A 72089-nucleotide genomic window follows, 5' to 3' on the forward strand; every position below is an offset into this window, starting at 1 on the left:
TGGATGTTAGAAGTGCTTTTTTAAATGGGTACATTCTGGAGGAAGTTTATGTTGAACAACCTCTCGGTTTTGAAAATCATAAATACCCGGGTCATGTTTTCAAACTCTCTGAAGCTTTATATGGTTTAAAACAAGCTCCTTGAGCATGGTATAAGAGATTGAGTGATTTTCTACTTGACAAAGGTTTTTCTTGAGGAAAAATAGATACAATTCTTTTTATAAATCCCAAAAAGGAGGATATGCTAATTGTTCAAATTTATGTTGATGATATTATTTTCAGTGCTACTAATGAAAATTTGTGCAAAGAATTTGCTAAAAATATGCAAGGTGAATTTGAAATGAGTATGATGGGGGAGTTAAATTACTTCCTTGGTCTGCAAATTATACAAACAAATGATGGGATCCATTTAAATCAAACGAAATATATCAAGGATCTACTCAAAAGGTTTGAAATGGAATCATTAAAGCTTGCAACAACTCTAATGAGCACATCAATAAAAATCGACAAAAATGAGCAAGGTAAACTTGTAGATGAAAAAAAATATCGAGATATGATTGGTTCTTTACTTTATCTTACTGCAAGTAGACCCAATATAATATTTAGTGTTTGCATGTGTGCACGTTTTCAATCCGTACCTAAAGAATCACACATCACTACAGTCAAACGTATTTTCAGATATCTTGTTAGCACTCCAAATTTGGGATTATGGTATCCGAAGGGAAGTACATTTGAACTTTTTGGTTACTCGGATGCCGACTTTACGAGATGTAGACTTGACCAAGTGGCACTTGTCATGTCTTGGATACTCACTTCTTGGTTTTGCAAAAAACAAAACTCAGTGGCTCTGTCAACTGTTGAAGCAGAATACATTGTCGCCACTGGGTGTTGTGCACAATTGCTTTGGATGAAACAACAACTTCAAGAATTTGGACTTCACTATGATTATATTCCTATAAAATGTGACAACGTAAATGCCTTTAACCTTTCAAAAAATCATATTCAACACTCATGCACTAAATACATTGAAATAAGGCATCATTTTCTAAGAGATCATATATTCAAAGATGACATTGAACTCGAATTTGTGCCTACAAATCGTCAATTAGCTTATATATTTACCAAGTCCCTTAATGAAAAACAATTTTGTTATATTAGAACTGAACTTGGTATGTTAAATACTCATGTATAATAATTATATATAAATAAATAAATAAACATTTTTTTATATAAATCCTCTCTCTTTCTCTCTCTCTCTCTCTCTCTCTTTGCTCTCCCATTCTTCATTCCGTTCTCACTCTCGCTCTCTGTTTCTCTCTCTATTTTCCTATCTCTCTCTCTCACCCACTCTTGCTCCCCTCATCGTCCAACTCTGACTCCGTCACCACCATTATCCATCACTTTCATCACTACCATCATCCACCTAAATCCCTTACCGATCTACTAAGATCCATCACTGCTCTACACAAAACCTTGATCACCGATCTTTGACATCATTTCTGATTCATAAAGTTCAATTACTGATCCATCAAGATCTGTTACTGATCCACCAAGATCCATCACCGATTTACAAAAATTCACCACCAATCTACAAACATTCATCCCTGATCTTCTCCATTCTTTGCGATAATCACCATCATCGCCGATCAAAATGTTAAAATCATTTTTGCACTGTGTTATATTTCTTATCTAGTTGTATGTGCTACAAACTCTTCTTTATTTAATAACCATTGCTTCTACCTAATATGAAGAAATTGTTTTTATTTGTGTTTTCTCTTTTTATGCTAGTGCACTCGGTGTAGTTGTTTATGGCGGGATCTTAATAGCTCTTGGTATTATAAATTGGTAATCTATTTCTTACAATTTGTGTAATTCATAGTGCATTAATTTATGGGAGACTCGTATTATGTAATCTTTTGAGATTAAAAAAAACAAAAAATAAAAATAAAAATAAATCGCGTAATCTTAAGGGCCGTTTGTATATTCTATGCATCATTTAAGGAGGAGTATATATAGTTATCCACTAATTTTTTTTACTCCTTCTCAGCACAAACAATTTTTTTTATATAGCAAAGATCGATAATTTTTTCAAAGAGAAATGCTTGCAATTTTATTTCAGAATAAGAAAATATTACTAGATTACATATAAGGTTTGAGAAGGATTCACAGATTTTTTGCATTTAACTTCTCTCAACAACTTTTCATGAGCCTTCTTTACATGCCTCTCTCTATTTTCGACTTCTGTGAGTCTTGGCATTATAACCGTTGCATAATATTGCACCGTATTCTCCAACTGAGAATTTTTCCTTTCTAGCTCTCTCTTTTCCTGACGAGTATTAGCCAATTGTTGTTTTAACAAGCTCACCTCATCTGTCAATTGCTGATTTTCTTGTATTCTTGCTTGTAGTCATCGAACCATATTGGAAACTGTAGTCATTGTTTGTGTACTAAGAGCCATAGTGTTATTAATAGCATCAATATCACTACGATTACCAAAAATCCTAGGACTCTCATTTACTGGAATCACATACGATTGCAAAATAAATTGCCTGAATTACAGGCACCTCAATCATGTCCGAACCATTGATGGCTACACATAAAGTAAACAATTTCTTTTCCTCTAAAACCACTTGAAAATTTCGTATATTTGCATATTATCTTTGTCACTTTTATACACTCCATCGATCTAATAATCGATGCATATTGTAACGCCCCAAAATAAATATAATAGACTCATCTCAAAAGCGGAAGTATAATTGAAACAACATGCTTTCATTAATCAGAGTTTAACTTAAAAAAGGTGACACATGCGATATACATTCATAAATAACTCATTCTGAATCTACAACATGTGTTGCAAGTAGTAGATTGAATGAAAGCTAAACAAATACTCATATGCCCTAAAGGCTTACATCTTTCCAAGATCGTGCTTGGTTGCAACAAAATGAGTCATAAGCTCAGTACAAATAAAGCCCTAGGCTTGTGAAAAGGTAAATACAAAATAAACAAATCTAAGTCCTTCGTGGAGGCATATCATTAGTATTTGAAAATGGTTTTTCCCAAGTAAGGTGAGCCAAAGCCCAATACAAACAATCCAGCACAATATATGAATCTTAACAAAGATGTAAGTATGATATGCATATACAATGCCCATGGTAAACTCATTCGTATACTTACAAGATCATAATATGCCAAGTGTCTTAATTCATTTCATGACAATTCATTTCACCTCAATTCATGAGTCAAATCATTGTTATCCAGACAACCCAACTGAGGCTACAACTCAATGGTTCCCTAATCAATATAACCATTACACGAATACTTCAATTTGCCATTTTACAGAAATTTTATTCGCGGGAATCGGCACTCATATATACATGCGATTTTCAGGACTTTCACCCTAGACACACATGCCAACTTAATTCAATGGAGTCCATTCCCTTTCTTCTCCCAAACATGCAATACATCTCTTTTCTTCTCCCAAATATCATATATATTCAATGCATTAAAACACGGTCATATTCAATAACAATAGTTAAGAGATTAGTTTTCATTCACCTAATCCTTATGCAATTTCTACAACAATCATAGCTATCCTCCACCGATAGCCCAAAACAGATATTTTCAAATCGATATACAATCTCTAAAACAGATAAATTATCCAAATTTCCATAGATGAGAGTTAATACACATCCAACTCCACCATTTATTTAAACATTTATCTAATTTCATATTTCCAATACCAAATTCATTATTTAAACAAAATAATTATTTGAAACATTTAAAGGCAAAATCCCATTTTCTAACCCCTCTTTTGATTTTAAACCATAACCCTAGGTTTGTCTAAAATCCTTCAAATCCCAGCATTTCTTACACAATCAACCAATAACTAAGTTAAAATCGTAGGAGAGTGTAAAAAGTCCCCACCTTAAAGTTAGAAGATGAGCAAAGCAAAGGAGAAAACCTCAAAGACACCGAAATAGTCCTTTCTTCAGATCAAAATAAAGCTCTTGAGATGCTCAACCTCTTTCCTAAAGACACTAGGGTAGAGAATCCAATGGATCTAGGTGAAAATGTAGAGAGAATGTGAGTTCTAGAGAGAGAAGCTCAAGATCTAAGGTTTTGAAATGTTTTAGAGAGAGAAAGAAATGAAAAAGTGATGAAAAATGTAGCTGTTATAAAATGATATACGCACTGTCCGCTCGAGCGTAAGAGTTAACGCTCGAGCATCAGACACAAAAGCTATTTCTCTCGAGCCCAAGAAGTGATGCTCGAGCGCAGAATGCACACTCCTAGTAGTTTTGCAAACAACAGACCAACGCTCAAGCGCAAGAAGGGCTGCTCGAGCTGAACCCGCTCGAGTGCAGAAAGATTCGCTCGAGTGTAGAATACACTCTCCCAGTAGTTTTCCAAACCTGCAAACTACTGAGAGTTCACAAAGCCCGCTCAAACGCAAGAAGTGTCATTCGAGTGAAGAAGTAGAATTCTAGGCAACAAGAGTTTGGAAACCAACCAACCAACTTGTCCCAAACGCAACCAACACAATCCTAAAACCAAATTTAAGGAGATACAAGGGAAGTAAGATATAAACAACAACATGGAACCAAGAAACTCGAGTCCAAGATATAAAAGAGTCGAGTTAAAACCGAAATCGCTATAACCTCCATCCCTTAAAGAATTCCGTCCCCGAAATTTCAAATCAAGTTTTAAAACTTACTTAAAACCTATTATAGCCATAATGATAATCATTCAATTCTATAACCATGACCCATTCTTCGGTCCTTCAATCCCATCAACATGGTAAACGAATTCTCAATACTGAACACACAATTCATATTTTCAAAACATATACAATGCTTATAATAAACTCGCATTTCCAAAACATAAACAACATATACAATGTTTTCATATGTCCAAAACATATACAATGTTGTCATATTTCATTAACACAACAAAATCTCAATACATGATTAAGCATCAACAAATAAGTCTGGGTACTTCTCACGGACTTCCAACTCACGTTCCCAAGTTGCTTCCTCCACCCCGTGATGTTTCCACAATACCTTAACCAAGGGAATGATCTTACCTCACAAGACTTGGTCCCGAGTATCCAAGACTCTCACCGGTCTCTCCTTATACGAGACAACCTCATCTACCTCTAGGTCAGTCCAATCCAACATGTGCGATGGATCCGGCTCATACTTTCGAAGCATGCTAATATAAAACACATCATGAACCCTAGAAAGCTATGACGGTAAGGCCAAACGGTAAGTTACCTCTCCGATCCGCTCAAGGATCTCAAAAGACCCAATGAATCAATGGGACAACTTTCCACTCTTTCCAAACCTCATCAAGCCCCTCCTAGGTGATATCTTCAAGAATACATGGTCTCCCACCTCAAAAGACAAAGGTCTCCTCCTACGATCGGCTTAACTTTTCTAGCGACTATGAGCCGTAACCAACCTCTTACGGATAAGTGTAACTTTCTCCGTCGTCTCCCGGACTAACTCTGGATCCAACATAGGTGCATCACCAACCTTGGCCCAATACACAAGTGATCTACACGGTCGGCCATACAAGGCCTCAAACGATGCCATGCCAATGCTTGATTGGAAACTGTTATTATAAGCAAACTCCACTAAGGTAAATGCATCTTCCATGACCCCTTAAAATCGAGGACACAGTCCCGAAGCATATCCTTAAGGATCTGAATGGTACGCTTAGACTGCCGTCAGTCTAAGGATGATACGCAGTGCTAAAGGTCAGTCTCGTGCCCAAGGCACTCTATAGGCTCTACCACAACCAAGCTGTAAAACGCGTCTATTCGAAATAATCGTCACAGGGACCCCGTGCAACCTCACTATGTACCTAATGCAAAGGTCGGCAAGATAATCTATTGAGTCACTCACATGCATAGGTATAAAGTGTGCTGACTTGGTCAACTGGTCAACTACCACCCAAATTGCATCACTACCCCGTTGAGTCCTCGGAAGGCTCACAACAAAATCCATCGTGACATGCTCCCACTTCCACTAGGCTATATAGGCAAGGGTTGCAACAAACCTGCTGGCCTTTGATGTTCGGTCTTCACTTCTTGACAAGTAAGACACTTAGACACAAACATAGCCACATCCTTCTTTATTTCCCTCCACCAAAATTGGCGACAAAGGTTGTGATACATCTTTGTGCCTCCCGGATGCACCGCAAGGCGTGAATGGTGAAACTCTTCGAGTACTTCTTCTCGGCAAGACTCCAGCACAAAAAGACGGTCAAAGTATCTAATACTCGAGTCGAAGTACACGTTCAAGCCTCTTTCTACCTTCCTACTGGAAATTTTCTCCTAGAGAGATTCTACCTCAAGGTCACCCTTCTGTGCTTTTATCACTCGGTTCACAAGTGTAGGTTGTGCAACTACCGAAAACAAAGCTGCAGACTCAACAGACTTGCCAAGACGCAAGTCAAACTCCCCAATAGCACCTAACATCTCACATTCCCGGATGGGAATACATGCTACACTGCTAATGGATTTCCAACTTAGTGCATCGGCCACAATATTGGCTTTTCCGGGATGATAGTGTAACTCAAAGTCATAGTCTTCTATGAACTTCATCCACCTCTTCTGCCTCAAATTCAAGTCTTTCTATGTAAACAGATATTTCAAACTCTTATGAATAGAAAACACTTCAAACTTCTCACCATACAAATAATGCCTCCAAATCTTTAAGGCAAAGATCACTGCCACTAACTCTAGGTCATGAGTAAGGTAGTTCCTCTCGTGTGTTTTCAACTGGCATAAGCCATAAGTTACTATCTTCCCATCTTGCATCAAAACACAATCCAAGCCTTTTCGGGAGGCATCACAATACATCGAATAACGCAAACCCCTCTCTGAAATAATCAAAACTGGAGCAGTGGTAAGTCTAACCTTAAGCTCTTAGAACGACTTCTCACAGTCTCACTCCACACAAACTTAGCTTCTTTCCTCGTCAATCTAGTCAATGATGAGGCTAATCTAGAGAAATCCCTCACGAACCGACAGTAGTATCCGGCCAACCCCAAAAAACTAAGGATCTCAAAAGCATTCTTAGGTTGTTCTCAATCTTGTATTGCCTCTATCTTAGATGAATCTCCAACCATCAATTCCCCAAATACCACATGGCCTAAGAACTTAACTTCCCTCGGCCAAAATTCACATTTCCCAAACTTAGCATATAATTTATAGGCTCTAAACAACACAAGTACCACTCGCTCTCCTCCTTAGAGGGTGAGTAAATCAAGATGTCGTCCACAAAGACAACCACGAAGCGGTCTAGGAACTCACAGAAGATCCGATTTATCAAATCTATACACACAGCTGGTGCATTGGTTAGCCCAAAAGGCATCACTAGAAACTTGTAATGGCCATACCATGTACGAAATGTCGTCTTTGTGATATTCGCCTCCCTTACTCTCAACTAGTGATAACGCGATCTCAGGTCTATCTTAGAGAAGCAACAGGACCCTTTCAACTGATCAAACAAATCATCTATATGAGACATTAAGTACTTGCTCTTAGCAGTTACCCGGTTTAACTTCTGGTAATCTATACAATGTCGCAATGCACCATCTTTCTTTTTGGCAAAAAGAGCCGGTGCTCTCTAAAGTGAAGTACTAGGGCAAATAAAACTCTTATCTAACAATTCCTGGAGTTGAATCTTCAATTCACTCAACTCAGCAGGTGCAAATCTATACGGTGCTATAGAAATCAGTGTCGTGCCAGAGACTAAGTCAATAGAGAACTTGATCTCTCAGTGAGGTGGTAAACTAGAAAGATCATCTGGAAAAATATCCGGGTATTTACAAACTACCCTTGGCAACTCAACTCGGACTTCATCATACTCAGTACTTAAGAAATTGGCAAGAATGCAACTAAGCTCACTCTACCCGCGCGGATCATACACCGGTGATAAGACTCTATCCATCCGGTCTCCCAAGAAATAAAAGCACTCACCGCTCAAGGTATATACAGTAATTCTCTAACGGTAGCAGTCTATAACAACCCGATAGGATGACAATTAGTCCATACCCAATATAATGTCAAAACTAGACATATCAATCAATACAAATGCAAAAGAAAGTCAACGACCGACAACCTCTATGTCACAACCCCAACACCCCTGCTTCAAAATAACCTCACCACCAATAGGTGACTCTAAACATATAGGAGATGCTAACTGAGCCAACTCTAACCCCAAAACCGATGCAAATGCAGATGAGATAAATGAATAGGATGCACTCATATCAATCAACACATTAGCAATAGAATTGTAAGACAAGAAGGTAAGGCCATGGTACTAGATCTAGCACAGTAACAGCATACATACGCCCTATAGGTCTCTGCTCAACCTACTCACCTCTTGGAGCATAAGCCTAATGAACTGACTAAGCCGAAAAGGCTCTCTGATTGGCCCTCAAGGCCTGTGTTGACTACGCAGGCCGGTGGCCCTGTGTCTGTCTCGAACTAGACGCACTGGGTGTGCCACCCAACTGAGGGCAAAATCTCTTCATATGCCCCACCTACCCACACTGATAACAAGTGAGTGGCTTCTCTCTCCCTTGACTCTGGCTTTGAGAATGAGCCAAGGACGATGCAGACCGTTGCTCTCCTCCTCTCTACGAGCAAGCTGGAGACTTGTGGCCCAATAGACCACACTTGTAACAAGTAAAATCTCCCTGACCACCTCTCCCAAAACCCGAATCGGCATTGGAAAGGTAGATCTCAACTATACTCCCTGGGACTGCTGTGGGGTAGGACCCCTCTGCCTCTTACTGTCCCCATCAATATCCTGACTCCTTCTAGAGCCCCTAATCCTCTCCTCCTCCATCTGCGTCACGGTCTCTAGATGAGCTGTCGCCTCTACAAGGCGTCCATAATCTCTAATCATGAATCCGGTCACTTTAAACATGAGCCCGGTCCTCAACCTTTTCTCAAACTCCAAACAACAGCGCTCCTCTGTCGCCATTAACTCTGGTATAAACCTAAAGAGGCTAGTAAATATGGCCTCAAACTCGGCCACAAGAGTGTTCAACTGCACCATCTTGGAAAACTGGTCTCTCAACTTCTCTCTAACCGTGGGAGGTAGAAACTTGTCCTGGAAGGCGCTGACAAAAGCCTCCTAAGTCACTCCAATGTGCCCATGCGTATACTTCTACCACTGATCCGCATCTCTCTTCAGCTAGAAGGATGCTAAGGTCACTCTCAACTAGTCGTCCTTGATGCCACACATCTCGAATGTCTTCACTATTTGCTCTAACCACTTATCTGCCTTCAGTGGTTCCTTGGGATCACCTATAAACTCATCTGGATTCGACTGAAAAAACTCTCGCTTCAGAAACAATGGCCCTGCCTCAGCTACTTGAGCCTGAACTTGATTCTCAGCCTTGAGAATGTCCATAGACTCCTATAATGCTCTGGTCATTTCGCAGGCTAAGGTGCCCATCACATGTTGACCAATTGGTTCGGTTACATTGGCCTGACTAACCCCTTCTTCTGGTAAAGACACCTCATGCCTTCTAGGCCTACCACACCTACCACCACCACGTCCACGTCCTCTCTATCAAGCGAGACAAACCCAGTGATAATAACCACTTCCCACAAACCCAAAGTATTCAAACCCAGTACGCTCTGATACCATGTTGTAACACCCCAAAATAAATACGATAGACTTATCTCATAAGCGGAAGTATAATTGAAACAACATGCTTTCATTAATCAGAGTTTAACTTACAAAATGTGATACATGTTTAACTTACAAAATGCTTTCATTTTCATCCTGAATCTACAACATGTGTTACAAGTAATAGATTGAATGAAAGCTAAACAAATACTCATATGTCCTAAAGGCTTATATCTTTCCAAGACTGTGTTTGGTTACAACAAAATGAGTCATAAGCTTAGTACAAATAAATCCCTAGGCTTGTAAAAGGTAAATACAAAATAAATAAAAGTGAGCCTTCAACTCCACAATCCTTCCAAGTTAAGTCCTTGGAGAAGGCATATCACCAGCATTTGAAAATGATTTTTCCCAAGTAGGGTGAGCCAAAGCCCAGTACAAACAATCTACCATAATATATTAATCTTAACAAAGATATAAGTATGATATGCATATACAATGCCCATGGTAAACTCATTCGTATTCTTACAAGATCATAATATGCCAAGTGTCACATCTCAATCCATTTTATCTTAATTCATTTCATGACAATTCATTTCACCTCAATTCATGAGTCAAATCCATTGTTATCCAAACAACCTAACTGAGGCTACAACTTAGTGGTTCCTTAATCACTATAACCATTACAAGAACACTTCAATTTGTCATTTTACGAAAATTTTGTCTACGAGAATCGGCACACATATATACGCGCGGTTTTCGGGACTTTCACCCTGGACACACATGCTAACTTAATTCAATAGAGTCTATCCCTTTTTTTCTTCCAAACATGGAGTGCATCCCCTTGCTCCTCCCAAATATCATACATATGCAATGTATTAAAACATGGTCATATTCAATGACAACTGTTAAGATATTAGTTTTCATTTACCTAATTCTCATGCAATTTTTACAACAATCATAGCTATCCTCCACCGATAGCCCAAAACAGATATACAATCTCCAAAACAGATAAATTATCCAAATTTTCATAGGTGAGAGGTAATACACAACCAACTCCACCATTTATCTAAACATTCATCTAATTTCATATTTCTAATACCAGTTTCATTATTTAAACAAAATAATTATTTGAAACATTTTAAGGAAAAATCCCATTCTCTCCCAAATCCAACCTATGTGTCAAAATCAACAAATTCAACACAACACATCCTCATATCTATACCCATAACCATTTTCAATACCTTCATTTGAAAACCCATTTTTCAATTTTAAACCAAAACCCTAGGTTTGTCTAAAATCTCTCAAATCCCAACATTTCTTACACAATCAACCAATAACTAAGTTAAAAATCATAGAAGAGTGTAGAAAGTCTCTACCTCAAAGTTAGAAGATGAGCAAAGCAAGGAGAAAACCTCAAAGACGCCAAAACTGACTTTTGTATGGATCAAAATGGAGCTCTTGAGATGCTTTACCTTTTTCCCAAAGACACTAGGGTAGAGAAACCAACGGATCTAGGTGAAAATGTAGAGAGAATGTGAGTTCTAGAGAAAGAAGCTCAAAATCTAGGATTTTGAAATGTTTTAGAGAGAGAAAGAGATTAAAAAGTGATGAAAAATGTGGCTGTTACGAACTGATATACGCACAGTCCGCTCAAGTGCAAGAGTTGACACTCGAGCGTCAAACACAAAAGTTGTTCCGTTCAAATGCAAGAAGTGATGCTCGAGCACAGAATGCACACTCCTAGTAGTTTTACAGACAACAGACTAACGCTCGAGCATAAGAAGGGCCGTTCGAGCTGAGCCCGCTCAAGTATAGAATACACTCTTCCAATAGTTTTGCAAACTTGCAAAATACTGAGAGTTCACAAAGCCCACTCGAGTGCAAAAAGTGCCGCTCGAGCAGAGGAGCAGAATTCTGGGCATGAGTTTGGAAACCAAGCAACCAACCTGTCCCAAACGCAACCACAACAATCCTAAAGCCAAATTTAAGGAGATACAAAGGAAGTAAGATATAAATAACAACATGGAACCAAGAAACCCGAGTCCAATATGCAAAAATGTCGAGTTAAAACTGGAATCGCTGTACATATCTACTCAAATCTCTTGTTTGTCAACATTTTTGGGCATCGTTGCACCATTTTTCAGGCAATGATACAAAATACCTAAAATGATCACAAGAAGACATAAGAAACATTATTATATTTTTAGCAGCTCACATTATTTTCTCCAATGTGTTTGTATGCTTTTCGATTTGGGCATGTTTTTCGATTTGGGCACTACAAATTTTCTTCTTTATAAACCCTTCTTCTCTCCATTTTTTATTTTGATGATGTCAAAGAGAGAGAAAAATATGATTTTGACTTTCTATGCATGTGCTTTAATTATATGTTTCAGAGTTATCAAATATTTTGTTGATTTTAATTTTGTGTCAAATACATACGTGTATTGCCATCATCAAAAAGGGGGAGATTGTTAATCCTGTTGTTTAATTTTGATGATGTTTAAAATATTAATTGAGAAATTGTAAATAATATACATATTTTATATTATTTGACACAAAATATTATCTGTTTAAAATATATATTGTATGATACATTTGTTATAAATATCATTTAAATAAAAATATTTTAAAAAATTTTACTATTCATATTTTGAATAATTTGGTTGGTCAATATTTATCTTTTGACAAATTTAATGTGATTGTCTTTTTTGAATAAAATTGTATTATATCCTTTTGATACATATTGCACCGAATTCAAATTAATTTTGCATCTTATTGTATGTAGGACACACCCATGTATTGCGTATCATGAGCAACTATTTTATATCTTTTAAATATATTATGTAATATAATATAATATATTACTAGGTAGGCAATGCATACTTTACATATATATATATATATATATATATATATTATAATAAAAAAGAAGAAAAAGATTGAGTAAATCATTTCATATTTGGCCTGTTTCAATTCAAAGTTTTGAATATTATAATATAATATTTATAATGTTCAACTTGCCTACAAGAGAAAAAGATGGTTCCATGTTTGAAAAAAAGAAAAAGATAGTTGTACTTTTATCATCATTTCAATCATTATCTTTTACTGTCTATTTGAAATCAAGGAGTATCAGGAGCATCTGTTCTGTTAAGAGCTCTGTCAACGGACAGATTTCTGGGTATAAATAGAAGTGTTTTGTGTGAAGAAAAATAGAAAACTTGAAGAGAAAAAATCTATGTACTCCAAAATTCTGAGTGTATTTTGTACTCTACTTTTTCACTTTCAGATCTAAGTGTTGTCTTTGTTCTTACACTTTCATATATACTCTTTGTGAGAAAATTATTGTAAAAGAGGGTTAAAGTATCTATTATTTTTATTCATTATTTTGTGAGAGAAATTCTGTAACGGTGAGGCATTTATTGTTGAGTGAGGCTCAACAGATAAGAGTAAGACTTATGTAAAATCCATAAGCTTGGTAAAGCTTTGGTGCTCAATTGATTTATTTTGATAGTGAAGAAATTCTCGAGGAGGATCTTTGAGGAGTGGACGTAGATCGGCTTGTTGAACCACTATAAATCTCTGTGTTTGATTTTCTTTCCCTATCTTCTTTATTTTTATATTGATTATTATTGCTTCGTTTTTATTTGTTAAAATTTGAATATTTAGGTTAATATATTTAACATTGTGAAATTATTTTTAATAACTCAATTCACCCCCATCTTGGGTTGCCTACCTAGGATAACAGTGAGGTAAGTATAAAATCATGTCAAACATTGTATGTATTTTATTTATATAAGATTTTTTTTAATCTTTTGAATATTTTATTTATATTTGTTAGGAAAAAAGAAAAGAAAAGGCCAACCCAATGTTTAAGGGAAAAGAAAATGTGGTTTCTTTTGACAAGAGAATGACAAATGCATCTCAAGTGGTATATATTCTTTTTAAAAAAATATAAAGCAAAACTAATCAAAATTTTGAATAGTTAAAAGCTATGACTGTATAAAATGAATTTGTTATTTTATGTTATTTTTGTAGAATGATTATAATATGTTTTCTTATAACTTGCTATTATTTGTATGTGTTTTTCAAATTTATTTATTTTTATTTTGCATGGATATATGTGCATTTATAATGTACCATCCACAAGTTGCTACTTATATGAAGAGAATAGGGAAAAAAGAAATGAAGGAATAAAGAAAAAAATATATAATAAAAAGAGAAACTAAATAAGATAAGTTCTAAATTCTTATTTATTTTTTTAACAAAAAACAAAATGCATGAAGAAAGAACGAAAGAAATAAAGATAACACTATTAAAGGTATAAAATAAATAAAATATAAAGCAAAATTAAGAGAAAAGAAAGAAACAAGAAGATATTTTCATTTCAAGCACATAGTATTCACATATTTTGCACGAATGATAAAAATATTTTCATTTTGGGCACAAAATGATAATGTAATATCAAAAGCTGCACTAGCCCAACGAACTTCGCGAGAGCGTGAAAAAAATGAAAAGTCATACTTTGAATTTCAATGCTTGCAACGAGAACAAAAGGGATCAAAAGAATGTATTCAACCAAGGCAACCTTCTTTAATACCAATTCATCGCAATCGTGCTTGCCTAGAATGGGAAACAATAACGAAAGATTCTCATTTGGCACAAAAATGAACAATGGTTACTCATCATCTACATGTTCGTTTTCTATGCCAAGCACATGTCTAATCTTGAAATAAATACTTTTACTCCTACCGTTTTGTTTTATAGAATTTTATTTATACACAAATATTCATAGGTCTACTCCTATAATCGATTTCTTCAAGAAGATCTATGTATTAATGATGAATTAGAAGATATACCTGTGAATACATCAATTGATGCCTGGGCACACAAAGATTCTTGCTGCCATTATCTTGGCAAGATGGATGTATTATGTTCTTATTGTTCAGCCTTACATTGAATGGAAGAAAAATTGACAAAATCATCTATGAAGCGTCCCTTATTCAGAAGTTACTGTTTGGAAGGAATGATTAGGCTACCTCTACTTATTACACCTCTTCCACCACTTCAAGCGTTGTATGATAGGAATAATGATCAATCAAAATCCTTTCGAAGTTATACTCGAGTATACAATGTAGCCAATGCTTTTACGAGTCTTGGTGCTATATTGGATCCTAGAGTACTTAGTGGAAGGGTCCCTACATCATTCACAATTCATGGGGAATTGTGACATCGAACAAGATCACTTCAACCAAAACTAGGGCAAAATGCGAGTTATGCTCAACTATATATCTATGACCTTGATTCAGCTTTAAAAATTCGTAATCGTAGAAATCCTAACTTGAGAAGGGATGTTTTCAAAACTATTCAGGATAGTTTGTTGCAAGTCAATGCATTTGTAGATAAATTTCTCCAGGCTCGTGCCATTTTAAATCAATTAGACTTGGCAGGACACAATTTACCTGCTCATCTTCATTATAATTGAACAATTGATTGACATCGGTATAACCTACCAACTGTAGATGAGATTGTGATTGTAATATTAGGTGATGGAACAAAGATAAGTGGAATAAAAGATATTATCTTACGTTTCCGAGGAAATAATGAGTTGATGCAAATTAATGAATGTCATTCAGCATAATTGCCATTAAATTATGTTTTATTATTTCCATATGGTGAGCTTGGATGAGAACCTGAGTAGAAATTGTGGAACGTTCAGTATGATCGACCTTCAATTGATCGACTTACTCAAATGGATTTTTATAGTTATCGTTTATTTGAACGACCCACAGAGTATTCAATAATTTTGAGAGCTGAGAAACTATTTCAAGAGTTTTTGGTAGATGCTTGGGCCGCAACTAAGCAAAATTGATTGACATGCAACAAGCTTAATCAAGGGAAATTTCGGGTTAAGCTTCACCAAGAGTTGTCAAATATTGATCCAGATTATGTGTGACCTGGTCAAATTGGTAAAAGGTTTGTTTTGCTATCTTCATTTAGTGGTAGTCCTAGACATATGTTTGAAATCTTTCAAGATTTAATGGCTATCACGTGATACAACCAACACCTATATATGTTTCTCACCATGATTGCAAATCCCAACTGGCCATAAATTATGTCATGACCCAAATCCGCCCCTAAAAGTTTGGTTTATAACTAACCAGTAATTACACAATTACTTACGGCCTTATACAGAAAACAAATATTTTTAATAATGGGGCCTTAAGCGGAAGCAAATAGTATAAATAACGTCTATTGAACATTACTTAAATGATCAGGATAAACTCTCATATACATATCATGATTTCCAAATGTAACTTATATATGCGTAGGAGTCATCAACATTAATTTTACATATTCACAAACCCATTTACAAAAACCAAACAAAAGACTTAACATAAAACATAACACCAAAAAGACAAAAGCTCCATCTTGGAAGCTTGGCATGACAGGTCCACATAGACAATTCCTGAGGCTGACTCTAAGGCTGATCTCCCTACTGATCACCTACATACACATAAAATAGGGAGTGAGCGAAGCTCAATGAGTAATAACAATTCAAAGGGTTAATAAATGAGTTTGAATCAAAGAAAGTATTTAACATAAAACCATAAGTTTTCAGAAGTAAAAACGATCAATAGTTTTCTTCATATTCAAATTTGACAATCGGTCTCGGGTCCAACATGATACGGAGCGACCTCAGGTCGAACCATATAGAACAACCTCAAGCCCAATTATACAAGACAACCTCGGGCCCAAACATACAAAACAACCTCAGGTCTAATATGCAAAATGGCCCCGACCCAATCACATCACAAAACGACGTTATGCCCAACATATTATAGAACAGCATCGGGCCCAACATATTACAGAATGGCCTCAGGCCCAATCATATTACAAAATAGCCTCGGGCCTAATCATATTACAGAATGGTCTCGGGCCCAATCATATTATAAAATGGCCTCGGGCCCACCATATTACAGAACAGCCTCAGGCCCAATCATATTACAAAATGGCCTTGGGCCCAATCATGTTCCAAAACGGCCTCGGGCCCAACATATTACAAAATGGTCTCGAGCCCAATCATATTCCAAAACGGCCTCGAACCTAATATATCACCGAATGGCCTCAGGCCCAATCATATTACAAAATGGCCTCGGGTCCACATATCATTCATTCAGTAACATTCATAAAGCATTCTATAACATTCGTAAAGCATTTATCGAAGGTCATTCATATCATAACATAATACAATTTTAGAAATATATATGTGTATATGCCTTCATCTTGTTCCAAAATAATAATTAAGAACATATTTTTACAAACTTATTACTCACAGTGATTTAAGCCTTCATAATAAAGCGTTCTATAACATTCGTAAAGCAGTTGTCGAAGGTCATTCATATCATAACATAATACAATTTCATAAATATATATGCCTTCATTTTGTTCCAAAAAAATAATTAAGAACATATCTTTACAAACTTATTACTCACAGTGATTTAGGCCTTGCGATGATTCCTCATGCAGACAACCTACTCAACACATCACACATACAAATTCGATAAACAATACGTTCAATTTCGGGCTCTTGTCTTTTTAATTAATCACGTTATTTCTCAATACGTTTCTAATTATCTTTCATTTCTCCAAAGGGTCTAAATAAGGTCGAAAACACATTTAGATGGTCGGAAAGGTTAACAAAAGTCAACATAATTTTTCCTATTTTCCACACGTGCAAAAGTCCCTGGTCGTACGTGTGGGCCGCACGTGCAATTCAAACAGTGTGTGAACCTCTGTTCTGCCCTGTGTTTTGCACGTGCAGGGCTCACAGCCGCACATGCGATTTTGGGTAAATTTGAGCAATTCGAAATTAGTTCAAAGCTCATGTTTCCAAACTCATTTTCAAGCCCAAATTCATGCAAAACTACCTCAAAAACATGATATACTAACATAATTAAAGTGTAATTCAAGCTCAATTGAATCAAACTTGCTTTAATTTCAAATTCAAAGTCCAAGCTTCCATGAATTCAAAGATTTCAACATTTAAGCTTCATATTCAAGTAAATTCATCTCTTGCATGGTTGGATTTCACTCATAACTCTTTTGCATGTAAACCCTAGAGCTCATTTCATGTATAATTCTCAACACTGAACTCAAATCAAGCAAATTCAAATTATTAAGGTTCAATTTCATGAATTAAGCTCAATTAAACTCACAACTCAAAACCCTAGCTCAATTAGGTGTTTAATCTTCATTTTAATCCTTGAATTCAAACAAATAATGAGTTAATTTCTTGAGTTCTACTTCAGTTTCTTCAATTCTCCTATTCCTCTTCCAAGTTCCCTAGCTTTCTTCTTTTCCTCTCTTGAACTCTCTTATTTTCTCTCTTTGTTTAGCTCCAGCACATTTTGGTTGAGCTCCTAAGGCTCTTCACTAAGTCAATACATATATAAGGATCCTTAATTAACTTTACTTAGATTAGATTAATTATTGATCAGGCTTAATCAAGCAAAACTTAAGCTAATCAATCTAAAATTAAGTTTAATTGATTTAAATTTAATTAATTTATTTTGAATCAAATTTTTATCAAACTTCTCATTAAGCTCTAAAAATTATATGAGGTTGTTTGGGATGATCTAAATAAGTGTACTTTTTAATTTTTTACGAAAAGATGTGCAGAAAAGTAGAGACGTGATATGACCCAAAAAAGATAAAAAGATAAAAAAAAAATGTACTTATATAGTGTACCCCAAACCAATACAAATAATTAATCAATTTTGGTGTTTGACACCTCTAAGACTTTCAATTTTCAATTCAAAGTTGAAATCACAACAGGTTTTCCTACGAACAACAGATATAGATCCAAAAATATATGAATTACATAATTAAACATACAAATTCACATCAAATACATAACCACATGTCTAATTAAGGAATTATAGTATAATACGGGGGTAGAGTTATCACAAATTACTTCAACATTATTACCACATCAAAACCTTATTGATCGTCCTGATTTAATGGCCTGTGTTTTTGAGTTTAAGAGAAAGTGTTGATGAAAGAGATAGAAACAGATAAAGTGTTTGGAAATAAAGTTGTACATATTTTTACAATTGAATTTAAAAAATGAGACCTCCCTCATATGCATGCACTTTTATTTCTTAAGGGTCCAGACAAAATTCGGACATATGCTCCAGTAGACAAATTGGTCTGTATAGAATTTTCAGACTCAAAAGATGATCATATGCTTTTTAAAATTGTCAAATGTTGTATGGTACATGGACCATGTAGTGCTCGAAATTTGCAAGCACTATGTATGGAAAATAGTAGAGACACCCCTGAGTTTTCACATAAACAACAACTATGGATCAAGATAGATATCTATCGTCGTCATAATGGTCAAGTACATATTGTGAGGGGCCAAGAAGTTGATAACATGGATGTCATACCATACAATGCATATCTTTCTAAACTTTTCAACTATCATATAAATGTGGAAGTTTGTGTCAGAATGAGATGTGTCAAGTATATACATAAGTACATTTATAAGGGTTATGATTTCACAATGATGGTGTTAGGATTAATAAATGAAATTCAATAATATCTCGATGCAAGGTATATTGGACCTTTAGAAGTAGCTTGGCGAATATTTGGTCATCCTTTGCATACAAAGATGCCAATAGTTATACGATTGGCACTTCATTTACCTGGAATGCATCGCGTTATTTTTAACCTAGAAGAGTCATTAGAAACAATTCAATCTAGAGTTGGTCAACCAATGTCAACTCTTACTGGCTTCTTTGCAAATTGTGCTACCAGTGAAGATGAATGTCCATTCACTTATCAAGACTTTCCATAACATTTTGTTTGGCTCAAGTCGGAAAAGATATGGAAATCAAGAGAAAGAGGATATGCAATTGGTAGAATGTACTTTTGCTAGACCTAATTGTGGTAAAAGATTTTATTTGTGTTTGTTACTAATTGTTGTCAAAGGACCAAAGTCGTTTCACTCTTTACGCATGGTAGATAATGTTGTACATGATATAGTTAAATCAACATGTGTTGCAAGGGCTTTTAGAAGATGATGAAGAATGGATACAATGCTTGAAAGAGGCTGCAATTATGAAAACTGGATACTAATTGAGAAGATTGTTTAGTATTATTCTCATCCAGTGCTCTCCATGAAATCCATGTACATTATGGAATCAATTCTCAACGCATATATGTGATGATCTTGTATATAAGATTCATATATTATTTGCCATTTCTAACCCAACTGAGGCTTAAATTGAAGGTTATGGTCTCCATTTTTTGAATCAAATGCTTCATGAATCAAACAAAAGTTTAATTAACTTCCCACTCATGCCACAACCTACTTCAAATTGGAGTGCAGTAGTTGGCAATTGATTAATATTCGAATATCAACAACTGCAAAGTGAGGCACAATAGGCAAATCCATAAATTGCTATTGATTGTCTCAACAATGGACAGCGGAATGCTTATAACACAATCACTTCTTTAGTTTTTCAAAATAAATAAACTATTGCATTAAAATGTCGTAGCCTTGGACATATTGTTATTACTGTAGCTTCATCTGGAATTGCATCATTGTTATTGGTAGGAGATCACACTGCACACTTAACATTTAACATTTTCCATTCCGTTAGATGTCTTGAAAAATTTACTTTGTGGGTTAAGCAAACAATCATTACAAGCTGAGTTGTTTAGAGAAACAAAACTCATAATTTGGGATGAAGTTCCTTTGCAATATAGATATTGTGTTGAGCCGGTTGATCGTATATTGGTGGATATTTGTGATAGTGAAAAACCATTTGGGGGTATTACTGTTGTTTTTAATAGAGACTTTTGACAAATTTTACTAGTTATACCTAAAGGAGTTTGTGAGCAAATTGTGAATGCGTCATCAGTAAGACACTTTATTCTATGGAAGCATATACATATCTTAACTTTGGATTTGAATACACGCTTGAATCATGAAGATCATAAAAATGCTAATTTTACAAATTTCTTAATAGAGGTAACACTACTTTAACCTTTTTCTTTATTATATAAATTATGCTTACACTCATATATATATATATATATATATATTTTATTGATTTCACTTTTCTTTTCTTTTTTTATATACTGGAACCAATTCTCAAGAAATCATCAACCTTCCATCAACAATATACAAATGTCAAGATTTGAATGAATTACTCTCTGTAGTTTACCTACAGTTGAATATGATAGAGACGTCGACCCCAACATTTTCAACTGAACGCACAATTCTATCTGCGCGTAACGATGATGTCAGTGACATTAATGCCACTGCATTGAATATCTTTCCAGGGAGATTATATACTTATCTTACAGCAGATAAAATGTCTGAAGATAATTAAATTAATTCTACTATTACGAATAGATATCCTAATGAATGTTTAAATTCATTGGATCCTCTTGGGCCACCAACTTTTAAGTTAGAGTTGAAAGTGGGTTGTCCTATAATATTGTTAAGAAACATTGTACCGAAAGATGAACTATGTAATGGTACAAGATTGATGGTCATTAGGCGTGACACTCGCATAATTGAAGCTCAAATTTTAACTGGAGAGAAGTTTAGCAATTTGGCATTCATACCAAAGATATCTTTGACACCATCTTCTTCAAAAATGCCTTTTCAAATGACAAGACGTCAATTTCCAGTTCGATTGGCATATGCTTTGATCATTAATAAATCTCAAGGACAATTTGTGAATTTGTTAAGGTTGATTTGTGCATACCAGTGTTTAGTAATGGACAATTATGCGGCATTGTCCAGATGTACATCCTTTGATCGTATAATTCCTAAAGATAGTTTGGATTCTATTACAAATATTATTTTTCTTGAAGTGTTGTCGTAGTGTTCCATGTAGATTAAATCATGTTTTATCAAAATGTAACCATGTAAATTTATTTCTATTGATTATATAACTTTTTTTTTATAAAATTTTAATTTAATAATAATTAAAAATATGGACTTTTGTAAGATTAGATCGAAAAATCTATAGAGTTTAAAAGGAGAAATACGACTAGCTTGCTTCGATGGGGATGTAATAAGATAATTTCAATCTCAAAGTGTTTTGATATGTATATTTCCAACAAATATACTAATCTATATTTTTTTATTTCCTCAAATTACCAAATTGTTGTGCATCTTCTTCATTGGAGATACATATAAGTTGATACAAAGACTTTTTGAAAAGTAATAAGGAGGAAGTTTAGGCAAACACATGTTTGAAGACATGTTATTGACACATCTTTTGTAAAACATATCTATTTTGGAAAGTTTTAACCCACTTTTTGGAAAGTTTTAACCCATTCTTTTGGTGTATGACAATATGATGTTTATTTTTCTTATGTATTCATAATTTGATTGGCAGCAGTAGCACTAATTGGTGTGCATTTTAATTTTAATTTTATTTAGATTGCAAAGCACTAGCTGATGTGCATTATTTGATATTTTTTTTTATATATTTGATTTGTTTGAAATTGTATAGTACGGTCTACTATGCATTGTTTGATGTTTAATTTTCAATTTAATTTGATGAGATTGCAGAACACTTACTGATGTGCTTTATGTGATATTTAGGCCTTGTTTGGGAACAGGCTAATTTAGTAACTTTTTAGCTATTTGGCTAAAATATGAGTTAAAAAAAACTAGTGTGTTTGGGATGATTTTTTGACTTTTTACGAAAAGATGTGCAAAAAGTAGAGAGAAAAGAGAATCTTTCACTTTTTGGTATGGGTTGTTGGCTTTTTGATTTTTTTGGTGACTTTTTGACTTTTTAGCTAAATGGGTCGCTTCCCAAACAGTATTTTTTTTTTCTTTTAATTATAGAACTTTAACAAGTACACAATAGCTTTGATTTCTGTATTTTATTCAGTGTTTACAAATTTTTTTATACTTGCTATTATATTTTGATATACAATATGAACATTATAAATCTTATATGTTTGTTTCTTAATTTACATTAAGGATAGGGGAATTATTTATTTTTTTTGAATTTTGTAGAGTATTGTTACAAGTTCTTTTATAAGAAAAATATTTTAATATATTTTTCAATATTTTTTTTTAAAAAAAATGACACAAACCTTATAAATTTCAACATAATAAATATAAATTATAATTATATTTTGATTATAACATTATTTATATTGTACCTTTAAACACGGAAGTACATTTCTAATTCAAAATTAAAATCAAAATCAAAATTTATATTTTACAAAATTAATAGCATATCCGTCGGGCGGGCTTACACGCCTACTATATATGTGTGTGTGTTTGTGTGTGTGCCCCTCTCGCGGCCCTCTCGTATCTTCTCGCAGTGTTGCCGGCAATCGCAGCGGCGGCGGAGCAGCGACACCACCGTCGCACAGCGAATTACTGACTCTCACTAACATCAGGTTTCTCTCTCTATCTCTCGCGGTGTTGAAATTTGGACTATCTAACTCAAGACTGCTTAAGATGTCCCCAATATTATGGTTCTTAGCTTTTGTTTTGGAATTGCATGACCTATGACTATCACAATATTGCAATGCAATTTCTTTGCTAATTATGGTTGCTTAGATGAAAAAAGCTTTATACTTGGTTTTTATGATTCATGCTTGTTTAATTTTATTATCAGTATGAGCTAGATTTATTAGTTATGTAGTTCCAGTAATTTTTACTTGCTAAATTCATTGAATTTAAAATATATATATATATATATATATTGAAAATTAGTCATGAATTGGGTTAATGGGTTTTGTCTAACCATGTGTTAATCGTGTCCTTGCAAATTACTTTAGTTCGTGCAATCTTAGTCTATTGATTTTGTTAGCAGTGGTAAATTATATGTGGGAATGTTTGAATGATCAGTTAATTCTTTTGATAATTGATGCAATAGTTTTGTCTGCTGGGGAAATTAACATATTTCTCCAGTTGAATATAAAATTTGTATGCATTAGTGTTTCTGTTTCCAGATCCTAGACGAAAAGTAGAATTCAGAAAATATTTGAAACTGCAGGAATTTGATAGCTAAACTAACATATTTGTGTTCAGTGGATGCACCATTTCACGTATTCCTGTTTAGATGACATGTAAAGTCCTTAAAACATCTACTTCAAGAACTGGCTTCCTTGTTTTTTCTATTTTGACTGGGTGAACCTTTTTCGGAGCAGCTAACATCTCTACGTTTTACCGACTTGCAAATATCAGGATTTAATATGCATTTAACTGCCTTATTTGATAAATATTCACCTGATCTCACTCTCTCATTTATTCCCTCTAGGGCTTGGTTTGTGTGTGCATGTTTTGGTTTTCTTAATCAAGACTAGAATATATTAATTAGTTTTTTTTAACATTCTTTAACTGGTTGCTCTGAATCTTTTGACGACCCAATTGCTCTCCACACTTTGTTTCACATCAGGTTTTCTTATACGCATCAAGATTAAGATCTAGCTTAATAGAATGGATCCTAGATACACTGGAGAAATCTTGAGGTAAACCCCTTTCAAATTGTGTATTCCTTTATTATTTCGTTACCTATTGATACATATACATGAATATGTGAGTTGTCTTCATCTGATTTATGTTATGTGCAGGCATTTGGAGAAGCAGGATGAGCTCCTTATGGATGCCTATAGGTCAATGTCGCATGAAGTGCATAAACTTCAGGTTCTTTCTTGAATCTTTACTTTTTTAAATTACCTTGTTGTACATACCTGTGAGTTAGTTTTTCCTTCAATGTGTGAATCTTCGCTGAAAATATATTATGTATAAACCTATTATAAGATATATGTAGTTAATAAAATGCATGCTTGACTGTGCACAATTTCTGAGATTGCATGGTTTAAATGAAAATATAAACATGACTAGAACAGATTATTGCGTTCTTTGGGGCTGTAGGTCAATTTAATTCTTGAAGGTTGAATCATGCCAAAGATAAACTGCTCTTTTGTGACCAAAGTTAGGTATAATGAAACTCCAAGAGTAAAATTTGTGAACCATTGTGCACAGTAATATAAGCAAAAGATTTTTAATATAAAAAACATTGACTCCCTTCTTCCACCCTCTCCCATTTTGTTTCCATGCGGTGCTTTACCATGGAGATGTAACACTTGGGAACGTGGTAAAGCTGGAGAAACAAAGTTATGAAGAACTATGAATGGTAGGGCATAGGAATGTTCTATTGGCAGGCCATAAAGGGGGTTATGTTGTTCCACGGGGGTAAATTTGTATAATACAAAATCCTAAAGTGAGGGGTGACCATTGGTTCAATGGTAAAACTTTGGTTTAATAACCTTAAGGTTATGGGTTCAAATCACGGGGCAACCACTTTGTGCACTATGCCAGAGGTTAGGTGTGTACCTAATCTTTTTCCTCCCAAACACACATTAATGTGTACTAATTGAGCGTTAATTTTTTTTTTTTTTTTTTACAAAATCCTAAAATGCATCAAGCAAAACAATATACAAATACATAGCTTGGACCAGAGATGCATATAAAAGATTAACAATCCCTCGCGTAATTTAGGATACAAAATTAAGAGGAGTCTAGTAAACAAGTAGATGAAGTTTTGATATCAATGTTAGAAAGAAACATAAACAGTTACGTAGAAAGATGTCATAATATAGCATTTTGGATTAACTTCTTTGTCCAAAACTTGATGTGTTTTTAAAGACGTCATCCACACTTCACAGTACCATTGGATTAAACCTAGCAGGGAGGTGCATTCTGGCTAACCACTCTGAGAACTTCAGGGATTAGGCCTCGTTTGGGAATAGACTATTTTAGTAAATTTTTGGTTTTTTAGTTAAAATCTGAGATAAAAAAAAAAGAAAAAAAGAAAGAAAGTATATTTGGAATGACTATGACTTTTTGGTTTTTTACGAAAAGATATGCAAAAAATAGAGAGAAAATGGAATCTTTGACTTTTTGGTAGAGATTGTTGGTTTTTTAATTTTTTTAGTAACTTTTAGACTAAAATAGTGAATTGCCAAACGAGGCCTTAGTCTAATATATAGTAGCAACAACCTCATTTCTACTGTCAAGTATGTCTTGCAACAATTATCCTACTTAAGTAGGATGCGACATATATATCATCACACCACATTGGTGCCTCTAGTTACAGACATAAAGTGACTCCTGCAAAGTTCCATAAGATCACATATGAGTTCTTATTCATGAGACCTTCAAATCCCAGATGCATACTAAAAAAAACTGCATCCTCTTTTATTTATTTTTTTGCTAGCTTTTGGACTTATCATTGGTACGTACTTCCTGGAGTTCCCCTTTACATGGATTTTGTTGCAGGCCATTCAACAAATCACAAGTTTCTAATGTATATAGTTTTTTTAGTGACCTTGTTTGTTTGCTTTTGTTGATTTTAATAGAGTGATGCGAACTTTTATTAATATTTGCAGGTAGAGGAAGAAATGCTGATGCGCAAGTTCTTTGAACTCATGTCACCTCAATGTCTAAACAAAATGGTATGTCCATTCCCTAGAGTTCTATCCTTATACTAGACTTGCAAATTGCGGTCTTGTGTAGAAAGCTAACCATGTTTTCTGCAAAATCACGATTCCCATGGAAACATGATGAATTACATATGGTTTATATTCCTAATATCACACAAGCATGTCTAGTATGCTATCCTATCCATGCACACCAAAATGATTGCAGTTTTTTTTGGCCCCTCTGATACTGCAATTTTGTAGAAATGATTGATTTGTTGTATGTCGAGTTTATCTGATCTTCTACTCTCTTTGCAGAACGGGGAAGATGATACTAAAGTTTCAGATGACAGCAAGAAGGGGCAATCGAGCGCTTTGATCACTGTCAGTAGCACTGAACAATAACTTTCAGAGATATTAATGTTAAACAAAATTAATTCTTGCTGATTTATGATTTCTTTTCGAGCATAGACAAACTTTGCAGAATTTGTATTGGAGACAAAAGGCATGCCAAGTTTGTAGTCATCGTATAGGTTTCTTGACATGCTAATAGTTCTGCTTGAAATGTAAAGCTTCTGCGCACTCTTATTTGGCATTCTCATGGAACTGTAATGCTGTGTTTGGTTGAGGAATTTGAGAAAGGATTTAGGGTTGGTTTGGGGTGTCCTAAAAAAGTGCACTTTTTGTCTTTTTACGAAAAGATGTGCAGAAAAGTAGAGAGGTGATGTGATGGAAAAAAGATAAAAAGATAAAAAGATGGATTATATAGTAGATGCCAAACCAGGCCTTAGAAAGAGAAATGGAAAAGGTAGGTGAAATGTGAAAAAAATATGCCCACATTTCACATAGTTTCACATACCTTTTCTCTTTCTCTTTCCAAATTCCTTCCTAAGTCTCCCAACCAAACACAGCGTAATAGTTCCCAATCTTTCGGAAACACCACACTTGTAGTACGAGTTATTTAAACCCATGTCATTTTCAAACAAAATTTTAAAATACGAGTTGTATTTAATTATTGTTCAAACCCAGGTCGACTTCATTTTAAAAGTGTTTTTCAAAAAAAATCTGAGTCGGTACCCTCCATCCCCAATTCACCATAAGCTCCAAAGAAATTACTTATGTAAGCACCTGAAGCTAATAGGGGCCATATTGATGGAATTGGACTTAAGGATGGGATTTACTCATAGTTAATCACATTACCAAACTCTTATTATTATTATTAAGCTATATGATTTTTAAACTCTCTTTTTTTTCTTCTTCTTAATTTCATGAAAATCTGTGTATAAGAGAATAAATTATTGACATTGTTTGCTACAAATACTTGACATAACTCAGAAATTGTTGACAATTTTTGAAGTTTAAGATGTAACTCAAAAATTGTTGCAACAGGAATTTCAAATACAAAATATTGTCATTAGAATAAAATTTATTTAAACGTTTGCAAATATCTTTAATTTTAAAAGGCCTATAGTTATTATTAGGATTTAAAACAGAATTGAAAAATATATGACTTTAAATTTGTTGCTTAATTATTGAAATAAGTGATACATGGTTTAAATATCAATGATATTTAATAGTAATATGATTTCTTTGATGATGGTCATGATCTCAACCGGTTGTATGAGCACTCCTATTAGGAGCATCTTTCATTTTTTTCTTCCTAATTATTTTTGCCCCATATTGATTAGTAATGAATTTTGAATTACAGTTGTGTGATAAAGAAAATAAACTAACAATTAATAAATAATGGCCACAAAATGGATCGACCAGAATTGATGCTATGGTTCCAAAACTATTCTGCCGGTTTTATAACCACTAGACGATCCACTTATTTTTACTTAAAATAAAAATTATCTTGTTGCGTGTGTCAATTTTCGATCACACTGCCAACTTAGTACTCAACTGGAGAACACCGGCAAAATAGAGTAAGCCCGAACGACCTGCAACAGAAAGAAGAGTTTTCGGCGGTGGCTCGTCCACCACGGGGGTACTACGACGATCAAGTCAGTATATCTCTCAAAGATAGAAAATAGTGCTAAACTCATTGGACAAAGTATAAAAGACATACCTTAGACCCATGGGAGTGCCTTCCTTTTATAGCCAACATAATCCTAGTCCCAATAGAAGCCTAGCTCTAATGGACTTAGGATTACTGCTAACATTGGACTCCCAGTAGGATTAGGATAAACTCTCTAAGAGTCCTATTTTTATCCAAACTGAAGTCTTCTCTCATTTTAGAACTCTTGTTCCTTATTCGCTTATCTCGGATTCCGACATATTCACAGATAACCTCGGCTTAGCTGAGTTCATCTCGGCATCATGACCAAGACACGTGGCACCTCGGCTGGCACTTCGGTGACACCTCGACCACGTGTTGTCATTCAAAAATTATGTCCCCACAACTACCCCCTAGGTTCTATTACCTCGACATCCTGAGGTGATGGAACCTATATCATTCCTTCCTTTAATCATGACTCCGGTTTAACTTCAACTTGTAAACTTTTCTCAAGTTTCAACAAGTGTTAAACATCATCTCGATTTAATTTCAACTTGTAAACTTTTCTCAAGTTTCAACAAGTGTTAAACATAATCTCGGTTTACTCTTCTCTTCTCGGACTTAATCATCTTAGGCCGAGATCTTGTTTTCTGGGATCCGAGATCTGAAATTCGGGATCGGCTTACTTGGGCTAAGCTCTTGTCTTCTCATATCCAATGTTATCTCGGCTTGACAGGTGAGGTTACCTTGGCATCTTGTCGCTTTCTCTGGAGGTAATCCCTCAGATCCTCCTTGGTTCGTCCAGGAGCTCTGCTATCTCCGGATTTCAGCTTTTTTGGTGCACTACTTCCTGTGTCATTGCGAGTCTTTTTGGACCTCCCTCCATTGGTCGCGTCGAAACAGAGGTCCTTCCCCTGAACATGCCGATGTTCTTTGGAGTTAGCTTCCTTGGTGCGATGTGTCCTCTGTGAATCTCCCCTTCTTGATTCTCCTCGTCCGACCTCCCTTGAAGGCCAGTGAGAATGTTCCTTGGTCCTATCATGCTGAGGAGTCGTAGGAGTTGTCTTTTGCCCTCCTACCTGGGCATCTTTCTTGGCTGCTGGAATCGGCGTATCTTGTGACGGGAACGGTGGCTGGAAGTCGTCCTCGTTATAATACTTGCTTCGGTCTGATTTCTTCGGCACGTCGCCCTCCTGGCCAACGTCCTCTTCTCCGTGATTCTTATCACGAGTTTCTTCGTTGTAGTTGTTTTCTTCGACGCCAAGGTTAATATGTTTCCCACTCTCAGTAGGGGTGTCGTCCCCAACCTTCTCTTTATGTTCGTCGTTGGCCATCTATTCTCCTTTCGTTTCCACAGACGGCGCCAAATTGTATGTGTCAATTTTCGACCACACTGCCAACTTAGTACTCAACTGGAGAACACCGATAGAATAGAGTAAGCCCGAACGACCTGCAATAAAAAGAAGAGTTTCCGGCGGTGGCTCGTCCACCCGGGGGTACTCCGATGATCAAGTCAGTATATCTCTCAAAGATAGAAAATAGTGCTAAACTCACTGAACAGAGTACAAAAGACATACCTTAGACCCATGGGGGTACCTTCCTTTTATAGCCAACATAATCCTAGTCCCGATAGAAGCCCAGCTCTAATGGACTTAGGATTACTGCTAACATTGGACTCCCAGCAGGATTAGGGTAAACTCTCTAAGAGTCCTATCTTTATCCAAACTGAAGTCTTCTCTCATTTTAAGACTCTTATTCCTTATCCGCTTATCTCGGATTCCGACATATTCACAGATAACCTCGGCTTAGCCGAGATTATCTCAGCATCATGATCAGGACACGTGGCACCTCGGCTGGCACTTCGGTGACACCTCAATCACGTGTTGTCATTCAAAAATTATGTCTCCATACTTGTTAATTTAAGACAAGTGAATTTCCCAACCACTTTGTATTCCTGCCATTTTGCAAGTTCGATACCCCATCAATAGTGCTAAATACTTGATTAGATTGTTTTTACAATCGAATAACAATTTAAACGAGAATGAAACTGCTTGCTTTTTAGTAGACATGAAAACAATAACAACAATAATTTTTTCAAAATACTCAGGAAGATTTTCTTTTCAACCTTTTCTTGTAAGATTTGTCTCCATTTTTTATTTATTTTTTATTTATTTATTTATCTTGGAGGCCCATGAAAAAAAAAAAAAAATCATTCAAATAAGAGGCTTTTGCTACGTACTTTCTCATTAAGCACTTCTTCAATTACATAGTAACACATTAATTTGCAAGTAACATGAGTAAATGGACTAGAAGTGTAATTTAAATTTTTTATACAAGAAAATTCTCAAATAATAGATAATATATTTCTCAAAAATACCTTAAAAAAAAAAAAAAAGAGAGGTTTAAAGTGACAGGTGGCTTTCACCACCTTCAGTCCATTCCTGCTTGTAATCTACTCCTCAAATTTATAATTAGGAACTTAACATGTTATGAGGTTAAACAATTTATAAAGAGAAATTTTATGATGCTGAGAAAGTGTCTTAAAAATTTATAAAGAAAGTGACCTCCATCATTTATTAAAAGAAATAAAATAAAGAAGATGTTTACAAAATATTTGTAAATTAATAAAAATAATTATAAATTTAATTATTAATACTTATAAACTTTATTTGTGATTCAAAAATATTTTTGAAAACATACACTACATTATGGTACAATTTCCCCTACACATTGATGTTATTTTTTTGATAAAATAATAAAATTAATCAATAATTAATATAGTAAATTATCAATATACTTTGGTAGTTAGGGGTGATTTGACATCCTAAAATAAGTATACATTTTTAATCTTTTTTAAGTTATATCGATCAATATCTTTCTCTAAATTTTTATATATTTTTTTTATAAAAAATCAAAAAATATATTATTTACTAGGACTGGATCCTTCCAAAGCCCACGTTGGTTGGGACTTGAGACGCGGGGGTTGGCGGGCTATGCCCATTCCATCATCTCTCTCTCTCTCTCTGTATAAAAAAAAAAAAAAAAGGAAACTTACTGATATGTCCCATGTAACAAGTTCAAAACTCAACTAATCTCAAAACAAAATACTTGCACCAATTAATCCAACACATTTTTAATTGTTACCAAAAAATCTTTTTTTTTTTTTAATTTATAGACACTGTTCACATCTTACTACCGTCGGACTTCCGTTTAACGGTCGCCGGAGACTCACCAGAATGTCTAGAATATTGCAGGAAAAAAAAAATTAAAAAACATGTTATGAAACTGTAAAATTTTACAGTTCTAAAGAATATTATAAAACTGCAAAATTTTACAGTTTTAAACCATGATTCATTCCAGCACCAAAAAAAAAATTTGAAACTATAAAATTTTACAGTTTTCACCGCCTGTAACTAAAACTCGAAAACTGTTTGTTCAGAATTCGAAAATTTTCTCCATTAGAACAGAAAAACAGAAATATATAGCAGAGAGAGAAAAAAAAAAAAAAAAAGATCGAAGGGGAAAGACGGATGTCTAACCAAATCTGTGTAGATCTACTCAGATCTGATGTAGATCTGAGTAGATCTATATCAGATCTAAGTAGATCCATTCATCTTCTTCGTCGAAAAATATATCATCTTCTTCGTCGGAGTTGATTTTAATGCTTGGTGGTTATCAATGAACCCCGATCAATGGAGAAAGATATGATCACCTGTGGTCCTCTTCCATGACAAACACGGTGATAGAAAAATGTAAAAAAAAAAACGAGAGAGGAAGGGAAGCAAAAAGCAGAGAGAGAGGAAAGGACTTTTGGGTCTTGCGAAAAAGTTATGGGATTAAATGGAGATCACATGTTTCCTATAATTTTTCCAAAAAAAAGTTGGAGAGGATTTTGAATTTTGATTAAACGATTAATTCAAGTAATCATATCCACTGCAGAGGAAGAAGAAGCACGCAACAGAAACATCCGATCTTCTTCACCGATCGGATCGCCTCCTTCTTTTCCGTTCCATTCCATTCCAATCATCTCCTTTCTTCATTCTCATTCTGAATATCATCTGTCAGGAGATCTAGAAAGGGAAAGAGAGAGAGCGATGGAGAAGATGATGAATGTATTGAAGCCGAAACCTAACCCCCAACAGCAATTGAGGGACTGGCAGCGTCGTCTCCGCCAAGAGTGCCGCAACATCGAACGCCAAATCCGAGGTGCTTTTATTTGTTTATTTATTTATTATGCTTTGAGACTGGAAAGTTACGATTTTTATTTTTATTTTACAAATACTGTATTTAGGTTGTTGAATTCGTTCAGTTTTTGCTTGTTTGGTGTGTGTTTTTTGCGTAGATATACAGAGAGAAGAGAAGAGCGTACAGAAAGCAATTAAAGAAGCTGCCAAGAGAAATGACATGGGCTCTGCTAAGGTAATCCCCATCCTTTATCCATCGCGATTACTCCAATTGCTTATGTTTCTCAAGCGTACTCATGAAGCCCTTTTTTTAAATTTTTTATACAAAATATCTAACCTTGTTGAATCTCTGCCTGCAGCAGATTTATTTATTTATTTATTTATTTTTAAGTAACTTTAACTTTTAATATCAGCTAAATTCTACTTCCATGAACTGTGATGATAACAAACAGATAGTGCCTGCTACTAGTTACATTACAAGTCAAATACACATAAAATTGCGCTTCAGATAAAAATAAACCCCCAAAACTTTGAGAAAATAACTATGGGTTAATTTAGATGGAGAGAAAAAATAAAGAGACAAGTAAGACTTTTAAAAGAGAAAGAGGCATCCGTAGCATTACATCGACCTGGATTCTCTAGTAATTATAGTAATTGTCGAGAATCATGCTATCTCGAACAAAATTGTTGTCAGCCAAATCTCAAAGGAGATCTTTGGTGACCTAATGCACTAACACTATCGGTGCAGTCGATAACGTGAGGAGATGAGATTTTACATTTGTCCATGTTGACACGCTAGTGGTTATCTTGGAAGAGGACAGTAAGCCCGACAAATTAAAAAGCTGAGTTCATTTGAATGATTGAATATTTTATATTTGTCACTAGATGTGCAAATGGTTCACTAATGGGAACATGTGGAAAGTTTGTATGCACGGTTTAGAAAGCAACTAAGAACCTTTGAACATGCTGAAAATTGGCCTTGAAGAAGAATACTTCGAAGGAGAGAGGAAAATTTTCCTTCGTGATACTATTAATGGGAATATATTGAGTGGAAGATTGAAAGGACCATACACTAGATTGCAGTGGAAATTCCTCCAGGTTTTGATGTGTCTTGTAAGTGTGGGTTAAGTGATGATTGATTTTGCTAGGAGGTTTGGGCTACGACCTCCAAACAAAACCAATACCTAATAATACCAATTTATGTTTTCAAATCATCTTTCTTAAATGCTTTCAATCAACTAGGAAAGGGTCAAATCCAATGCATAGGTTTGAGTTCATGTGGCATAACATGTAATGACATGGTGGACAATATATTTTGGGCATCCATGGGGCCATGAAAAGATAAAATTTAGAACCATTAACATTCCCCTAATCTGAGCAGTCTGATGCTAGAATGTTGAGTGCATGCAAAGGCCTGCAATGGACACCATTTAGATTGGGTTAGACCACTAGGTACCATGGAGCAAAGTTGAGCTCTTTAGTTGTCTAAACTTATCTTTATGGAATTCAAATTATTGGTTGCAGAATATCTCCTAATTCTAATTGCATTGAGACTCTGCAATCAGGTACCAAGGACTTCGAATGTTGAATCCTGTCTAGACTGTTTTAGCACCCTGCGTAAAAGCTCCAGAACACAGACAAACCATCTACTCACCAGATAAACTTCATGATCTTCTGCTACAACTCAGATGTACAAAATATGAGATCTCTGAAATACTCTCAACGCCAACATATTATAAAAGCCGTTACAACTAGACCAGAAGAATACCAAAGGAAACATTAAATAGGACTCACTGAAACCAAAACTTGATTCTAGGCATTCCTGTTGAAACTTCTGTAAACTGCCTCACATTGTCCATATATTAAATCTGCTGAATTTTATAAGCAATAAAGAATTGTTGTAATCTTAAAGCATTCATTACTTGTTTTAAATTTCAATTATCTTTCTGTTTCTTTTTATTTATACAACCTTTTGAATTTTTGTTTCAGGCACTTGCTAAGGAGATTGTGAGGTCTAGACAAACTGTGAACCGTCTTTATGAGAACAAGGCACAGCTAAATTCAATATCAATGCACCTTGGGGAGAGCGTTGGTACAATGTTTCACATATCTAAGTTTATGGTTTACTTTCTTATTTGAATTTTATCACCCCTTCAAAAAATTTCTCTTGAATTTAAAAAATAAAATAAATGGAGCTCTGTCTGAGTTAAAGCTGGAGATGGAAGTACTCTATTTCATTTCTCAATGAAGTAAAACCTGGTCAGTGTTGTTACACAAAAGTAATTGTTAAAAGTGTGCTATTCATCAATGAGGGCAAAACTCTAGTGCACATCTCATACATTAATTGCTTAACATAAATTGTTCAGAGCAAATTTAGGGGACAAATGAATAATTAGTTTGGAACAAATATCAACATGCCCAATTGCTACATGCCTATGTTCTCCTCAAAGAAATTGTTTTTTATTTTATTTTTTATACTTCATCACGTATTCCTATGCCATCTAGGTCATCAAGTTCAGAAGCAAATATGAGGTGACTAAACCTCTTCCCATTAGACATTCATATGTTGGGCTTCTCTAGTGATCAATTGTGCAATTGCCTAAGTAGTAAGGGAAGACATTCATTAAACATTAATTATCTCAATGCTTACTAGTTATGACTAAGAGGTGAAGAAATCAACCAATATGCATCTCTATCATCAGAGTATTCTTACATTGTTTGTGAGCCCATTTGAATAATTTTCAGCATGCATAGTTTTTGGGAAATGTGTGACTTCTGATTTTTCCTCCACTATCCTTGTATCAGAAAGGTCACTCGAATCTAATTCCCTCCAAATTAGCTGTCTTCAACATAGTGGAATTTTTTTTCTTCATCTGTTCAGATTTCTCTTACACTACCTTCTTGTATTCTGAAGACACTCTTATTACCTTCTAGAATAATCATTATGGGTTTCCGTGCATTGCAAGTTGTTTGTGCAGACCATTAATATATATTTTTAATCTTATACTTTATCATATGCATTTCTCTTTTCTAGACACGATGTCTGTTTCAATCCAAGTATATAACTGTCCAATTATGGTCGAGACCAAATTTCTTAATTTAGTGCTAATTTATATGAAATGAGAAGCCTGCTAAATTTGCTAACCAGCTGAGCTGTTACAACTGGCGGAAGGCGAATGCCCTTGCGAATTTTTGGCATAAGAAATAATATTGGAAAATAACATTAATCTGAGAAAAGATTGACCTTGACTTCTAATAAAAAGTAACCTTTTGGGAAAGAAAAAAAAAAAGTGGTACAATTGTTTTTAAAGTGTACTAATCTAAGATTGCAACCTAAGTCACTTATACCGTGAGTAAGTGGGAAAGCTGTCAAGTCTGAAAGAATTTTAGAGAGGAAGTGCTACCTGAGCATCAGATTAAGAAGTTTATGTTCACACACAACATACACACATACCAGCATTTTATAGAAATTGTAATGTATGCCATTAAAACCAAACTTCATGCACAAGTACGCAAGACATCCTAATGCTAAAGATCTGCCTCAATAGGAAAAACAAAATTATGCAAATTAGAAAGAAAAGTACGTAAGACTTCCTTAACTGTAATTGCCTAATTCACATGTAATATTGTAAGCAACTGGTAGCAGCTTTGACTAATTAACAAATAATAGGCAAGTGATTAATATCTAAACTGTTTATGTATCTGTTTTCTCCATTTGTCCATTATCTAGTTTGTTTTCTTGATTAGTTATTTGATTGAACCTCCTCAAATATTGAAAATTATCTTGGAGGTTGGTTTGAGATTTCTTTCATCAATATCTTTGGTTGATTTGCAGCAATTGCCCGCACAGTGGGGCATTTGTCCAAGAGTGCTGAGGTCATGAAGCTTGTCAATAACCTCATGAAGGCCCCAGAAGTTGCTATCACAATGCAAGAATTTAGCAAGGAAATGATAAAGGTATGTTTTACCAACTCTCAAAAACCGAAGTATCAAAGATCTGTTTAGCTGTGAGAGATGGTGGAATTTTTTATTGCATTGCATTGCATTTGCATTGAAACACACTTGTTATTTTAGATGTGCATATTTCCGCTATTATCACCTCCACCATCACTACCCCCACTGTCGCCGCCACCCCACCACCTCTACTAATACAACATTTAGTACATTAGTTTCAGAGACGCAACCAAACATATGAAAACGTTTCATGCAAAAAATATTTTGTGGAAAAAGTTTTTTGCCGAAACAAATGGAGTGTAAGACCGACCAAAATTTTGATTTTCAGTTTCTTTTCATAATGAACGGTCTGTTTTGGTTTTGAAAATTTTTACACCTATATACTGACCAAATATTATATTTAATTACTTTTATAAAACACTACCAACTTTTATGTGAAAATGCTACTTCAAATCTAAGTAGCATGAACACTTCTGGAGGAGCTATGTCCATATTAAAAATATGCAAGTCAGTGACACTTCTGAAACATTTTTAGAACTGTGTCTGTCACTTCTTAACATCTCCAATTCAAAATAAAATTTTCAAAATTTCAGACACTTTGGCAACACTTCGCTAAGACTTTGACAGTGCTTCACAAACACTTAGGCAACACTTATAGGACATGATTTATGTAGTGAATCTCTTAATAGAAACAATGTTCAGCATACTCATGCACCCCAAATGTGTATTTAAACATTTGTAAAATGGGTGCATCATTTGCATGACCAATTTTTAGCCAACTTCTACCATATCAAAATTATTGCGACAGTTTCTGTTCTTTTCTTTTCTTATGAAAAAGAAAAAAGAATGTAGTAATAAAGCAAGCAATAGGCGTAAACATTATATTCATCACATTTTTGAATCTCTGTCTTCCACAACTGGCAATTGTAAGTAGAATATATAAATAATAAATTATGTTATATAATTTTCTTATATAACATCCATAAATGATACATAAATATTTTCTTTTAACGAGTATAGATACATAAATGTATTAATATCTTACTATGTCCTTGTCATTTCGTGTCCTAATTATTTAAGATGTGCCATGTCCGCATGTCCATGTTCTGTTGTGTCCATGTCCTGTATCATATCCTTGTCTATGCTACATGGCTGAAAATTCATTGGCTTAATTCCCCTTGGAATTGCCATCGTTTATTTATCATTTTATTCATGTGGTGATGACTTGTTTTAAATGATAAACTTGTGGAATGTGAAGTTCAAAGAAATCAAACTCAGTTGTCTACATTTCATTGTATAGCTCTGTTATTAGAATCTTACGATTTGCGATTCGATTTGTAATTTTTGCAAAATTGATTCGAATCTATAGGTGAATCTCTTTTGGAAGTGAATCTATAGTGAATCACACGATTCATAATTAATTCATGATTCGATTTACTTTTAACGATTCATGCAATTCTTAAAATTATTGTATCCGACATATTTTTTACTATTTTTTTTCTCCATCTTTTAATAAAAATGACGTAATACAACTTCTAATAGCGTTTAGTACCAAAATAACCAATACATATACATGATTTGTTGCTATTTTAGTGATCATGGAATTTTTAATAGGATCCAATCAGATTCAGTTAGACCCAAACATATTTTTAACCTTTCATTTTTTTTCCTTAAAAAATCATAATATATCTTCTTTAAGATTAAAGTAACTTACACAATGAATTATCTATTGCTATTTTATTAAATTAAATATAGTTGAATATTACATGAGTGAGGTCAGTTATACATTTAAAATGTTCTAGGTTTTAAAATAAAATATCCTAAATAATTCTATTATTTGGTCATTGTTACTTGGAAAAATATGTATGCTTATTGTCTAAATATCAATATTGTTGTTAAATTATTGTTACTTTGGAAATTAAGAGTTTGTCTTTACTTACTATCTTTATTAAGAATGATTAATAAGAAATATCTATAAATAAAAAAAAAAGAAGGTAAGATAGTGATCTTACATAGGATCCTTTGTTAACTTCTTATCTATTAAACTATGTGACCATCATTCAAAACAAAATTTTCATTGATTTAAGTCTAGATATTTCATATTCATAAAATATATTTAACATCCAAGGGTGTAGATATATTTTTCTAAGTAATTTAGAAAAAGTGACCGAATCTTTATGATTTATGATTTGATTTGATTCAATTCGATTCGATTCGCAATTCAGTACGAGGTCATTTCGATTCATAATTCGAATCTCGATTTGACAACTATGTTGTATAGTACCCCATGAATTTTGAGATACACCAATAGCTAACGGTACTTGCTAGTTAATTATGAATGATAGATGTTTTGCAAACCATCTGATCGTCAAAAAACACATATGGTATTGGGTCTTCATATTAACTTCAAAGGGTTCAAACTAATCTCGTCACATTTATGATTTGTAGTCGGGGATAATTGAGGAGACAGTAAATGATGCTGTTGACTCAGCACTGGATTCAGAGGATATAGAAGAGGAGATTGAAGAAGAGGTTGACAAGGTCTTGACTGCACTTGCTGGTGAGACTGCTGCTCAGCTTCCGGAAGCAGTCAGGAAGGAGAAATTAAAGCAACCGGCCAGGGTGGCAGGAGCTGAGCTGGAGGTATATGCAACAATTCTATCATCTGATATGCATTTTCCATTTTGGCCTATCATTTGCTTTGAAGGAAGCTAATGAATTTAAATTATGCATTCTATTTTTGTAGGATGAAGCAATAGCTGAGGGTGCTGATGATGAGGAAGAACTCGAAGAAATAAGGGCCCGACTTGCTAGAGTTAGGTCATAATTTGACCATTTTTTCTTTACCTGTCATTAAATTGACTAGCATAGAGTCTCTTCTTGGTTTCTGGATTGCAGCTGGTAAAACCTAGTTTACCTCTTGAGAAGGAGAGATGTCTGTATTATAATTTACACCAAAATCAGCTTGTTTAAATGACACGTTTGGCTGTTAGTCGTGCAATATATGTTAGAATTTGTAGCTTATGTCATTGCAGTAGTTAATTATCCCTCGTATATGCATTATCTTTCATTTGAACGTTTTCATTTTTTCTCTTCAAAGAAGCCTGAATCAGATGTTCCATAGAATATTACTTATCAGGGATTTCTTTCACATTCAGAAATTGAAATGGTACATTCCTCGCATCCCTATTTCTTCATTCAATTGTTTTGCTTGAATTGCCACAGAGGGATGATTTCCCGTCACCTGTTTGATCATTTTAATCGTCATCTTTTTACACTTTTAGTTGGTCAGTGGATCTTGCTGAGAGAAGAAATTTGCTGGCCAGAAAATAGAACTTTGCAATGAAGTCGTGCTAGCCTAAAAAGTGCCTTGAGGACAACCAGAGCAGTGAGGCAAGTGCCTTGACAAACCTAATATAGGCTCGCAGGTAAATAGTTTGTTTTTTTATTTTTTCAGTAACTTTTCGTTGGCCACTTTCTGGAAAGACTTCAGATGTTTCCCTTGTTTCATTGCTAGTGTGTGTGTGTGTGTGTGTTTATTTTATTTTTTTATTATGAGTTCTTATATGAAAATGTGTTGGTAAAAAAAAAAAAGACATCACACAAGTGGTGTTTGGTTTTTAAAAAATTAATTGCATGTGCATGCTAGGGTTGCCAATCTGCATTCAGGTTTCTTAAAAATGGGATTCATATTTTTCTGAGCCTTTTAAGTAACCATTTTCCCTATGGACTCACTATGTTTGGATTTTGAACTTGTCCAGAGATTTTTGAAACAAAAGTGAATGAAGTAAAAGTTTCTACGGTTCTGATTGGTAGCTCGAATAACACGGTTCGAAATCTGGCTCGACACCAAAACGACGTCGTTTTGGTGTCGAGTTTTTTTTTTTCTTTCTTCCTTCCCTGGTTTTGTTGCAGAACGAAGAAGAAGAAGAAGAAGAAGAAGAAGAAGAAGAAGGGAGAAGAAGAGAAGGGAGAGGGAGGAGGAGGAGGAGGGGAGGGGGCCATAAAAATCGGTTGGAGGAGGAGGGGAGGCTGGGCAGACGACCGGGGCTGGCAGACGACGGTAGTGCTGTGACGTCGGCGGGGCTGGGCAGACGATCGGGGCTGGGCGAGGCGACGGTCTGCTGCGACGATCGGCGGCGGCGGTGGCGGTGGCGGTGGCGAGACTCTGCTTCTCCTCTGCTTCTTCCCTTCCTCCTCTCTTCTCTCCCTCTTTCTCCTCTGTTTCCTCTCTTCTCTCCATCTTTCTCCATTTCGAGCCGTTTCGAGCCTCTAAAAGTCGAGCTACAAGGCATTTTCCAAGTTTCTATCATCTGCAAATTTAAAATTCAAATATGGTACTATATATAACAAATAGAAAGGAATTTACTTTTCTTTCTAAAGCTGAAGTACTAAGAAAGAATGATTGGTAAAGAACAAAACTTAGATCCCATTAATTTGTAGTAAGATTCATATTTATAAATACACGTGAATTTCATTTATTTGACTTTAGTAGATCAAAATCTGGGTATGTAATGTGTAAAACCTATGAAAAAGTTTAATTGTACGTAATATTTTCACAAAAGTTTAATTAAATTTGCTTCAGAGATTTGAACCCGAGCAGCATATCCAGTAAGGCAACGCCTCAATTGTTTGTAAGGTGATATTTGACAATTTAATTTAGCAGTAGTGTATTAAATAAATAAATAAAATTTATTTGATAATTAAAATTGATATTATTTAAAAATTTAAGTAATTATTAAAATGTAAGCTAAAAATTAATAAAATTTTAAGTGATATGAAACTTAATAAAAATTTAATTTATAAATACTTGTGCAAAAACGTCGACATATACCGTTATAATTTTATCATTGCATCAATCACCAACTCTGCTACCACTACCACCATGGCCACTACTATTACTATCATTACCACAATCGTCAGTGCTATTATCACCACTTCTCCACCATCATAATCATTCTCACATTTAACATAACCACAACAATCATCACCGTCATTATACCACTATCTCTACTCACTTTTTCCGTACATGCCAAGTTTTTGAAAAGTAGTTACGGTGACACGATAGCGACTGCGGGGTATAAAGGTCGTAGCGTAATGGTTGCGGTAACTGAAATCGTATTTTTTTTTAAATTTTTTGCACAATTTGAAAAAAACTTACCGATACACATATTTTTTCTTCAGAATCACATTTATTGAGGTTTAAAATAAATTTTGATCAATTTTTATTAATTTTTAAGTATAATCCAATATATTTCATATTTCCAAAATACTATAAAAGGAGTTTTTTACATTTTATTTCAATAGTTAATGACTTTAAGAATAATTGATTTTAAATGTCTATAAATTATTTTTTATCAATACCTGAACTAACTGAATAAAAAATATTCACACTTATTAAAGGGATTTTTATTGATAAATCCCATTTAGAAGTGTTTTAACCCAAGAAGTCCATGAAAGAATTTTTTAACCCATTTAGTCCCATGTATGTATAGGTTTATTCCATAAAGTCATTTTTCTTGATTTACACTATTTTCTAGGACACTTTTGCCCTTATATTTAATTTTGATACCCTTATAAATATTTTTTGAACGGTTAGCAATTTTTTGATGTGAACATTCATATTTTTAAATTCACATTGGTAGGAATGTAAAATTGGCCCGTGGGCGGTCCGAAACCCGTCCGCGAGCTGGGGCGGGCCCGGCCTGTTGACAATGTGAATATTCACATTGACATGTTACCATTTACATTAATAGGAGTGTAAAATTGGCCCGTGTCCCGTGGCGGAGCGAAACCTGCCGGTGGTCCATGGGCGGCCCGGGGCGGGCCCGATCCGGCCCGTTGACAATGTGAATATTCACATTGACATGTTAACATTCACATTGATAAGAGTCTAAAATTGACCCGCGGCCTATCGGCGGCCAAAAGCCCCCCCGCGGCCCGGCCTAGCCCGTTGACAATGTGAATATTCACATTGACATGTTAACATTCACATTGATAGGAGTGTAAAATTAGCCCGCGCTCCATGGCTGCCCGAAACCTGCCCACGGTCCGTGGGCGGCCCGGAGCGGGCCTGGCCCAGCCTGTTAACAATGTGAATATTCACATTGACATGTTAACATTCACATTGATAAGAGTATAAAATTGGCCAACGGCCCAGGGCGGGCCCGACCCGGCCCGTTGGCAATGTGAATATTCACATTGACATGTTAACATTTACATTGATAAGAGTGTAAAATTGGCCCGCGGCCCGACCGCGGCCCGAAGCCCGACCGTAGCCCTACCCGTGACATTGTGAATATTCACATTGACATGTTAACATTTACATTGATAGGAGTGTAAAATTTGCCCGCTGCCCGAAGCTTGCCCGTTGCCCGAGGTAGGCCTGGCCCGGCCCGTTGACAATGTGAATATTCACATTGACATGTTAACATGCACATTGATAGGAATGTAGAATTGACCTGCGGCCCGTGGGCTGCTCGAAGCCTGCCCACGGCCTGGGGCAGGCTCGTTTGGGTCCGGGCCCGAGCCGGTGGGTCGAGCCTCAAGTCGGGCTGATGAGCCTGGGCCTAGCCTCAGGCTTGGGTCGGGCTTGGGCAAGCCTAGCCATTTTTTTTTTAATTCTTTTTAATTTTTTCTACCAAAATTTTATTATTTTCCACAAAAAAAGGCACTAGGCCTCGGCGCGGGCTGGACCTCGGACCGAGCCTTGAATGGGCCTTAACCGGGCCGATGGGTCGAACCGGGTTTCAAAGTGATGGCCTAGGTCCTAGCCTAGGGTCTCGGACTAGGCTCGAGCCCGGGCCCAAACGAGCCTTTCCCGAGCCGCGAGTGGGCTTCGGGCAGCCTACGTTCTTTTTGACTATTCCATTAAGTCCTATTTGAGGTAAGAAGACCAAAATACCATTTTCATCTACTTATATTCTCTTTAGTCCACATTATTTTCTTATGTTTCAATAAGTCCTATAGGAGACATAATTATCAAAATACCCATAATGTGAATGTTCACATCGTCAATGTGAATGTTCATATCATCAATGCGTAGAGGCCCGGGCCGGCCCATATCGAGCCTCGTGGATGTCCGAAAAAATCCGGGCCGGCCCCACCCAGCCCACAGGCCAAAAAATTAGGCCCTGGCCCTGGCCCTAGCCCTGGCACAAGGGTATTCGGGCTTTAGACGGGCTGATGGATTGAGCCTCGGGTCGGGCCGGTGGGCCTAGGCCTAGCCTCGAGCTTATGTCGGGCTTAGGTGGGCCTGGCCATTTTTTTTTAATTCTTTTTAATTTTTTCTACCAAAATTTTATTATTTTCCACAAAAAAAGACATTGCGCCTCGGGCGGGCTGGGCCTCGGACTGAGCCCTGAATGGGTCTTAAGCGGATTGATGGGCCGGGCCAGGCTTCAAAGTGATGGCCTAGGCCCTAGTCTAGGGTCTCGGACATGCTCGGGCTCGGACCCAAATGAGCCTGCCTCGGGCCGTGGACGGGTTTCGGGCAGCCTACGGGCCGCGGCCTAATTCTACATTCCTATCAATGTGCATGTTAACATGTCAATGTGAATATTCACATTATCAATGGGCTGGGCCAGGCCTACCCTGGGCTGCGGGCAAGTTTCGAGCAGTGGGCAAATTTTGCACTCCTACAAATGTTAATGTTAACATGTCAATGTGAATATTCACATTGTCACGGGTCGGGCCAAGCCTGCCTCGGGCTGCGGTCGGGCTTCGAGCAGCCCACGGGCAACGGGACAATTTTACACTCTTATCAATGTGAATGTTAATATGTCAATGTAAATATTCGCATTGTCAATGGGCCGGGTCGGCCCGCCCTGGGCCGCTGGCCAATTTTATACTCTTATCAATATGAATGTTAACATGTCAATGTGAATATTCATATTGTCAACAGGCCGGGCCAGGCCCGCCCCAAGCTGCCCACATACTGTGGGTGGGTTTCGGGCAGCCATGAGGTGTGGGCTAATTTTACACTCCTATCAATGTGAATGTTAACATGTCAATGTGAATATTCACATTGTCAACGAGCCGGGCCGGGCCTGCCCCGGGCCGCGGGCGGGCTTTTAGCTGTCCATGGGCCGCAGGCCAATTTTGTACTCTTATCAATGTGAATGTTAACATGTCAATGTGAATATTCACATTGTCAACGGGCCGGACCGGGCCCGCCCCGGGCCGTCCATGGGCCGTGAGTGGGTTTCGTACCGCCACGGGACGCGGGCCAATTTTACACTCCTATTAATGTGAATGTTAACATGTCAATGTGAATATTCACATTGTCAACGGGCTAGGCCCGCCCCGGTCCGACTCGAATTTTTCTGGGCACCCACGAGGATCGACATGGGCCGAGCTCCTACACATTGACGATATGAACATTCATATTGACGGTATGAACATTCACATTAGGGGTATTTTGGTAATTATGTCACCCATAGGACTTATTGAAACATAAGAAAATAATGTAAACTAAATAGAATATAAGTAGATAAAAAGGGTATTTTGGTCTTCTTATCTCAAATAGGACCTAATGGAATAGTCAAAAAGAATATGGGTTGGATGGAATAAAGCTCTTAGAAAGTGGATTTATCAAAAAAAGCTCCATTATTAAATGAAAGGATTATAAAATAAAAATTGTGCCATAAATTTAAAAAAATTATAAAGAAAAAAAATTCATATAAGATTTTTTCTTTGGGCTTGAATAACTTGTATTTGTTCCTTTTTTGTAAACTTTTGTTTTTTTTTTTTCTTTTGAAAAAAAGAAGCTATTCATAATATTGTAAAAGGGTGTAACGGTATCTAACAGACCGATATACGGCGTTATAGTACCGCTACAACTGTTACATAACATCGAAACAGCCGTTACATATGTAAATTTCCATCACATCGCTATAACGGCCGTAACGGGTGGCGGTAACCACCACAACCATTACGCAATGGTTGCAGCCGTTTTTTAAAACCTTGCGTCCATGCATTAATCCTTTATAGGGATGTAATAATGGCCCGGCCCGGCCCAAGCAAACCTCACGGGCTCTCGCTTTTTTGGCGGGCTGAGCTGGGTTGGCACATGGGCCAAAAAGTGGGAATCAGGCCCAAGCCCAAGCTTACTCAGAATAGGATCGGGCTTAGGGCTTGGGCTCGGGCCGCAGGCCGGGTTTGGATTTTTTTTGAAAAAATAAACGATAAATACATTATTTATGTAGATTATTTATTAGGAATAAAAAAATAAAAGAAACATTATACTAGAGTATTTTAGTTAAGATTAATGACGTATTTTGTTTGGTAATATTTCATGGTGGTATTTAAATTTAATTATGTATGATGTATATTTTTTTAATTATGAACTTATGATTAAAAATATATATAATTATTTAGTTTTTTTTCTTTTAAAATGAATAATTATATATATATATATATATTAATTTTAATATTACAGTATTAAATTAATTATAAAACATTTATTGAATGAATAATTTTTATTTCAAAATGAAATAAAATATTACAAAATTTTATATTATTAAATAAAATAAATGTAGATTATTTAAATATATATATATATATATATATATTTTCATTCATTGCAAATTGCAATGAATCATGATGTGAGTGATGATGCTGCATGACATGATGACAAGGTAAGGCCAAAGGGGGTAGGGGTATGCAAGGCCCAAGGGGGCAGAGGTAGGGTGGCACTGGTAACCTGCAAGGAAATGACTTGGTACATGATTTTGGTAATTAATTTTGAGTTAGTTTTACTCTTGACTTGGTAAATGACCTTGGTAATTGATTTTAAGTCAGTCCTACCCCTGATTTGGTAAATGATCTTAGTAAATTGATTTTGAGTCAATCCTACCCCTGTAGGGTAGAGCACAGACATCAGCTCTGCCTCATTTCAAAGAAATGACCGGTTCTATTTTTTTTATTTTTTATTTTTTTACCATAGTTTCACAACAAGATCAACCTTCATTTTATTTATTTTATTTTATTTTATTTTTAAAAATAATTTAACCATTAGTTGCAACTTGCAACTTGCCTTTTATTTATTTATTTATTTTTTTTTTGAAATTTAACCGTTGGCGAAGAGAGGGCTGGATGGGCCGAGCCGGGCTTCAAATAGAAGGCCCAGCCCCAAGGTCTTGGGTTGGGCTCAGGTCCGAACCTAACTGGGCCGAAATAGGTCAGGCCCACCTCGAGCCGCCCACAAACCTCAGACCATCTTTACACTTCTAACCCTCTACCATCACCACTACCACTATCTTGCTACTTCCACCACCATCGATGCTATAACTACTGTTCGCACCTCCACCAGTACCACCACCACCACCACTACTTTACTATCAGTAGACACCCCATTTTTGACCGACCTTAAGACTCAGACGTCACCGATTGAGCGCTTGGTGATGTTGCATAATGCGCTCGTTCAGAAGTTTCAGAGTTGCGGCCGTGAGCCCTGCCTCCGGACTTCCGAACCCTCTTTTGTGCCTTTTCTCGATTTGCGAACCAGGCTCGATTTTCTCGGTTTCTTTTCCTGAGGGAAGGGAGAGGTCCCGTAGACCATCTCTCAATGTCCGTAGGCTACATTTTGTGGTCGTAGGCCATTTTGCCCATTTCGGAGTCCAGTTTCCGATTTTTCGGGACCGTTGGCCGTGTGCCTCGGTTCGGGACCGCTTAACCATCTCCGTTTGCTCTGATTTTTGGCATACTTCCTTTATACTCCCTTTTGAGGGACACTGGGGGCTGAGAAACCCACTTCGAGGTTGAATACCATTTTCGGTGTTTAACGGGCAGTTTCCGGGGCCCCGAACTACGTGTTTTGGCCCCCGAACATTCGTCTTGCAACGGTTTTCGTTCATTTTTGGAAGGTACCTCTGTTTTATCACCGGGGAGGTCACTGAAGGGTGGGAGGCCAGTAATTGTTGCAGCAACCAGTTATACATCCTCCGACGCCCTCCGACGCCTGTTTTTCACACTTCCGGGCTAATGTTGAACACCTTGGGCCCACTTTCTTGAACTTTGAACCACATATTTGTGATGTACACACTTGGGAGGACCCTAAAAGTTGGTGGCCGGCCAGTAATTCCATTTGACCCTTTTGAACCCCTCCTTCCGGGCTAATGTTGAATACCTTGGGCCCACTTTCTTGAACTTTGAACCACATATTTGTAATGTACACACATGGGAGGACACCATCATGTGGTGGCCGGCCACTAAATCAGCTTGACCCTTTTGACCCCTAGCCGGCCGGCTAGGGGGTGTGGCCGGCCGGCCACCTGCAACCAAAATACCTGGCCGGCCGAGATCCCCACACTGTTTACTTTACAGCTGTATGGCTTTATCCCCCAGAAAATATCAATATCCGGGGGATATTTTGTGGGGGAAAGTTGGCCTCCTTTTCCCCCACCTTTACTCCCCCTTTTTGGTGCATATAACCAGCTGATGGCATCACATATAGGGGTTAGAAATTTTGTTCTTCAAGCCTCAAGATCCATATCTCCTTCCATCCTTCTCATTTTCCTAAAAATCCTTATGTCCTACACCTTGTGTTCTTCATCACCACCAAGCTCTACCATCACTACTTCATTTCCAGCAACAAGGAGAGCTTCTCAAAGGCTAAAGGAGCTGCAAATTGGTCCAAGAAGCAACAAAGGCTTTGGTCTTCAAGGGTGAGTGACATTTCTCCTCTTTTGACCCTTTTTCTTGATCCATTTGTAAGCCCTATATGCTTTTTGTTTCAAGCTCCGGCCCTAACTGAAAGTGGCCCTCTTTTGAGCTCATATTCACTTTTCATTAAGGGCTCAACCCTGTTTGAGCCCTCCATGATGCATTTGCTTCATTGATCCTCTTATATGTTATAATCTTGCATGCTATTTTTGGCCCATGAGTAATCTGTTTTTGAGCATGATGTAATCTGTAAATGTGCTTATTTTGGGCCCTTCTTCAACATTGTTGAAGGACCCCTCACCATTTGATGCCTCCATGTGCCACTTGTAGTTATATCCCTTATTTGGCCCCATTTTTGCATAAATTGGCAGCCCCCTTTGCTTCTGTTTTTGGCTTTTCCACAGAACTGAAAGTGGCCTTATTTTGGCCTATACTTCATGTTTCATTAACATTTTTTTTCTGTTTGGTGATTATTTTGTATACTTCATGTTATAGCACCTTTTGAGCCTCAATCTTGTGCCGTTTTTTTAGCATGTTTGTATATTGATTTGAGGCTTGCCATATACTGTAAACATTCATATTTTTGGTCCCTCTTCAATGTTGTAGAAGGAAATTTTTCAGTTTGGATTTTGCTTATATCACTTGCTTCATTACCCCTCTCTTGGCCCCTATTCTCGCATGCCATTTTTGCCATACCTATGCTTGCTGTTTGGCCATGTTTATAACTGTGAAAGTGCCTTTTTTGGGACTGTCTAGCTTCTGTCTTTGCATTACATGTCCATATTGTGCACGCATTGCATAGCTATAAGCCATTTCAGGTGCCTAAATTCGCATTTCGGAACTATTTCATGGATTTGGTGTCATTTCGCCTCATTTCGGGACTGTTTTCCCCCATATTTTAGTGCTGAAATTCCATTAGAATGATTTCTTTCCATTTCTATGTCATTTGCATTGCATATGTCATCGTCTCGGTTTGCGTGCCCGTGTGCACGCATTTCGAGGCACTTCATTTTCATCCGCCGGCATCCTATGTGAGTGTGGCTGAGGCTCACTCATGTTGGTATAAGCCCATATCACATTTTCATGTCATTTGCATTGCATATGTCATCGCCTCGATTTGCGTGCCCGTGTGCACGTATTTCGAGGCACTTCGTTTTCATCTATCGGCCTCTTATGTGAGTGTGCCTGAGGCTCTCTCATGTTAGTATAAGTCCATGTTGCATTTCATATGCCATTTCCATGCCATTGCATTGCGTATGCCATTGCCTCGGTTTGCGTGCCCGTGTGCACGCATTTCGAGGCACTTCGTTTTCATCTATCGGCCTCTTATGTGAGTGTGGCTGAGGCTCTCTCATGTTAGTATAAGTCCATGTTGCATTTCATATGCCATTTCCATGCCATTGCATTGCATATGCCATTGCCTCGGTTTGCGTGCCCGTGTGCACGCATTTCGAGGCACTTCATTTTCATTTATCGGCCTCTTATGTGAGTGTGGCTGAGGCTCCCTCATGTTAGTGTAAGCCCATATCATATTTCCATGTCATTTTCTCGATTTGCATGCCCGTGTGCATGCATTTCGATGCATCTCATTTTCACAGCATAGTGCATACTAGGTTGTATCTTAGATCGCATTCATGCATTTCCTCGGTTTGCGTCCCGTGTGCACGCATTTCGAGGCATCTCATTTTCATAACATTGTGTATGTTAGGATTGTATCTTAGTTGCATTTCATGCATGTCATGCATATTGCATCGTGTTCGGAATAGGAGTTAGCCCGGGCACGGGAAACGAGGTGCATTTCGTACTCCGAGTGACGGAACGTATCTCAATTCCCTAGTCACCGACACTCCGGATTACCCATGATGGAGTTAGGTTCTTGTTGTGTTTTCATGTGCATTCATTCTATATTGAGTTGTGCAATTCGACTCCTCGGCCATCATGCCTCGGTATGCGTGATTGGTGGCACGAGGATCGAGGCATGCATATATTTGTGAAATACATTGCTATGCCCCTTTCCTGCTCTCTGTTGCAGCAAAATGAAGAATCAGTAACTTTTCGAGGCTTGGCACGCATTTCAAGAACAGATGTAAATAGAGGCTAATTGGGGCATCCCGGTGGATTTCCGCGCAAAGCAGTCGGACATGCATCATCTATCAGAAGCAAGGCAGTCCCTGGCTTGCATGCCAGTTTTATTAAGCTTTCTTAGTTAATATGTTAATTAATTAAGAATTTGTATATTATTCGGACTGTAATATTTGGACGGTAATATTCTTTCATTTTGGGCTGTATATTTATTCGGACCCTCTGCGTGAGGGCACAACTGTAATAAGTGTGCGTGAGTGTGATGTATGTCTTCCAACCCCACGTCTTTCTCCCTTTTATTTACCTGCTTATGATGGTTAGATTAGGGCATATTTCAATTAGCATACAGTATGACAGCATGTTTGCATCATTCATCTGTTTTGCACGCACCGGGCTCGGCGCATCATACTAACTGCATTGTACTTTCAATTCCAAATTGAATACATGTTAGTTGTAGCATTCCATACGCCATGTTTAGAATAGCCGAGCCTGCTATAGTTTGCATTTTTGCATGTGTTGCATTAGACATTTCTGTATACTTAGGATTCATGCATGATTTCTAATGTAGTTTCTGTTTTGGCTTGGAGTACCCGGTGAGTTTTATGCTTTAGCATCCTTGCATGCGTGTGAGTGATTGCCATGAATAGCATGCTTACCATGAGGCTAATTGCTTATGTGATATATCTGCCTGAATGCCTGTGGGTGAAGGTTGGGTTGTTTAAATTGGAACAAATCATTGACTGTGAGTTTTAAGCCCACTAGATAGTGGCAAAACCATCTTTTCTAAGCCCACCCGAGGGTGGCAAAATCTGTATTTTAAGCCTACCTGCGGGTAGCAAACCATTTTCAAAAAGTGAACATGAAATGTTTTGTTCCAATTCAGGCGATCCAATCTATACTTGTATGCTGTGCGCATCACATAGTAACCTAGGCTAATAACCGGAATAAGAACATACAATATTTTCAAAAATAGATATCATGGTTAGTAGAGGCCGATCTTTGATCGGGCGAGTGGGGGTGCTCACGAGGTGACCTTCCCCAATCGTACCCAAGTTCCCGAGCCGAGGCAACTTTGGTGATGACGGACACGTGGCCTTTTGGCACCGAGTCAGGGTTTCCTAAATTTCCCAAAATAAAATATTTAGGTGGCGACTCTGTATCTGGCAAAGCAGTCCATGTTTGGCACTTCTTTCAAAAAAATCTGTTTTCTCAAAACGATTTGCCAGATTTGGACTCTTTGGTTCAGATTTAGAACCGTGACTACAAAATCGAGTCCGAGCTGTAACGAGGTCCCCCCGCGGGCTTGTTACACTATCACAATATAAAAATTGTAAGATACAGTTTGAAAATAATAATTTTCAAATTGGATATCATTGTACATATTAAATAACTCACTTTAATTCAACATTTAAATTTTTATCAAATAATTTTATATCTTAAAAATTCAACATTTAATTTTCAATATTTAATTTTCAATTTTAACAAACCACCACCAAAGTCAAGGGCTTTTCCCAAACTAAGCCTACGCACTAAGCTTTTTTCCCAAACTAAGCGTAGTTTGGCCGAAATTCCCAGAATAAGCTGAAGTGTGTTTACAAAACACGCTTTTAGCTTGTTTCTGACCCAGACGCACAAAATGAATAAAATTGTAAAAGCGTAGTTATGAAACACACTTTTAATTAAAAAAATGTTATTGTTATTAGCGTTTTCAGGTTTAAATAATGGTGCAACGTGGAAACGTGTTTTGAAAACACGTTTTCAATAAAAAACAAAATCACATCACGCACTCACACTCTTTTCTCTCTCTCTCTCTCTCTCACACACACACACACACACACATCACTCACATCAAACATATATAATTTTTTATATATATAAATTTTATTTTATAAAATTGAGACAATATTAAATATATATAATAAAAATTTGTAATAGCAAATAATAATCAACTAAACTATAAAAAAAAAAAATTATTTTTAAAATTTATATATTCTTGAAATTTATTTTTTAAATAAAAAAATTATTTTAAGGTTTAGGATTTAGGGTTTAGGATTTATAAAAAAAATAAATTTTAAGAATTAAATTATAAATTCTAAACCCTAAAATAAAAATAAATAAATTTTAAGAATTAAACCCTGAACTCTAAAATAAAATAAAAAAAATATCCCTAAACCCTAAAATAAAAAAAAATTAAGAATTAAACCCTAAATCTTAAACCTTAAAATAAAAAATAAATTTGAAGAATTAAAGTAAAAAAAGTAATCATTTTATATAGTTGATTATTATTTGCTATTATAAATTATTATATATATATATATATATATATTTAATATTGGTCTCAATTTTATAAAATAAAAATTATATATATTAAAAATTATATATGTTTGCTAAATCCTAAATCCTAAACCTTAAAATAAAAATAAATAAATTTTAAGAATTAAACCCTAATCCCTAAAATAAAAAAAATTAAGAATTAAACCCTAAATCTTAAACCTTAAAATAAAAAAAATAAATTTTAAGAATTAAAGTAAAAAGGTAATCATTTTATATAGTTGATTATTATTTGCTATTATAAATTATTATTATATATATTTAATATTGGTCTCAATTTTATAAAATAAAATTTATATATATTAAAAATTATATATGTTTGATGTGAATGTGTGAGTGCTTTGGGTGTGTGGGTGTCAGAGAGAGAAAGAGAGAGAGAAAAAAGAGTGTGAGTGCGTGATATGGTTTTGTTTTTTTTTTTTATTGAAAACGTGTTTTCAAAACAAGTTTTCACGTTGCAGTATTTTTTAAGCCTGAAAGCGTTAATAGTAATAGCGTTTTCTTAATTAAAAATGTGTTTTATAATTACGCTTTTACGATTTTATTCATTTTGTGTGTACGGGGAGGAAATAATTCTCCTCGTATAATCCTGTTGACCAAGTCCACGCTCCTCCGTACGACGTCGCTTTATCACCTGAAAACACAAACGTGAGCTAGCCGGCGGGTGTGTGCCGGAAACCTCTCCGATGCCTAAGTCAGAAAACTTGACAAATAGACAAAGCTCTATGTTCTCAGAAAAGATTGTGTTCAATTACCTCCTCCAAGGTGATGCTTGTGAGTTTTTATAAGTTTCCTATGGCACAATCCTAGTAGGACTTGTACTCCTCCATGCAGAGTCCTCCTAGGATTCATACTCCTAAGGATAATGCTTATCCTTTTACACCCCCCCCCCCACTGCTTAAACCAAGTGGGATGGTTTTCTCCATGGCCGAACTACCATTTGACCAAAGTAAAGTAGGCCAAACTATCCTTAGTTCAGCCCTTCCCTTTACTCTTCCTTATATCGGTTTCTCATCTGTTCAACCCATGGTGTGTTTGGACCGAACCAACGACTCTCGACCGGTATAACTCCCAAACCGGTATACCTCTAAGGTCGATATAACTTCAAGGCCGGTCTAAATCCAAGTTGCTCCTAGACCGAAGTACATTTATAATCCTCTAACCGAAGTAAACTTTATCATTTGTGAGCCGAAGTAATTTCACCTCCTTGGGCCGGAGTAACTTTGTCTCCCCAAGGCCGGAGTAACCTTGCCCTCCTGGGCCGGAGTATCCATTACGGCCTTTTTACTTAGTCCTTCGCGTTTTTGGGCCTCAAAGCACAACTCGCAGCTCGGCCCAATTTTTCCCAAAAATTACCCTCTCAATTGCCCCTTAATTCCATCTACGCAACATGATTGGGATTACCAGTCTACTGGCCGAGCTACTTTCACTCCGGGCTCTGTTTCGTCCGGTTAAAAAACGTCTCTTCAATCACGACTGTAACGCTTCCCTTTCCAGTGACACGTGGCGGGCTCTGATTGGCTGGGAGCAGCTGTCACGCCGCCCTCGTAGTACGAAATTTTTGAACAGTCCCGCCCTTTCTGCCTTTACACAGAACAGTCCCTTTCATTTTTCGAATCACTCACTCTATTGCTGTTCATCTTCTCTCTCTGTGCCTTTGCTTTCTCAACTATAATCAAGCTCGTGTTCTTCGTTTGCTGTGACCGTTCCATCTGCAGTTCCTTCTTCAATCTGGTAAGTAAATCCATTTTCTTCCTCTGTTTTTGCTTATGTTGCTTTCTATGCTTTTGCGAAACATTTCTTCCATTTTTGCTATGCTTCTGTACTTTTACGAAAAAACCAGTAGAACTCATGTGTGTATGAACTATTTTGTAGGAAAATAGTCTTAGATCCAAAATCACATAGCAACCGAACTAGGATATTGTTTGTCAATATATATGTAGATAGATTCAGACAATAACCGAACTAGAACTTCTAGGAATATCAGTAGTTTCTTCTGAACCACTTTTGCCGAGATAAGATCACCGAACAAAGTTTGCAAGCATTGAACTAAGTACTTCGGTTTATAACCGAGCTAAGCCTTTGGGGCCAAGCCAGCTTTCTTAGTTTCTAAACCAAACTCAGAAAGCTGCCCCTAGAGGCTTAGCCGAAGTAACAAAATCCAAAGTTCAAACCGAAATAATCAACTAAGCCCGAAGTCCGAACCGAGATATAGACTGCAGCATCCCACAAAACCGAAGTAGGACTTGTCTTGCTTTTATCTGTAGCACGGTCATGTGATCTGTGCTTAACCCCTATGTTTTCCACTTTGCAGACTTAGGTGGCCCAAGCACCCCTTTGCTCACTCGACCGAGCTACTGAGTACAACCCTTGAACCGGCCTAACTTATTCTTAATTTATACCATAAATGGGTAAGTATAGGTACTTGGTAGAGACCCCGGGCGGTTTAGCCGAATTCAGGAAGGACTATAACATACCTGATGATGTCCACTTGACTTTGGCCGAAAAAGACATCACTCCCTGGGATAATGAAGGCTTCGTCCCCTTCACCCTTTTATCTATCATAGAAACCGGACTACGGTTTCCGGTTCAACCGTTAATCTGTGAATTTCTTAGGCAGACCAGATTATGCCCCACCCAATTGTCCACCAATTCATACCGCATCATTATGGGAATAGCCGCACTAAACCATCAAACCGGACTAAACCTTGGTCTGGCCGAAATATTCCATCAATACTCCATTGGCTCAAAAGAGGATGGGTGGGTCTATTACCTTAGGATACGCCGCCGCCGAGAGAAGATAGTTAAACATACATCGGACAAAGACCTTAATGACGATGATTTTTTCTGGGTCTCTGGGAACTTTGAGGATTTTCAAGCCCAAATTCCTGGCCGACCTATAAATTGGAAGAAAGGGGAGCCTGGTATACTTACTTCGGTCTTTTTCCTTGCATTTTTCTTCTTTTTTACTTCGGTGCTTTAATGTTTCAGCCGGACTAACAGTTTGTCTTTTCCTCGCAGATTTTGCCCACCTTCGTTCTCTATACAGTTATCCAAACCTTGCAATTTTGCGAGCCGCACTACGTTGTCCTGAACGTAGTTGGACGAAATTGTTGAATTTCGAGCCGACTTACCGATACAGCGGTCGCCGGAAAGCCAGGGTAACTGACTTTCTACTTGAAGACGCTCCAGCACCGGACCCATCCTTGCCCGAGATCAGACTGATCCCACTGACAGCCGAAGAAGAGATGACAAAAAAGAACAGAGTCAGGGCTCTTTTAACCGAGACATCCATGCCCGAAGTAACGCCACCAAGCCAATCGCAGCCTGCTGTTGTGGCCCTTCCTTCTCACCAACCGTCCTCTTCCCGCCGGACCAAGTGCGCCCGGACTGCTGAAACCGAACAAATTTTGGTTGATGAAGAAGAACTCGCCCTTCCACCGAGCTCCCAACCGGAGCCCTCCGTCCGAACTACCGAGAGCTGGGCCCCAAAACTCACTTTCAACGACCGAGACATCCGGGATACAGACTCGGTCGTTGCTGAGAAAGACCACCTGTTGGCCATCAATCTGGCCAAGAGTGTGTGTCTGCCCAAAGACATGGAGCATCACCAGAAACAATTAAACACCGAACTGAAGGCCATCAGGTCTACGACTAAATCCATGATTCTGGTAAGCAACTTCTGTCATTTTTCTGTCTATTTTCTTTTTTCCAACTTCTACTTTGGTTTAAAGGGAAATCTTTGCTTTGCTTTGTCAGGCCCTTCAGAAAAACCAAATCACCAACAGGAAAGTACTGGAGCTAAGGAAAGTTACTAGGCAAGCAGCGGCAGAGGCTGAGGCAAAAGCGGCCGAGCTGGAGGAGGCCAGAAAGGAAATGGCCGAACTACGAGGTGAGGTCGGCCGACTGACCGGAATGGTTAGTTCGGCCGAAGCCGAAAAACAAAAGACTGCTATTGCTCTGAAGGACAAGTACCTGCGTGAGCTGGTAAAACTTGAAAGGAAGAAAGACGCCGAAATAAAGGAGAGCACGAAGGAAGCCAGCAAACAAGGCTTCAAGAAGGCAGAAGAAGCTTATGCCAAGCAATGCAATGCTGCCAAGGAGCTGTTCTTCAAGTGCGGCTGGAGGGCGGCAATTGAGAAGCTCGGTCATGATCAACAGACCGAGGTCTTCAACCCTCCAGTCCATTTCATACCGAACTCCCTGAAGGAATACGCCAATGCCATGCAACAGCAGTTTCTTGAGGGCTCAGCTTCTGATGAAGACTCTGATGAAGACTCTGCCCCTGAGGATACTCCGGTTGCGAATGTTGATCAGGTGGTTCGGTCGGAGCCCCTGGTGGAAGATCTAACTATTAATCGACCAGGTGAAGCCGTGGTTTCGACCGAAACCACCCTCGTCACTGACACCGAGCTCCCCCCTGAAACCGGTCTTCCAGTTGTTGCTGATGCGGCTTTTGACGCCGAAATCGAAGATCTCTTTTCTTGATTTTGTACTTTATCCTTTTTCTGTTGTTTTTTGTCTTTGTAACCGAACTATGCCCCTTTGTAATGAATTTTTAATGAATGAAAATTTTGCTCAACTCTTACTCCGGTTTTGATGTGTATGCTTGTACTTTGGAATGCCTTCTATTACTCCAACTTCTATTTCGGTTTTAGGTGGTTAAACTATGCTTACCAGCCAACCACTCCTTAGTCGATATAATTACTTCGGCTGAGGAGTACACAGAGTTGGTTTATTCCATCCAACCATTTCTTCAGCCAACCACTCTTCAGCCATACACTTACTTCGGCTGAAGAGTAACAAGTGTTGGTTTATTCCAGCCAACCACTCTTCAGCCATACACTTACTTCGGCTGAGGAGTAACAACTATTGGTTTATTCCAGCCAACCACTCTTCAGCCATACACTTACTTCGGCTGAAGAGTAACAAGTGTTGGTTTATTTCCAGCCAACCACTCTTCAGCCATACACTTACTCTGGCTAAAGAGTAACAGGTGTTAGGCAACCACTCTTCAGCCATACACGTACTTCGGCTGAAGAGTAACAAGTGTTGGTTTATTCCAGCCAACCACTCTTCAGCCATACACTTACTTCGGCTGAAGAGTAACAAATGTTGGTTATTTCCAGCCAACCATTCTTCAGCTTTACTTCGGCTGAAGAGTAACAAGTGTTGGTTTATTCCAGCCAACCTCTAAGTTAGTTTTTTCCAGCTAACTTAGAATAATGTTTGGTTATTCTGACCAAACGTCCTGCAGCCTGGATCCTTATCCTGGGCTTAGGAAGGGTGTTGGTTTATTCTGGCCAACCTCTAAGTTAGTTTCTCCAGCTAACTTAGAATAAAGTTTGGTTATTCCGACCAAACGTCCTGCAGCCTGGATCCTTATCCTGGGCTTAGAAGGGGTGTTGGTTTATTCCAGCCAACCTCTAAGTTAGTTTTTCCAGCTAACTTAGAATAATGTTTGGTTATTCCGACCAAACGTCCTGCAGCCTGGATCCTTATCCTGGGCTTAGGAGGGGTGTTGGTTTATTCTAGCCAACCTCTAAGTTAGTTTTTCCAGCTAACTTAGAATAATGTTTGGTTATTCCGACCAAACGTCCTGCAGCCTGGATCCTTATCCTGGGCTTAGGAAGGGTGTTGGTTTATTCCGGCCAACCTCTAAGTTAGTTTCTCCAGCTAACTTAGAATAAAGTTTGGTTATTCCGACCAAACGTCCTGCAGCCTGGATCCTTATCCTGGGCTTAGAAGGGGTGTTGGTTTATTCCAGCCAACCTCTAAGTTAGTTTTTCCAGCTAACTTAGAATAATGTTTGGTTATTCCGACCAAACGTCCTGCAGCCTGGATCCTTATCCTGGGCTTAGGAGGGGTGTTGGTTTATTCCAGCCAACCTCTAAGTTAGTTTTTCCAGCTAACTTAGAATAATGTTTGGTTATTCCGACCAAACGTCCTGCAGCCTGGATCCTTATCCTGGGCCTAGGAAGGGTGTTGGTTTATTCCAGCCAACCTCTAAGTTAGTTTTTCCAGCTAACTTAGAATAAAGTTTGGTTATTCCGACCAAACGTCCTGCAGCCTGGATCCTTATGGCTGAAGGAAGCCTGATGGTAGGGGCGCGTTTTCGATTGCTGGAACAAACGGCGAAGTCTGAAGTCTCGCCAATGCCTTGTCTGTTGGTTCGTAGGCCGGTCGCGGTATTGGCATTCCAACCTCGACGCTTCCATGCGTCCGAGGAGCCAACCGTTGTAAGGCCGAAACTCGGTGTGGATCCCTTGCCCTGGCATCCTCCTTGCATCGTGCTTTTTCTTCGAGCACGGTTCGTAAGTCGGATGACCTAGGCAGCTCTGTTTGTCTAGATCTGGTTTGGTGCGAATGCGAAGGCCAATACGTGCTTCCTTCAATGTATGATCTTTCGGATCTCGTCCTCTCAGACCTGGAGTGACGAGTCCTGGAAGATAAGGAATGAGTGTCGCCTATCCTGAGGCTTCTGCTCTCTCCTTGCGAGGGTGTAGTATTCCTACTACGATTCTCTAAGTGGCGAGGGGGCGTTTTGTGCTTGCGCCCCTCTCCTATCGCCACATCTTTATTCTTCATCTGGCGTTTTAATGCTTCCATGTCCGCCGCCATCTTCCGAATTAGTTCATCTTGCTTCTTCACGCGATCTTCCAGGGCTTGAGGATCAATCCTCCTCCTTTGCCTATCAGGACTTTGAGAGTGACGAGGGCTGTTATTCCGCCTTCCCCTGCCACTCCTCCTGGGGTTATGTTGTTGGGGCTCCAGATCCGCCATAGGAGGGACAGAGGGTAATCCTTCTCGCCTTGCGCCCCCGTCTGGAGTTAGCCCATCGACAGCGGACTGCGGTAGTTCTTCAATGTGTGCCATTGATTAAGAAAAGGAGAAGCTTAGTCAAGAGGTTTTGTTCTTGTCTGTTGTTCCCACAGACGGCGCCAATTGTACGGGGAGGAAATAATTCTCCTCGTATAATCCTGTTGACCAAGTCCACGCTCCTCCGTACGATGTCGCTTTATCACCTGAAAACACAAACGTGAGCTAGCCGGCGGGTGTGTGCCGGAAACCTCTCCGATGCCTAAGTCAGAAAACTTGACAAATAGACAAAGCTCTATGTTCTCAGAAAAGATTGTGTTCAATTACCTCCTCCAAGGTGATGCTTGTGAGTTTTTATAAGTTTCCTATGGCACAATCCTAGTAGGACTTGTACTCCTCCATGCAGAGTCCTCCTAGGATTCATACTCCTAAGGATAATGCTTATCCTTTTACACCCCCCCCCACTGCTTAAACCAAGTGGGATGGTTTTCTCCATGGCCGAACTACCATTTGACCAAAGTAAAGTAGGCCAAACTATCCTTAGTTCAGCCCTTCCCTTTACTCTTCCTTATATCGGTTTCTCATCTGTTCAACCCATGGTGTGTTTGGACCGAACCAACGACTCTCGACCGGTATAACTCCCAAACCGGTATACCTCTAAGGTCGATATAACTTCAAGGCCGGTCTAAATCCAAGTTGCTCCTAGACCGAAGTACATTTATAATCCTCTAACCGAAGTAAACTTTATCATTTGTGAGCCGAAGTAATTTCACCTCCTTGGGCCGGAGTAACTTTGTCTCCCCAAGGCCGGAGTAACCTTGCCCTCCTGGGCCGGAGTATCCATTACGGCCTTTTTACTTAGTCCTTCGCGTTTTTGGGCCTCAAAGCACAACTCGCAGCTCGGCCCAATTTTTCCCAAAAATTACCCTCTCATTGTGCATCTGAATAAAAAATATGCTGAAAACGTGTTTTGTAAATATGTTTAATTTATTTTGAGAATTTTGGCCATAGTTTGAGAAAAAACTTAGTGGGTACGCTTTGTTTGGAAAAAGCCCCTCCAAGGTCAGGCCAAACCTTCATACTGAATTGAAGCGCAATAGCAATTTAACAGATAAACAAATAAATAAATAAATTTAAATTGCTAGACCTTAATTAATGGGTGGCCTAAAGATTAATCCGCCTTTGACACTTGAAACATTTCGAAATTACACGTTAATAACGAACAAATAAGCACTAGCAGTCTTACCTTGACGCTATGTTTGGATTGAGTGATTTGGAAAGAAAAAATAAATAAATAGAGAGTTATGTATTTTTCTTACTTGTTTGGATAACCTAAGTGGACAGAAATGAAAAGAAATAGAGAAAAACTCATTTCTCTTATAAACCTCATTTTCAATCTTCCCAAAAGTAGAGAGATTGAGAGATAAAAGAAATCACTATTTTCATAATATCAATTTTGTCCCTATAAAAATAAAAGAAATAAAATAATTAAAAATATAAAAATGTTATTTTGATAATGTAACATAAAATAATTTCTTTTTTTTTCTCTTACGCTGTGTTTAGTTTGAGAATTTGAGGAGGGATTTGGAAAGAGAAAGGAAAAAGTTAAGTAGAGTGTGAATAAAATATACTTACATTTCACCTAGTTTCACACACCTTTTTCTTTTCCCTTTTCAAATCCCTCCCCAAATCCCCCAACCAAACACAGTATTAATAAAATCTAACTAAACAAAAATGAGAGAAATCATAATCATTTTTTTTTTCCTTATTCAAACAAAAAGAAAAGAAATTACTATCATTTTGTTTCTTTTCTTTTCTCTTATAACTTAATTATTTCTTTTCTTTTCTCTCCTATCTTCGGTAAACGGCTTCATCTTATTTTCTTATTATATGACCCAAGAATGAAACCCAAATCAGATATAAGCCCAGATCAGACCAATGTGTAAAACCACCCCCAAAGACACACACATATATATATATATATATATATATATATCAGCAGTGATTGGGAGCTCTAGTAGAGCTGCTCTAATAGCAGCTCTACTGAGCTGGCAACCAATTAAAAAAAAAAAAAAAAAAAAAAAAACAAAAAAAGACAAAACAGTGGCCAGAAGAAGACAATTTAATGCTAAGTTTAGAGGTGCTCTTTTAGAGCTCTAAAGCAATTTTATTTATATATATATATATATATATATGCGTGTGTGTGTGTGTGTTTGCCTCCACCTTCTCCACGACCTCACTTTTCTCTTCTATGCTATTAAAACCCAAATCAAACCTAAATAAACCCAAATTGAGTCTCAATTTTTAATTTGTTGATTTGTTTGTCGTCGATGGGTTCCAGTTACATCCAAGTCATGGGTTCAAGAATTGGTGGAGTGAGAGATTAAAAATACAAAGAAAAAGTTTCTCCTGAATATGGCGTACTGGATTTTGAAGATTCTTTGTGTAGGGTTTTGATTGCATTGTGTTTGCCTTGTGATCTGAAACTTAAGTTATTAGTGTGAGTCCTCATTGGCATTTGATCTAGTACCTATTCAAAATATTCAATTGAACCCTGTAATGTAAAACGAGGGTGGTTGTTCTGTCGATCGACAAAGAGGTGGTGGTTGTAGGCAAAAGGAATACAGGAAAATAAAGGGACAGACAATTGAGACAGAAGATCCCAACCCAAAGAAACCAAACCATCACTCTTATCTCTCAGGACAACATACAGCAATGGCACCAACTTTCTCTTACCTCTGTCTTTCTCTTCTCTTCCTTCTTCTCACTCACTCTCCTCATCTGCAAGAACTCATTACACCAAACCTTGCCAATCTTTGTGACCCTGCAAATAATTCTATTCAATTCTTGGGTCACCATGCTGGTTATTATCGCCTTCCACACACCGTAGATGCAAGGTATGTTCAATTGTTGATTTGATTCTGATACGAATAAATGAGTCTTTTTTTTTTTTTTGGCAGTGAAGTGAGTAAAAATTAATCAAGTTTTGCTGCTAGGCCCAATGCGACGCTCACTCCAAGGTGGAGCTAGGTCGGACCTCAGCCCTATGGCCAACACTTGCTCCGAAGCAAGACAATCATAGGAGTTCGGCCCAATGGACGAGCGTCACTCCAAAGTGGGCCGAGCAATATGGTGGACCTTCTGGATGGACAGAACCACTCCGAAGTGGGTTGAGCAACACGCTGGACCTCTTGGTTAGACGACCGTTCTAGAGCAGACCAACTTAGAGAAGGCCAATTCACTGAAGATCTTTCTTGGGCCCACAAGAGACAAACAACTCTGCTCCTGGAAGTGCAGAGGGACAAGGTGCATATATGACAGGCCTGCATCTAAATGGCAGGCGGAGTGGTCGTCCTCCTCCAATGAGAGATGTCCGCTAATGAGACAAACAAAACAGACCTGCACCCTAGTGTCAGGCGGAGTGGTCGTCCTCCTCCAATAAGAGATGACCACGAATAAGACACATTGGACAGATGACGGAAAGAGAAGGACTTGAACGACAAACAACCTTCTTCTATAAAAGGTGAATACTATTCACTCTCAAGGGATCCGAAAATCCATACACTTAACACATACACTCTGTATTCTCTCATCTTCCTTTCCCTTAGTCCTTGACTTTATCATCGGAGAGGTTTTCGACCAAACCCCGGTCGGGCAGCCTCACCGTTTGTTACTCTGTGCAGATCTTTAATTCCCAGAGCACGTTGTTCATCCACAAAGTTCAACCCTTCTTCATAGTGCGGAAATCACCCCCGCACAATTGGTGCCGTCTGTGGGAATTATTTGGAGATTTGAAGAAGTATTTTTCCTCTCATCCCCTTCTATCTACACCTGTCGCCAACGAAGAGCTTTTCCTTTACTTGGCTGTTTCTGATCATGCTGTTAGTGCAGTGCTGGTCAGAGAGGATGGAAAGGAGCAAAAACCAGTGTATTATGTTAGCAAGACCCTCTTAGATGCCGAAACTAGATACTTACCATTGGAGAAATTGGCATATGCCCTATTAATTGCCTCTGGGAAGCTTGTTCACTATTTTCAAGGACATACCATCAACGTCCTCACTGAATTCCCCCTCAAGTCGGTGTTTAGTCGAGCAGATTTCTCAGGCCGAACAACAAAGTGGGCGGTGGAGCTTGGAGAGTTTGATATAAAGTTCCAACCTCAAACAGCAATCAAAGCTCAAGTCCTGGCAGACTTTGTTGCAGAATTCACCTCGGGACCAGCTGTTCCCTCCGAAGGGAGCTCGGCTTTGGTCACTATGAATGCCCAGCATAAAGGGCAATCCCCAGCAGAAGCATGGAAACTTTTTGTTGGAGACGTATGGAAGCTATTTGTGGACGGTTCTTCTAACCAAAAAGGGTCAGGGGCAGGAGTTGTCCTTATTTCTCCTGAAGGATTCATGTGGGAGCAAGCCATTCGATTGGGCTGGAAAGTTTCTAACAATGAAGCAGAATATGAAGCTCTACTAGCTGGCCTGCAAAATGCCGAACACTTCAACGCGGAGGAGCTACTCATCTTTAGTGATTCCCAATTAGTGGTCAACCAACTCTCTGGAGTTTACGAGGCTCACGATGAGCGGATGGCCACTTATGCGGAATAGGCCAAAAATTTGATCCGAAAGTTCCAAGCCATCAGAGTCGAGAAGATTGGCCGAGAAGGAAATGGTCATGCTGACGCTTTAGCTTGCTTGGGTTCCTCGGTCGACTCCAGAGACGGTCGCAAAATATGGGTGGAATATGTACCCTAACCAAGTATTCAACTAGCTGAAATGGTCCTCTGCACTGACTTGGGCCCGAGTTTGATGAACCCACTATTGGCCTTCTTGAAGAATGGCACCCTTCCTGAGGACAAAAAAGAAGCGCACAAGACAAGGCATAGAGCTGCTCGATTTTGGGTCTCCCCATCTGGCAAGCTTTACAAGAAGTCCTACATGGGCCCTTATCTGCTCTGTGTTCATCCAAGTCTGGTGGAAGATGTGCTTTATGAGATCCATGATGGAATCTGTGGGAGTCACATTGGTGGTCAGTCCTTGGCACACCGAGTCCTAACACATGGGTATTGGTGGCCGCGCATGCAAAAGAAGGCCCAACAGTATATCTGCAAGTGCGACAAGTGCCAAAAGTTTGCTCCTCTCATTCACCAGCCAGCCAAAGCTCTAACCCCCCTCACCAGTCCTTGGCCATTCGCTCAGTGGGGCTTAGACATTGTTGGACCATTAGCTAGGGGAACTGGGAATAAAAGGTTCTTCATCGCTGCAACTGACTACTTCACCAAGTGGGTGGAGGTGGAGGCCTTGTGCAAGATCAAAGAAGCAGACACTAAGAGGTTTGTTTGGCGCAATGTTGTGACTCGATTTGGCATTCCCAGAATCCTTCTCTCTGACAACGGTACACAATTTGATGGCAAGATCTTCAAGAGATTTTGCGCTGACTTAAAGATAGAGTTCCGAAACTCCACTCCAGCCTACCCACAGGGCAATGGCCAAGCCGAAGCGTCCAATAAGACGATCATTGACGGGATAAAAAAGCATCTTGAAAAAGCCAAGGGCAAATGGGTGGAAGAGATAACAAATGTCCTCTGGGCTTATCCAACTACTTCTCGTCGGTCAACTGGTGAGACACCTTACTCTCTTACCTACGGGATAGAAGCAGTCATCCCTTTGGAGGTTGGCCTTCCTACCATCCGTTCTGAGATCTTTGAGCCGACAGACAATGATGAAGCCATCGCCCAAGCTCTGGACATGGCCGAAGAACGTAGGGAAGCTGCCCTCATTCGATTGGCGGCTTACCAGCAGCAACTCACTAAGAGCTTCAACAAGAATGTGCGTCCAAGGCAATTCCTACCAGATGACTTGGTACTCAGGAAGGTAATGGATCACAAGAAAGTTCTTGGAGAAGGGAAACTCGATGCTAACTGGGAGGGGCCCTACAAGGTTACTTCAGCACTTGGCAATGGCGTATACCATCTGGCTGACTTATCAGGGAAGGCAATCCCAAGACCATGGAACGTCGCTAACCTAAAGAAATACTTCCAGTGATGTGATTCTTAAGATGAAGTACTTACAGTAATGTATTTCTCAGAACATGCCTTGATGTAATCAAAAGTTACAAGCATCAATGAATGAAAATTTATTTTACAGTTTGTTCTTATTTACTTGTGTTGTACATTTATACTCGGTGGAGCACATTGGCCACGGGTCTTAACTCAAGCCAATCCCGGATGCTCAACCCTTTGGTTGGAGCGGGGTGCCAAGTGGTATAACTTGGTGGAATTTGTACCAAATATCGTTACTTAAAGCACGGTCCATACTCACAATTCGCGCTCGAAGAAGGGTAGAATTACACTCTACGAGGGGTTAAATCACGCCAAAACCTGACCAAGTTAGGTGGCGGCCGAACAACATGATAAAAAACTTTCACGATTTTTTCTCTACTAAGGCACGAAGCATGGTCTGACCGAACAGACAACCTTCTGAGCCACAGAGCTCATGCTCGGCTGAGGGCATAAAAAACTCACTCAATTTTTTCTGAGGCTCGAAGCCTGCTCAGACCGAACAGATGGCCTGCTAGGCCACAGAGCCTCTGCTCGGCCGGGGCAAACATTACATACAAGCAAAAATTGAAGATAAGCAGTTCAACATTTGCGAAAATGTAAGAACGAGTGCATTGAAGTGAAACTGCAATTACAAAAAAGAGTTCGGCCCTATAAAAGAAGAGGTCCAGTCGACCGAACTTCAAGACAAATAAAAAAGTACAAGTTGCAAGTTCAACACTTGGCAAATTTAGAAGGTACTTCATTACAAAAGGGAGCTCGATTTATATCATAGCCTATCCAACCAAGCACTAAAGCAAAAGTTGAAGATACTTCATTAACTTCCAAGTTTTATTACAAAAGAACTACTAAAGCAGAAGTGAAAACAAAAACTCGAGGCAACCTAACAACTTACTCCTCGCGTTGCTCCTCCTCGTAGTGTCCATCCTCGCGGTGCTCCTCCTCTATAGGATTGACAGTCTGCCTAACTAAGGAAGAGCTCGACAAGAAAGGAGAAAGGCCAGAAGGATCGACATCCGTAACTCCATCCCCCCGAGGCCTTTTCATCTTAACCCTTACAGCAGTCTTCGAAGGGACTGGGATATCATCAATATCATAAAGAGGAGAAGCCTCTCCCACCTTAGTAGTGCGCAGAGCTCCGGTCCAACCCTTAGTAAAGATCTTGTCCCTCAGCTTCAAAATCTCCTCCGAATAGGTCTTTTCGGCCTCGTCATAGCCCCTCTGTTCGGCCTCGTCCACCATCCCTTGATAATTAGCCTTTAAAGACTTCAGAGTAGCATCGGCATCTGCAGCCCTCCGCTCGGCCATGAACATCAGTGCTTCGGCCTTCTTCTTTGCATCTTCCATCTCCTTTAGATCCTCTCTGGCCGCCTTCAAGGACATATCAGCATCAGCCAACATGTTGGTCATCTTAACCTTCTCTTGCTCCTCACGATGCCGCCTTTCATCCATGATGTGCATCCTCTAAATGCACTGCACCAAACCAAAATGTCATATTCTCAACTACCAAATTTAAGTAAATGACAAAGACATAAAAGAAGACTTACTACGGTTAGCATCTGCACCGAACCCTTGATCAACACGTCGCTTGAAATGTTTTGCTCCGCCATATCCAAAGGTAACAACAATGTCTTTGATAAGTCAAAGGCCAAGTCGCTTGAGTAGATTGTGCTGTCCGATGTAGTGATTGCTCGACCATTATGCTCCAAGGGAGGCACCCATTCTTCAACTGAGCCTTGCTCATTAGAACCCCCAGCAACTTCTTTACCTTTGGACCTCTTCCTCTTTGAGGCCCTATCAGCAGGAAGAGCAAGAGTAGCAACGGGAGGAGGAGGAACAACAACATGTTTTTTTCCACCCTTAGACCTCTCAATCGGTGGAGAAAAAACTTGTGTGTTGACCGTCGAAATAACTAGAAGGTCCTCATCATCAGATCCAAAGACTAAGGCCTCAAGATTGAGCTTTTGGTGACGAGCCATTTCGCTTGCTAAGTCTGGCGACGGAGAGTAGCCTCTACTAAGTGATCCACTTGATGAACAAACAACAGCGGAAGAGGAAGCTCCGGTGGTATGGCCAACTTGGTCTTCGGTTTCAATCTCAAGTGAGTCCCTCGAGAAGTTGTTTACTTTGGGTTTCCGTTGGATGACATGTCTGTAAGTTCGCACATAGTTAAGCAAATGCGAGGCCGACCGATCTTCGTACCTTAGTGCAACTTTGATATCCCTCGGATGCTCTTTTTCTGGCCTCTTTTTTAGCTTCTTTGAACCTGCAAGTACGAACAATAACACTTAAAAAAAAAATCACATGTGATAAGCGAATGGATAAAAGGAAACTAAAATAAAGAATGACCTGGGTGGCCGTTCTCTTGTGGAACCCGCTTCGATCGGCCTACCTCCTCGGCCGCAAACTCCCAATTACCTCCGGCTTGAAGGAAATCAGAGCAATGCTTGTCATTATCAGGAAGTTCAATAACGAGTTGGAGGCCCAACGACCGAACTTTGACATAATAGGTTTTACCGCCTTTATTACGACACAAGGAGTAGCAATGAAGGATATCCCAAATACCCAAGTCCAAGTCTAAGAGGTCGTTCAAGACCGAGACACCGTTTACCACTCTAAATGTGTTCATCGATATTTGCATTGGTGTAAGTTCAAAATAAGAAAAGAATCGACGTAACAAAGGGTTCAACGGAAACCTAACACCCCCCTCTACGATGGAGGCAATTGAGAAGGGCATTGTGGTGCTCGTACACGACCGATCCGCGTCTATCGTCGCCAATGTCAACGTGACATCATTGGGAATGTTATATCTTCGGCGGAACTCATCCATTCCCGCCGGGGTGTCCACTAGGTTCTGAAACTTACCCATGGGAGGTGCGACGTTCCACCAAACAACTACACTAAGGATGACTTGCAAGGTTGGAGGTACAATAGCCGACCAAACAATCGTATGCTAGACAACTCTTAATGTTACACTTAGCCAAAAAAGTAATGGTGAAGGTGGAAAATAAATACATGGATTCTATGACTTATGGTGTCAAAATCAAGAGGAACTTGATGGCGAGCGTCTTCGATGAATCAATCCCATTGTGGCAACCAAGAGAAAAATTATGAGTTGCAAAAAAAAAAAAAAAAAAAAAAGAGAGAAAAAAAAATATAATTATAATAAATAAAAAAAATTAAATTAAAAAAAAGAGCAAAAAAAAAAAAAAGAGAGAATAAATAAATAGATAAATAAATAATAGTGGAGGACTTACAAAACAGTGTCAACAACATGAATCAATAAATTATAGCGGCAAATCCACTGCGAGGGATGGGATACTTTTGGTGAAAAAGCAGCTTTGGAATAGAGGCACAAGGAACAATGCTACAGGCCGTGGGCGACGAGACAGCGGTGGGTTCACTCCATCAAAAATGCACTGTTCAAGACACTGAAGAAGCCTGGACCAACGTGACATAGAGAAGAGATTGGTCTCTCTAACTTGAAATTCTAGAGAGAGAAAATGGGAAAACCACAACGTTGGAGCAAGCTACAACTTTCTGGAAAGAAATTCAGAATTTATAGGAAGAGTCCCTAGGTCAAGCTCAGATTTTAAAATTGTTTTAAAGCTCCAAGGAAAGAAAGTGTCAAGATAAAACCAAAGTCAGAGCCTTTGTTCCAAAAATGGGTACTGTCGCTCCTGGAGTCAAACAGTGAGGCAACAAAGAAATGGGAAAAATGGGTCTGGAAATTCAAATTTCTAGAGTGAGAAAGTGTTATGTAAGATTGGTTTGCTTGTTTTCAAGAAAAACTTTGAATTGGGCTTGCTTTTACGTCACGTTGGCAGCTCCTAAACTAATCAAATAAGGATGCGTGATGGCTCGACAGTCGGAGTGAGTACATTAGGCAGGGCTGGGCTTAAGGTTTGGTGACAAGGCCAATATCATAGACAACCGAGCTGCGATGCTCACGGACGAGTCAACTGAAGCACTTTAGACCGAGCCAAAGAACACTTAAAACAGTGACAACCAAGTGTGAAGTCAACCCAGCTCCAAACTTTTCAGGTGAGCCGTGCAAGGAAGGTGAGTGTCCGAAGCCTCACTAAGCAACTCTGCCAAATCAGCGAGCAAACAAATTCAGGAAGTCTAGTTTTCTAGTATGAAGAAGATAAGCAAACTAAGTCATAGATGCGCCGACCGATCTAACGACAACGAAGACAACCGAACAAGAATGAATCGAGCAAAATTGAAGACAACCGTGCAACGCTACACACGAATTTGAAAACCAAAATAATGACTGAGCTGAGTAGACATCGTGTGAAAATTAAGTGGAGTTGCTCGGCCCATCAAGCGTCGAAAAAGGGTCAACTAGGTAGCAACGATGACCGACCGAATTGCAACATGCATGAGGTAGGCCAAGATGGGTGTGAGCAGAATCTATGGACTGAAATGAATCGAAGAAGCTGCGTCGGGCCGAACAAGACGCAAGTCTGACCGAGCTACAACACTCACGAGCAAACCAACCAAAATATTTTCGACTGAGCAGCAATCAAAGACATGGCCAACCAAGCTCTGAAGGGACGCACGGGATCGTGAAGAGCTGCGACGTGCAAAGGGCCGAGGGCCCATTCAAATTGAAAACTACCGATCTCCATGCTCAACAATGATATTTAATTCCTGAGTATGAAATGGCCTACAATGGACCAGACACGCACCAACAAACCGAGCAGAGGAGATGAAGTATGGGCTGAACAAAGTGGGGTATGATGAGATATTTTGAAATAAGTCAAAGAGCTCCACCGATTGGGCAATAGACAACCTTCCTAAACTCTATCAAAACCAAGCAAAATAAGCAGCTTAACTTCTGGGTGATGGGCCCAAACAAGCACTGGAAATATTTCTTCAGACGAGGCGAAGGCTTGGCCGATCAACTAAGCAATAACAAACATGACAGAGTACCGAACAATGCAAAAACACATCCATGACCGACCAACAAAGGCAAAGCTGCAGGCAGCAACAAAATGGGCCAAGCCCATTTTTATTTTTATTTTTATTTCTTGACAGTAAAGAGCTTCACAGATGACCAATATACACACTATATATGCAAGAAACAGCTCAGGCGGGACCAAGCATACACGAGGCCGAGCTATAACCAATCTCAGAACGTCCAGTATGCTATCTGAAGTCCATTATCAGATTACAAACCAATTTTTATAAGGCATGATCATGAACAAGAAGTCAAGCAACGGGCCCACCAAACAATTAAGCTAATTGTTTACACAAGTTGGACATTATGTGAAGTGTTCTGAGTAAAAGAATACATGAGTTGCTCAGTGGGTATTGGGGCCCACCAATTTGACAAGTATTTAATTTAACAATTACAAAGCATGACAGCAAAGCAAATACAAACTTGGCCTACTAAAAAAGTTTTGGGTGGGCCGAGATGCTCTTACATATTCATATATAAATATATAAATCTAGTTTTCTTGTAAATTCGAGGGACGAGATCCGTCTATAAATGCAAAGGTAGTACACTTTGAACAAATCAGGTTGATGAACAACAATGGCTTCCACACAATAAATTTAAATGCAAGTCAGGGGGTAAATGAAGTGGGTAAAAATTAATCAAGTCTTTGTGCTAGGCCCAATGCGACGCTCACTCCAAGGTGGAGCTAGGTCGGACCTTAGCCCTATGGCCAACACTTGCTCTGAAGCAAGACAATCATAGGAGTTCGGCCCAATGGACGAGCGTCACTCCAAAGTGGGCCGAGCAATATGGTGGACCTTCCGGATGGACAGAACCACTCCGAAGTGGGTTGAGCAACATGCTGGACCTCCTGGTTGGACAACCGTTCTAGAGCAAACCAACTTAGAGAAGGCCAATTCATTGAAGATCTTTCTTGGGCTCACAAGAGACAAACAACTCTGCTCTTGGAGGTGCAGAGAGACAAGGTGCATATATGACAGGCCTGCATCTGAATGGCAGGCGGAGTGGTCGTCCTCCTCCAATGAGAGATGTCTGCCAATGAGACAAACAAAACAGACCTGCACCCGAGTGTCAGGCGGAGTGGTCGTCCTCCTCCAATAAGAGACGACCACGAATAAGACACATTGGATAGATGGCGGAAAGAGAAGGACTTGAACGAAAAACAACCTTCTCCTATAAAAGGTGAATACTATTCACTCTCAAGGGATCCGAAAATCCACACACTTAACACATACACTCTGTATTCTCTTATCTTCCTTTCCCTTAGTCCCTGACTTTATCATCAGAGAGGTTTCCGACCAAACCCCGGTTGGGCAGCCTCACCGTTTGTTACTCTGTGCAGATCTTTAATTCCCAGAGCACGTTGTTCATCCACGAAGTTCAACCCTTCTTCATAATGCGGAAATCACCCCGCACAGGCAGTAAATTTTGTCTGTTTGCTGATGATGATCAATGAAACAGGACGGACGGTCCTATATTTAGGAGTGTAAATTATTGCGCACGATTGTGTTTTATATTGGATAGAAATGACCAAGTGGTGTTAATAATTCTTTTCTAACTAAATTTTAACGGAAATCCTGTACATTGAGTTGTCTTTTTTAATCTAATTTTGTAACCGCACATTGTGGTTTATGAGGTTAAAATTTAGGTGTCTTTATGGTTTTTTTTTTAATCCATTTTATAATACTATTTCTCTGATTAACGCTGTACTAAATTATTGGTATTCATTAACGTTTTCAAGAAATATTTATTTAAATTAAATTATTATGTAATTTGTCTTTTTCGGTAGGATTGTACGATCCTCGATCCGATTTTACAATCCGATCCTATAAACACCTCCAACGATCCAACGTAGGATCCCGATTTTAATAATCTTGGGTTTGATTAATAATTGTCTCTTCTTTTTTGCATGGC

General features: G+C 38.1%; 2 protein-coding genes and 1 long non-coding RNA gene across 3 annotated transcripts; all 3 read left to right on the top strand.

Annotated features, from left to right (window-relative positions):
* The first annotated feature begins 22875 nt into the window (after nt 1-22875).
* Nucleotides 22876-26718, top strand: LOC145807426 (uncharacterized). The gene is made up of 5 exons (XR_014350500.1): nt 22876-23100; nt 24105-24177; nt 24280-24352; nt 26101-26166; nt 26449-26718. It is a non-coding gene; the product is annotated as an uncharacterized LOC145807426 (long non-coding RNA).
* Nucleotides 26719-29794: 3076 nt separating this feature from the next.
* Nucleotides 29795-39288, top strand: LOC114289636 (vacuolar protein sorting-associated protein 24 homolog 1). The gene is made up of 6 exons (XM_028233395.2): nt 29795-32332; nt 32469-32545; nt 34300-34402; nt 36146-36267; nt 38713-38907; nt 39011-39288. Exons 1-6 carry the CDS (start codon nt 32221-32223, stop codon nt 39089-39091), a joined length of 690 nt encoding a protein of 229 aa, XP_028089196.2. The 5' UTR covers nt 29795-32220; the 3' UTR covers nt 39092-39288.
* Nucleotides 39289-61875: 22587 nt separating this feature from the next.
* LOC145807146 (uncharacterized) lies at nt 61876-63758 on the top strand. Its single transcript, XM_082905082.1, has 3 exons — nt 61876-62057; nt 62121-62124; nt 62859-63758. The coding sequence occupies exons 1-3, from the start codon at nt 61876-61878 to the stop codon at nt 63756-63758; spliced, it is 1086 nt and encodes a 361-aa protein (XP_082761208.1).
* The last annotated feature ends 8331 nt before the right edge of the window (nt 63759-72089 follow it).

The sequence above is a fragment of the Camellia sinensis genome, chromosome 14 (genome assembly GCF_055761805.1).
Source record: "Camellia sinensis isolate YWXY chromosome 14, ASM5576180v1, whole genome shotgun sequence".
NCBI lineage: Eukaryota > Viridiplantae > Streptophyta > Magnoliopsida > Ericales > Theaceae > Camellia > Camellia sinensis.

Excerpts from the sequence above, each read along its gene's own strand:
- LOC114289636 (XM_028233395.2), top strand. The coding sequence starts at position 32,221 with ATGGAGAAGATGATGAATGTATTGAAGCCGAAACCTAACCCCCAACAG. Across the intron at positions 32,333-32,468 it reads CATCGAACGCCAAATCCGAG|ATATACAGAGAGAAGAGAAG; the intron begins GTGCTTTTATTT and ends TTTTTTGCGTAG. Across the intron at positions 38,908-39,010 it reads TGGCAGGAGCTGAGCTGGAG|GATGAAGCAATAGCTGAGGG; the intron begins GTATATGCAACA and ends CTATTTTTGTAG.
- LOC145807146 (XM_082905082.1), top strand. The coding sequence starts at position 61,876 with ATGGCACCAACTTTCTCTTACCTCTGTCTTTCTCTTCTCTTCCTTCTT.